This window comes from Temnothorax longispinosus, unplaced genomic scaffold (genome assembly GCF_030848805.1).
Source record: "Temnothorax longispinosus isolate EJ_2023e unplaced genomic scaffold, Tlon_JGU_v1 HiC_scaffold_24, whole genome shotgun sequence".
Taxonomy (NCBI): Eukaryota; Metazoa; Arthropoda; class Insecta; order Hymenoptera; family Formicidae; genus Temnothorax; species Temnothorax longispinosus.
In genome coordinates, this window is record NW_027270058.1 from 3245 (window position 1) to 75333 (window position 72089).

The 72089-nt window shown below is 37.4% G+C and overlaps 5 protein-coding genes, 2 long non-coding RNA genes and 1 pseudogene across 9 annotated transcripts in view; 5 read left to right on the plus strand and 3 right to left on the minus strand.

The window, feature by feature from the left end:
* LOC139824002 (uncharacterized) overlaps positions 1-546 on the minus strand; it is a 1277-nt gene extending 731 nt beyond the window's left edge. Inside the window, exon 1 of the mRNA XM_071796498.1 lies at positions 1-546. This exon is cut by the window's left edge and continues 731 nt beyond it. Coding sequence (XP_071652599.1) covers positions 1-400 — 400 coding nt within the window. The 5' untranslated portion in view covers positions 401-546.
* A 9453-nt stretch (positions 547-9999) lies between these two features.
* On the minus strand, positions 10000-10893 carry LOC139824014 (uncharacterized). The gene has a single exon (XM_071796505.1). The coding sequence runs from the start codon at positions 10891-10893 to the stop codon at positions 10000-10002; it is 894 nt and encodes a 297-aa protein (XP_071652606.1).
* A 7894-nt stretch (positions 10894-18787) lies between these two features.
* On the plus strand, positions 18788-19190 carry LOC139824011 (histone H3-like; annotated as a pseudogene).
* A 3194-nt stretch (positions 19191-22384) lies between these two features.
* On the plus strand, positions 22385-24789 carry LOC139824015 (uncharacterized). Its single transcript, XM_071796506.1, has 3 exons — positions 22385-23591; positions 23847-24157; positions 24304-24789. The coding sequence occupies exons 1-3, from the start codon at positions 23426-23428 to the stop codon at positions 24787-24789; spliced, it is 963 nt and encodes a 320-aa protein (XP_071652607.1). The 5' UTR covers positions 22385-23425.
* Positions 24790-28155: 3366 nt separating this feature from the next.
* On the minus strand, positions 28156-28816 carry LOC139824016 (uncharacterized). The gene is made up of 2 exons (XM_071796507.1): positions 28274-28816; positions 28156-28170 (listed from the first exon to the last, which is right to left on the minus strand). Exons 1-2 carry the CDS (start codon positions 28814-28816, stop codon positions 28156-28158), a joined length of 558 nt encoding a protein of 185 aa, XP_071652608.1.
* A 14997-nt stretch (positions 28817-43813) lies between these two features.
* On the plus strand, positions 43814-45794 carry LOC139824007 (uncharacterized). 3 transcript variants are annotated; one of them, XR_011734969.1, is made up of 5 exons: positions 43814-44240; positions 44463-44640; positions 45020-45152; positions 45229-45306; positions 45415-45794. It is a non-coding gene; the product is annotated as an uncharacterized lncRNA (long non-coding RNA). The 3 variants fall into 3 exon arrangements; XR_011734968.1 differs by having other exon boundaries at positions 43814-44640; XR_011734967.1 differs by lacking the exon at positions 44463-44640.
* A 370-nt stretch (positions 45795-46164) lies between these two features.
* LOC139823992 (uncharacterized) lies at positions 46165-48677 on the plus strand. Its single transcript, XR_011734961.1, has 3 exons — positions 46165-46671; positions 47100-47252; positions 47322-48677. It is a non-coding gene; the product is annotated as an uncharacterized lncRNA (long non-coding RNA).
* A 3474-nt stretch (positions 48678-52151) lies between these two features.
* LOC139824001 (uncharacterized) lies at positions 52152-59813 on the plus strand. Its single transcript, XM_071796497.1, has 7 exons — positions 52152-52730; positions 53686-53813; positions 54578-54851; positions 54928-55179; positions 55255-55604; positions 55689-55819; positions 55888-59813. Exons 3-7 carry the CDS (start codon positions 54688-54690, stop codon positions 56230-56232), a joined length of 1242 nt encoding a protein of 413 aa, XP_071652598.1. The 5' UTR covers positions 52152-52730; positions 53686-53813; positions 54578-54687; the 3' UTR covers positions 56233-59813.
* Positions 59814-72089: the final 12276 nt, after the last annotated feature.

Genomic DNA, 72089 nt, shown 5'->3' on the forward strand with positions numbered 1-72089 from the left:
TTTCTCTCGCATTTTTGAGAAATTGACGAGGGTCGATGTGTTTGGAATTTATCACCGCACCAGTCAATATACGGCTTTCAAAAGCCGGATCTATCTCGCGCCATCTGAGTCCTGTCTCACTCGCACTGTATCCCGCACCCACATGTACGAAACGTTGACGTACCAAGTCTTTCAAACCTTCGAGTCTTGCGATACAAGCGACCAATGACTGTTTGAGACCGATCGATGACTGATCGATTGATAATCGTGGCCGTTTAATTCGGCTTTGTTCTTCCAACGATTCGATAAACTCGTCGCATCGTTGCTCCCACGCGGCAAAGTCTTCCCTCGAATTTAACAGGGTGGATTGCTCCAACAACTCTTGCTCCATGTTATTGCACGATCCTCTTGCTAACGCCATTTGTTGCACTCACGACTTCCAGTTCTCGACTATTGAGCGTATCCCCTAGATTCGTCATTTTATATTCTACTAATGATGCATCGTTTGCTTATCATATCTAATTTCATCTCAGCAGCCGTACATCGGCGCTATTTGCAAAATTTGCAGTTTTGCACGTGTTTGATGAAATCATTGCGAGACACGTACGTTCACGAAAACGCGCCATTGACTTTTGGTGATTTGATCTGTATCAATGCAGCGGCCGTACATCGGCGCTATTTGCAGTTTTGCATTTGTTTGATGAAATCATCGCGAGACATGTCGCGACATGTTCTTCAAAACAATAACGCTCCATTAAATTATGCGAAATTGCAAATTTTGCAGTTTTGCACGTGTTCGATAAAATCATTGCGAGACACGTCGCGACATGTTCTTGAAAACAATAACGCTCCATTGACTTATGCAAAATTGCAAAATTTGCAGTTTTGCACGTGTTCGATGAAATCATCGCGAGACACGTATGCTCTTGAAAAAAATCATATTTGATGCCCGATGAGGTGATCTCATCACGAATATTCTTGACAAAGATATCACATTTAACGTATATGTGGATTGTGGTGGTGGTCACCATGCAGCAGCTGTACATTGGCGCTATTTTTGCAAGATTTGCAGTTTTGGGTATGTATAAATGGTCTATGAGGATTCTAGAGCATAGTCAAAAGTTCGATACGGTTCGAGTACGTCGCAAACAGCCTCCAGATACGATGAACACTCATGGTGCGAACTACTACGTTCCGATTCAGGACGAAACGTGCAAGAAACAGCACAATGAGTAAGTACCGCTAATTTTCATATATACTTGTGCAAAAAAAACTTTTATAAACTGTCACGACTTTTTACACTCCCGGACCGCTCCGGGACGTGTGCCGGATCAAAAGGACTTAGGAGAGCGGGATGGTTGGCCTCTCCAGTGATTTCCTCGCACCTCCGATACTCCACGAAATGTTCCAAATGTTGGGCGCCAGACGCGTACATTCGCGTCCACGAAATCGCGAAAACCTAAACGAGACGCCAAACGAAGTGTGGAGGTGCGTGGAATCGGCTAGCTTGACCTAATCACGGGCGGGGTTAATGAAGGGCAGCGCGATTTTCGGCGGGGTGACACGGTAATTTCATACTCAGTCAGATAACAAAGAAAATAACATTTATTGAGTACTGGTTGTCGAGAAAATAAATTCAATAAACAAATCAAGAAATTGAGTCTCTAATAAACACGCTGAAGGCTCTATTCTCACACAATGAATAATTCGAGTCGAAAACCGTACGAAAACTCTGTCGCAATATCTTAACTTAACGCGAGATATTCGGCTCGGGCGCAACGGGGAGGCGCCAAGTCATTTAACCAAGCAAGTCGCGATATCGCTACTAATGTTGGGCGCCAGGTGTGGAGAAGGCCACACCACCTTTGACTCGAAGTACGCGTCGAATAACCACGGAACGCCAGGAAGAACTACGCGAGTAACATCTAAACGCACGAAGCGTGTGAACGCCGGTAATTTCTTAACGCGAATACAAGTCTAACATAATTAATCAATCGGCGGGAACGACATTCGACCGCGATTAACAATGCCATCGACATTCCAACGCAAAATTCGAGGATATTACGAGCCGGGACGCCATAGGACGTAACGCGATTACTACCGGACGCAAGTTTCTCAACGCGAGAGCACAATTATCACCCGTAATAACGAGATCCGAACACAAATCGATACGCTAACACCGACGCTCGAACAAAAGAATTTCCCGACGCGAAGAAACGGTAACGCAATTGACGAAATACCGGCCCGTATGCGGCCGTACCCCAAGATCGCGAGGACAACGCAATATACTCGCGATATCGAACTCATTAACGCCTATCGCGATCTCCAGGGATTCGCCATAACGCTCGTACCACGGTTCCGCGGCCACGATACCATCCCGAGGCCCTTCGCTCTCGTTATCGATCGCGAAATTACACTCGATCTTAACATGCGTTATCCCGAGCGAGAGCGTGCACCGGAGGGCGGTGTCGTGGCTTTACATAACGCGATTTACGGGCAACCTCACCGGTGATATGCCTCCTCCTGGGCTCCTCGCCGTCACCTTCCTCCAACGATCCTCGATCCGCCAGACAATTATCGAAATACCCGACTCGGGGTGGCTATCGCGTATCTTACAAAACGTATCGTGCCGACGGACGACCAGAGAGTGAAACGCTAGACCCGCTCGATTGCGGAATCGATACGGTACCCCTTCCTGAGGGGCGCGCGAGCCAATCGGGCGCGAGCTTGCAAGCCCGCGGTGTCCCGGCGCAGTGCTGTCGATACGAGATCCTTCGGGGGCGGGCAACGGTCCCTCGGCGGCGTACAACTCCTCAAATCTTGTCCTTAGCGGCGGACGGAACTTTGCTCGTGCCGGTGTGCCTCCGGTTTGACCCTGGGGCGGTGGCCAGCCACCCCGTAGGTCGATGTTTTGTGGAGATCATTTGCTGAAGCCGGGTGTTTACCCAAGCGCTTGGGGCCCCGCTATCGGCGGCCTCGTCCGTCGCTGCCGTACGTGCCGCCCGCCTGCCGCGTTGCTCTCGCCAGCCCGCGATCTCTGCTGCTTCCGCGTTTGCCACCCCTCCTGGGTTATCGATCGTCCTTGATTTCCTTCGCCAAATACTCCCTCGAAGATTTGCCGTGGTGTGGGTGAGGTGCCGCGCGTATTACATTGCAAAAAGAAACAAAAAAAGTAAACAAAATGCGGAAACGCGATTAAATACGACCCCTGGAGATCTCGTCGTTGCCTCCCTGGTCCGTCCCTGGGCGCGAAATTCCGCGCCTTGTGACGGCGGCGGGGCGCCGCGACGGTGCGGCGAGCCGCAACGTCACAAAACATATAATTGTATTTTTTTAGTTTTGATAAACCCCGCTACACGCCACGTATTTTGGGAAGAAGATTTGCCTTGACATCAACAGCGTATAAATTTTTGGATGTTGGAATCAACGCAGGACCTATGTCCTCTGCGGATATACTTATTGGCGATAACCGAGGCAATCGAATAATTCTGCTACATGCAACGTGGGTGACATTCATCGAAAAACGTGCAGATATACAGCGACTCGTGCAGTCATCGGCACCATCATCGCTAACGTTTCGAGATCTGGAGCTTGTTAAAATACGTGACGCAGATATTGTAAAATTGACGTCGTGCGGCACCAGCTTGTACATGAAACCGTCAACTGTACTCTTCCTGTTCGAACTAGAACATTGCGTCAAGAATGTGTATTTTCAACTATGTCAAAATGTTCACGGCGTAAGTGAAAAATTCAAACAGTTTATAACAATTTTACGTCAAAATTGTATCACTGATAAATGTAACGCAGTTACAATCTTGCGTGACGTTTATGATAAAAATTCGATTATTGATTGCGAATTATTAGCCTACGCTTTGGATACTATTGTGTATAATGCGCTACATGATAAATAAATGCATATAATATGGTTAAAACGTTTTTCCTTTTCATTTACCGTTCATCCCATTTCCTGTCATAAAGCTGTCTTCGTTTATCGTTTACTTAAATGTAATATTAAAAAATTAAATATTGCGAAAATCTGAAAGATTAAATATCGCTGGCGAAGAAAAGATACGTGATCGCGAGCGAGAACGCGCGAGGGAAAGAGACCGCGAACGGGGCCACGAGCGAGAACGCGAACGGGGGCCGGGAGCGAGAGGGACCGCGCGCGAGAGAAAGAGACCGCGCGAACGAGAAGACTCGCGCAAACGGGGGGACGGGGGCGCGAGACACCGCGCGAACGAGAAGACGAATGGGGGACGGGGGAGAAACATCTACGAGGGGGAGATAACGCGAGCGTGCCGTGTGACGTCACGCGGACTCCGCGGCGCGGCGAAACGCGAACGCGGGTCCCCTCGCCCCGCGGCGCCCGAAAACGCGAACGCTCCGCGGCGCGGCGAAAACGCGGATCCCCCCTCGCCCCGCGGCGCGGCGGAAACGCGGTCGCCTCGCGGCGCCGGAAAACGCGGACCTTCCTCACCCCGCGGCACCGGAAAACGCGGACCCCCTCACCCCGTGGCGCCGGATAACGCGGTTCCCCCTTCCCCTCACCCCGCGGCGCCCGAAACACGCGGTTCTTCCCTCCCCCTCCCCCGCAGCGCTCGAAACATGCGGTTCCCTTCCCCCCCTCCCCCGCGGCGCCCGAAACATGCGGTTTCCCTCTCCCCCTCCCCCGCGGCGCCCGAGACATGCGGTTCCCCCTCCCCCTCTCTTGCGGCGCCCACGGTCCCTCCCCCCCCGCGGTTCCCCCCCGCGCGGTCCTCCTCCGCCCGCGGTTTCCCCCCGCCCCTCACCCCCCCTCATTGCTCCTTAGTTAGAACCGGCCTAGCTTACCTACTTCCAAGCAACGGTCGCTGTAATCAATCGCAACGTGGTCAAACGGGGCGCTCCCTACAGACGACCAGTAGATTGATGGTGATGTGAGTAGGTAAGCTAGGCCGGTTATAGGCCGGGGATCTGAGGGGCGGGGGGAACCGCGGGCGGGGGGGGACTGCGGGCGGGGGGTATACCGCGGGGGGGAACCACGTTTTCAGGCGTCGCAAGGGAGAGGAAGGGGGGAACCGCGTTTTCGGGCTTCGCGGGGGAGAGGGAGGGGGAACCGCGTTTTTGGGCGCCGCAAGGGAGGAGGGAACCGCGTTTTCGGACGCCGCGGGGGAGGGGGAAACCGCGTTTTCGGGCGCCGCGGGGGAGGGGACCCGCGTTTTCGCCGTGCCGCGGAGTCCGCGTGACGTCACACGGCACGCTCCCGCTCGCGGTCTTTTTCCCTCGTTCGCGCGCGGTCCCTCTCGCTCCAACTCGAATGATCTCGTTCATTCTTCATTATATTTAAACTTATTTAATGTATAAATAATATTATATTTTAAGCTTTTTTAAACTTATTTAAATTATAATGTTTTATATGAATCATATATAATCTTTTTTTACTATTTTTATAAAATTATTTGCCCTATTTAAGCATCACTATTACTAGCTTATCTAAAGGTAATGAAATCAGCGAAATAACGGAAAACAGATACAGATTTTAAAAATTATTTTATATTTTATATTTTAAATTTTTGAAGTTATACATTTCTTCAAATAATGTATTCGAAGCATTTTTAAAATAATTTTACCAAATTTCCGGCTCGTAGATACGTATTCCGAACAAAATTTGTAAGTCGAATATGTCTTCCTCGCCGCTCTGCTCCCATATTAGATCGTTGGCTTCACGATCAATCGATCTGAAATAGCGAGTCCACCTTTGATGCTCCAAATTCAAGAAGCTATCGATTCTCATCTCATCACGATATATCAGTCGCTGAAATCAGATTACATAAAATTAAAAAAATGTTAAAAATATAAAGATATGAAGTATACATAGCCGGCCGCGAAGAATTCGAATTCCCACCACGCCCACGTCTGTAACGCGCACCTCAACGATGGGTATGTTATCAACCCATACTATCTGTAAAAGTTATATACCAGTTAATATTTACAAATTTACACTTTAATCGCGAATTGTTATACACACCCCAGTCGCCGGATAAGATATTCGAATCACATCTTCAATATTAGCCATTATATAGCAGTTATGTAATAAAATGTATGTAATAAGCCGTATGTTTGCAAAGAGAGACTGTGCTCTGACTCGAGGCAGAGCTCAATTTATAGGGCATCTAAAAATGAAGAGAGAGGGTTGTACGTGATTTATCTGTGACATATTATATTATCAAAAACTAACTATCATGAAACAATGATCTTCTACTTACCGTTGCATCTTGCAATCGCAAGTGGATACTCTGAACCGCTATCGAATAAAATGAGAAGCGAGGATGCGCGCGATTTATCTGCGGCGTATTATGTTACGAAAAAAATCCTCGCGAGAAAAAAAGACAGCTATTGAACCGCTATGAAACAGCTATCAAACAGCTATTGAACCGCTATGAAACAGCTAAAAACAGCTATCAAACAGCTATCAAACAGCTATTGAACCGTTATGAAACAGCTAAAAACAGCTATCAAACAGCTCTTGAACAGCTATCAAACAACTAAAACAGCTATCTGTATAACTGCGATCTGTATAACTGCTATTGAACCGCTATCAAACTTCTTTTAAACAACTAAAAACAGCTTTAAAACATTTTTTAAACAACTAAAACAGCTTTTGAACAGCTCTTGAACAACTAAAACATCTATATTATACTACAAACTATGTAGGAAAAGGAAAATAAAACATTTATATATACATATATAGTTTATTTAAAAAAACATCATAATTTTTTCTGGTGTCGCGACCACCAGCTAAATATTTTTAATACATTTTGTAATGCGCAATCCTTAACATGTTTTCCGCATCTTACAGTATTAGTAACATCTAGATTATTTAAAGATTCGATATCTTCGTAATCTGCATCCAATGTCTCAATTTTTAAATTTTTTTCTCGCTTTATTCTCAAGCACATCCACCAGCCATTCTCGTTTCTGGCATCCCTTGACGTACACAAGAGTCGATGTCTCGTCGCCCTCTCCAAGTACAGCCGATGTAATTAGATGTTTCGCCATGCTGTAGGACACGTTTCCATCCTCCCATCGTAGTCCATGGTGATTCGCAATCAACCAGAAAGCGCATGACTTGTCGGATTTCACGAGAAGACTCCATGGCATGGGACATGTAAAAATGTAATGCGCCAAAACGGTCCCGTTTCTCAGAACCGCCACCTCTTTTACGACAAATTTCATCCCGACGGTAAATCCTTGCAGATCAACAAACGTCGGTACGATCATGACGAAACAATGGAGCAATCTGTATCTTATCGCAGTACATCAGTGTCTCTTATATTGTAATATCTGCTTATATTGCAATATCTGCTGATATTGCAATTTGCATGAGTTTGCGCACTAAATTAGACAGCGGGGAGTATTCGATTACGCGATCATGCAAGATGAGACAATAGGCGGTAGTATTTGCAGGTACATTTTCTTTACAATCAAATTCTATTCGCACATCCACGGTGGCGCTCTTGACAGATTCGTTTTGTCGCGAGCAATCAATGACAACAAAAGGTCCTTCCATCAGAAATGTATACAAGCTGCAAAGCGTATCGAAGGAATCGTATCCGTAATAAGTTTTACGAAAACGCGCATACATATCGAAAAGATTTTTGCCAAAATCCAGATTCATGTCATCGTACGGATAAAATTCGGAGTTTAGAAAAAGTTTGACATTGGTCAAATTACAGCCATCGAATACGCTAACATTTTGAGACATGATATTCTTGCGGCCGGTCTGCAGCGCAAAGATAACGTACCGCGGCTTCTCTAGCTGAGTCGCCGTTTTGACGGCCCACGAATGCTTGGTCGTGCTCTGCAACATGGGGTATTCGTACAGATCCCACGAACGAAAACTGACACTAAGCTATCGCCCGCTTTCCAAGGCCCGTAGCATGGATAGCTTATTAACCTCGTTTAACGTAACGTGAGGCATTCGCCACTGTATTTTAAACAATTCAATTTCCGGCTCCGTCGCCGGATCTCCTACAATGCAATTGTTATCGCTACGCGCTCGTATCAAAATTAATTCGTGACGAGCGTTAACAACCACGCGTTTGTAATCCTCGCAAAAGCCCAGCAACAACTTGAGCGGTACGCAAAAGTTGAAGTATCTTTCCGGTATGCTCGATGTAACGTCCCAGCCAGCATTCCGCATGAGTTGAGAATCATTATACGATAGCGATACGTAGTTCTTGATGGTACTGGTTATGCCAACGTTTCTGTTGCGATAAATCTCCACACCGTTGAGCTCGTATCGAATCTCATCGAACATGAACGCTGCACAATTATTTACAAGCGTTGCATGAGACTCATCATTCCTTCTCTTTATTACCAATCGTCCTTCAACGTAGAGAAAGCTTTCACACGGCAAGGTGTATAAATCCTGCTGTTGTATGGGTATTCTTATCTCATCGTTGTGTCCAAACGTCGTATTGGCGTACGGACTGTACGTGTGAGTTTCAATCTTGACGACGCTATCGTCAAAGATCGGTTCACCTCCAATGTTCAAGATATTAGCCATTTCGTACTACGAAACCCAATGATTTCAAAAATTCAACGTTCGACGCAGTGAGATTCTTCTTTGGCGATCGGATTGTCTCTCTAATTTTGTTTCTCGTCTGTCGCACCTTCTCCACTTCATTCAGTATGAGCATCTCACGGTTTACCACAGTCGTCGTCTTCGTACATGCAGTCTAACGGTGATCTCTTCTCCGCGAAAATCAATCAATCGGCCGTCCTGATCCACGACGCGAAGCGTCAAGTCCAAAATGCTCCGTACGATGATCGGAAGGTAAATGATCTGTGCCGGCGTTATATCTTATATCCTGGAGGCACGCTCGGTGAAAACTCGTGTATCGTGTGCACATACTTGTTGTTGCTGTACGCACTCGTTGTCACGTTACACTCTATGCGAATGATGTTTACGTTGATGATATTTAGCGGAACATCCGATTCGTGCCATTGTCGCGGCTCCAGCACGCGATTCGCAGAAAATCCCAGCAGCGATCCAATGTTGTTCGGTTTGGTGAAATTTTTCCGATAAGCACATTTGATCTCGCTCTTCATCGTATTGTTGTTGGCTCGAATAATAATCAATGGGTGCGGTTCATCTTCGTTTGTCGAGACATTATTGGATTGGTCCCATAAAAGAGCGCGTTTCAGATACATGTCTATATCACGCAGTTCGTACGATCCTTCGGGAATGGTAATCTCCTTGTCGTCGTCGTCATAGTAGAATTTATTGTTCGACGAATTTACATTCGGTATCGTGTGATAGGTTTTGTTAGTGGACCGCTCGAGGTTTTCGCGCGCCGCGCCGAGGAGAGCACAGAAAATAGTCAGTATCTCGCTTAAAACGAGACAAGAGTCACTTTATTCAAAGCTGGTTACAATGTCAGACTATTCGTGTGGTAATATCGCACTCGCTATTTCGCACTTTCGTACTCGCTACGATTCGACTCCGTCTTCTCGATGTCGACAAACACAAGTGTCGCGTACGATTTGTGATGGCTCACTGAGCCTCCGGCTCCCGGCCGGAGCAAGCGAAGCGATCGCGGCCGGAGCTCCGAACTTTTCCGCGAGGAATTTCGAGACGTGAGAAACGCTGATTGACTCCAAATCGTCGAGCGACCAGACTAATGGTCGCAGTACGTGCGATCACGCGATGTACACCTGTGGTCCGGGCGCGAGCGAAAACACAAAAAAAAAAACGGAGGGAAGGCAAATAAACGCGTTTTGGAGCAAATCGAGCGTTCTCGAATATTCCCAACGCTCGCTTTCACTTTTCGAGCGTTAGATTCTCAACATGCCGCCCGCCTCGTATTCAACGAAATGCGAAACAAACGGGGGAGAACGAGGTCGCATAAGTGCGCACGCAAATGAGCTGACGTCTTATGATACATTTATTTATATACACTATATACACTTGAGAGCTTAAACTATTTTGCACAATGTTCTTAAGTCTAATGAGGGACAAAATAGTCTGGTTTAACGTTATTCTACTGGTTCCGTGGGACAGATAGACGCAGGTAACCGACAGATCTGCGTTATTGGTCGCTTCAGCTCGAACTTGGCGGTGCGTAATGTAACGACGCAAACGCGACCGTCAAGTCCGGGATGGACCTGTTGAATCCTTGCAAGTTCCCACTTAGAAGGAAGGAGGCTATTTTTTAATAAAACTAACTCGTCAACCTTGATATTATCGTGAGATTCGGTCCATTTGACGCGTTGTTGCAATGAATGTAAGTAGTCCGACGACCAAGGACGCCAGATCTGTTCGACCATGAGTTGCACGTGTTGCCATCGCGACAATCGATTTGCATTGATTTCGAGTAATGATTCCTCCGGTACGCTGGTGAGCGGTCGACCGATGAGAAAATGACCAGGCGTCAACGCGGTAAAGTCGGACGGATCGTCGCTGAGAGGAGAAATCGGTCGAGAGTTGAGGCACGCCTCTATCTTACATAAAATAGTCACGAATTCCGAGCGAGATAGGGTACGAGCACCGATCACCCGCTTGAGATAGTGTTTAAAACTTTTAACGCCAGCCTCCCAAAGCCCGCCAAAATGTGGTGCAGCCGGGGGCACGAAATGCCACTTCACACCGTCATTCGCGAGGATTTCTTTGAGGGAAGGGTTGTTTATAAGCGAGCGAAAGCTGCATTGTAGCTCGCGATCCGCACCCCGAAAGTTCGTGCCATTATCGCTGTACATGTCCGATGGCAGTCCGCGTCGACTGACAAACCGATGAAATGCGGCAAGGAATCCCTCGGAGGAGTAATCCTCGACACACTCGAGGTGGATCGCCTTAGTGGCGAGACAAACGAAGACCGCCACGTAATGTTTGCTCCCCTTTTGACCACGGCCGACCACGGGGGTAATAATCATCGGTTCGACGTAATCTATGCCCGTGTGAGAGAAAAGAGGAGAGAGATTGACTCGGGGATTCGGGAGATCACCCATTAATTGCGTCGGCGTTTTCGCGGAGTGTCGAAGGCATGTAACACATTTATGGATGTGAGATTTGATCATGCTTCGCGCCGAAATTATCCAATAAGTTTGACGGAGACATCTAAGCGTGTGTTGTGTCCCTCCATGGAGGGAGCGTCGGTGAGCTTGATCGATCAAAAGTTCAGAAATATGATGTCGCGGGAGTATGACTGGGTGTCGCTCATTGTAACTCAGCGCTGAGTTTTCAAGCCGCCCGCCCAGCCGGATTAATAGATCCTTCCCGATAAATGGGTGGAGAGAGCGTAAGGGACTTGTTCGCGATACTGCGGCATCCGACCTCCGATCGACCTCCGATCGACCTCGCATTCGACCTCCGATCGACCTCCGACCTTGAGTGTGAGCTTTTAAGGCTTTCAAGTCATCAGGAAAACAGGTCGCTTGTACCGATCGAAGCCAAAAGACAGAAGCTTCGTGGATCTCTTCTGCGGCCAAAGGCAACTTGACGATCGCCGAAGAGGCGACTTTATTTTTTAAGTTTTGAACGAAACGGCGAATGTATGCGGTAATACGAAGAAGTCGGATCCAGCTCGAGCAAGAGGTGGGCAGATCCCACTCAGGAGTTGGATCGACGAGATGAACGGTAGCTTTGCGCGCTTCGAAAAATACCGTTTGTAAAATTTCCTTTTCGATAGGAGTAGGGAGGATCGGCCACGAGGCAGAGATGCCAATTTCGAGCCTCTGCCCGCTGCCAGCACGCGTGGAGGGGATAGCTCGGCCGGCTTCGGACGATTAGAAGAGCGCAGACATACATATCTGCCGTCTCTTTCTTCCCTGAGCGGCTCGAGCGCCGCTGTAGACCGTAGGCGCCGTAGCATTAGGTTACCGACTTATCTCGCGCGTTTATTGTGTCTCGCGTATCTCCACAGATGCTAATAAAATATTGTAAGATATATATTAATGATGATAATACAGATGATAATAAAATATCCTTTCCCATTCTAGGCACGGGATACTATCGTGTCTCTTAATTATTGTACAATTAAAAGCATAAAGTTAATTAAAATAAAAAATTTATCAATTAAATAAATTAGTGAAATAATAATTTATTCTGTAGATAAAAGACCTAAATTAATTAAAGAATTAAAGAATAAAAAAAGTATAAATAATTAAAATGGTCTCTTGGCTAACACAGGTACGTTTTTTTCTTAAAAAAATTATGATATTAATTTTGAAAAATGATATACATACCACACACACACGCACGCACGCACGCACGCACGCACGCACGCACGCACGCACGCACGCACGCACGCACGCACGCACGCACGCACGCACGCACGCACGCACGCACGCACGACGCACGCACGCACGCGCACGCACGCACGCACGCACGCACGCACGCACGCACGCACGCACGCACGCCGCACGCACGCACGCACGCACGCACGCACGCACGCACGCACGCACGCACGCACGCACGCACGCACGCACGCACGCACGCACGCACGCACCGCACGCACGCACGCACGCACGCACGCACGCACGCACGCACGCACGCACGCACCACGCACGCACGCACGCACGCACGCACGCACGCACGCACGCACGCAGCACGCACGCACGCACGCACGCACGCACGCACGCACGCACGCACGCACGCACGCACGCACGCACGCACGCACGCACGCACGCACGCACGCACGCACGCACACGCACGAGCACGCACGCACGCACACGCACGCACGCACGCACGCACACACCACACACACACACACCACCACACACACACACATATTGTTGTAATAAAAAGATTAAATAATTAAATAATGACTTTAATTTTTTTATTATATTTAGTTTATTATAATAAATTAATAAAGAAAAATGGAAAGTTGTAAAATATTTATTTTTCTTAAAATTATTTGATATTTATTTATAAAATGTGTAACATTTCTGTTTTATGTCATCAAATCAATATGGTTATCATTTTTTGGTGACAATCAATATATAAAAGATGTTTTATGCTTATAATACTGCAATTTTTATTATCAAATTTATTAATATGTCATTAGCAATATTTATAATCTATAAATGTATATTTTGGCACAATATAAAAGATTTTCCCCGAGCAGTATTCATATTTTGTTTTTTATTTTAAAATTATTTTAAGTACAATCTTAAGGCATTAACATAGTCTTTTTATAATAATGTCTGAAAAAGAAATACTTTAGATTATCTTAAAAATAAGAACGGATTATAAATACCGGCCTAAATCACATTTATATAACTTAATTATATTTCATTATATGATGTATTAAATTGATCTCTTCAGTCGAATTATCATTTATTAAACCAAAAGTCACTATTTAAATGTGTAAAAGACTTTGTTTAAGTTTTTTTGTCGTTACTCATTTCGAATGGTATACATTAAAAAAAATACAAGTAATTGTAAAAATATAAACTAAAATTTGTAAAATTTAAGATTTATTTTTTTTATAAATATGAAAGTTACATTAATAAACACAAAAATATATTTTCAAAGACGGCGTTCGAAAGCTCACTCTTTGTCTCGTTCTAATTGTCCCCCTTAGAAAGAGATGAAGAGTGAGTTTCCGAAACGCATCCAATTTTGGGGACCAGGCATTAATGACACCGTTTGTACATCATAATAATTATTTTATAAACTAACATCGATATTATGCATCCTCACTATCAACACGGTTGCGTTACCGACAGAGGTACGGTCTGCGCGATCCGCGTTTTTTATCTGCAATCTATGCAATCTATGCGAAGTCGATTGGCATTTGTTTATAGCCACGTAGCATTGCAAAGAAACGCTTCGTTGTCTTGCTGATCGCCACGTTCTGTAGCTTTTCTCCAGTCTCGCAAATCTTTTCACGGTATTTTTCAATATTTCCAATTCCTGTTTCTATTTTTTTACTTCTTTTCTTAATTTTTCTTCTTTTTCGTTTATATTTCTGCACTTGTGTTTTTCATTTTTCTCTGTCTTTCTTCCTTCTCACAATTTTTTTACTATTTTATTTTTATCTTTTCTATTCTACTTTTTCTATTATATTTCTTATTCAACATGGAAACATGTGATGAAGTGAAAAAAAGGCCGAAGCCAAAGTTTTCACAAGCTTGGCTTAGCGACGATCGCTATAAACTTGGGATACGCCAAGTGTCATCGGATAACACTCTTTTATTGCAATATATGCAATAAAAATTTTTCATGTTCATCACATGTTTCCAGGCGGATTCTGCGTGTCATAAAAATAATATGAAAAAAAATGTTTTGTGTACTAATAATGAAAATGTACATGATAAAAAAAGACAGTACATAAGAACATTTAGACCACAATGGCTCGATATACCCGAGTTCAAATTATGGTTACGTGAAGCAAATGATCCCAAATCGTTCTTTTGCTTGATTTGTGATAGATCAATTTTTGGCGGTCTATCACACATAAATCGACACGCATAATCCGAAATGCACAAAAAAAATAGTGATATAAAAGCGAACAAATCGAACGAAGATTTAAATACACAAAATGATGAAGAGCATTTGACATACGACAAGAAAATAAAAGCAGCGGAGATCTGAGTATCCGCATACATTACCGAAAGTAATATTCCATTTCAAGCTGCAAAAGGAATTGTCGAGCTTTGTCAAATCATAGGAGATGATCCTATAGTTTTGAAAAACATGAATCTTGGTCGAACGAAATGCACAAATATTCTTTCGAATGTTTTGTGTCCGGTTGAGGAAAAACGTGTGACCAAAAATATTCAGAATACGAAATTTTCTATTTTTGTTGACGAAACATCTGATATAACTAATGACAAATGGATGACGTTTTTTGTACGATATGTTGATCCCGAAACGTTAGATATTCGGTCACAGTTAGTTAAGTTAATTAATATTGATGCCAAAGATTGTAGTGCAGAAAAGTTATTCAATGCATTTAAAAATGAAATGTATAAACTTGAGATACCATTTTTAAATATTATTGCACTAGCATGCGACAATGCGTCTGTTATGACAGGAAAACATTTATCTTTCAAAACCAAACTTGAATCAAAATGCAACAACTTATTAACATTTTCATGTCCTTGCCATTCCGCTGCACTGGCTGCACAAGCTGCATGCGCAAAAATGCCTGATTTCTGTGAAGAATTTCTCAGAAAAATTGCAAGTTATATCAACAGTAGTCCAAAGCGTTTTGCTATTTTTAATGAATTTTGCGAATGTTTTCAAGATACAAATCGCAAAATTTTGAAATTATGCGAAACTCGGTGGCTTTTGCGTTATTCGTGTATTGACAGAGTTCTTGAGTCGAGGAATTCACTAAGAAATTTTCTTCATGAAATAGTCGTAATAGAGAAAGCAAAGTCTGGGGAATATTTATTATCTTTAATGGAAAATGTAGATGCAAAAGCGTACTTTTTGTTTCTAAAATATGTTTTAAATTTCTTCAATTCATTTAATGCGTATTTTCAAGCTTATGAGACACGAATTCATTTATTGCAATCTAAATTCGTTAATTTTCTCATGCAAATTTGTCAAAACTTTTTAAAGCCGGATTTATTAAAACATTTGCTCACAAATATTTCATTTCGCGAAGCACAGAATCACAAATCTATTACTGATATAACTTTGGGATCAGAATGCGAAGAATATCTTTGCAATTTAGTGGAGGAAGGACATGCAGATGTCACAAATACTATTAGACAAAATTGTTTGCAGTTTTACGTCACTGCTGCCGAGGAAATTAGAAAGAGATTACCCGTAGATAACGTATTTTTACATAAATTACAAGTTTTTCAACCGCACGTAGCTTTATTTGATATTAACAGAGAAATATCCTTTAACGATGTTACTTTTATTGCAAAAACTTTAAGTGGCTTCGATGAAAATGGTTTAAAAGAAGAATGGCTTACGCTGCATTCCGATTTTACTACAGAAGAAAAAGAAAATCTTGCAAAACTCAATTTTGATAACATGTAGAAAGACATTTTGAAACTTCCATCTATTAATCATCCTAAGTATCCAAATTTAAAATCACTTTTAAATGCAGTAAGATTACTTCCGAATTCAAATGCAGATCCCGAAAGGGCATTTTCTATCTTAACCGGTCTTAAAACAAAGAAACGTAATAGGCTTTCGTCGACCGTAATAAATGCAAATTGTGTATTTAAATCAGCGTTGAAGACGAGGGGGGAAACAGCCTTAAATATGGTTATTAATGATGATCATCTGCAGCGTATGTCAACAGAAATTTTGTATGCTCCTGCAAAAAAAAAAGTTATATCAGTAAGAGATTTGTTAATTCTGTTCTTCGCGAAATAAAATATTTGTGAGCAAATGTTTTAATAATTCCGGCTTTAAAAAGTTTTGACAAATTTGCATGAGAAAATTAACGGATTTAGATTGCAATAAATGAATTCGTGTCTCGTAAGCTTGAAAATACGCATTAAATGAATTGAAGAAATTTAAAACATATTTTAGAAATAAAAAGTACGCTTTTGTATCTACATTTTCCATTAAAGATAATAAATATTCCCCAGACTTTGCTTTCTCAATTACGACCATTTCATGAAAAAAATTTCTTAGTGAACTCCATGACTCAAAAACTCTGTCAATACACGAATAACGCGAAAGCCACCGAGTTTCGTATAATTTCAAAATTTTGTGATTTGTATCTTGAAAACATTCGCAAAATTCATTAAAAATAGCAAAACGCTTTGGACTACTGTTGATATAACTTGCAATTTTTCTGAGAAATTTTTCACAGAAATCAGACATTTCAGCGCATGCAGCGTGCGCAGTGGAAAGGCAAGGACATGGAAATGTTAATAAATATTTGCATTTTTATATAAGTTTAGTTTTGAAAGATAAATGTTTTCCTGTCATGACAGACGCATTGTCGCATGACAGAACAATAATATTTAAAAATGGAATCTGAAGTTTACACATTTTAGTTTCAAATGCATTGAATAACTTTTCTGCACTACAATCTTTGGCATCTACAATATTAATTAACTGAACTAACTGTGATCGAATATCTAAAGTTTCGAGATCAACATATGTTACAAACAAGAAGCGTTATCCATTTTTTATTGGTTATATCAGATGTTTGTTTTGTCAATAAAAACTGAAAATTTCCTATATTTTGTATGTTATTAACTATATGATATTAAGTCTTAACTGGATCTAAACTTGATCTCTGTTATACACATATCCGCATTCACACATAATCACACACATATACACAGGTAGAGAAGGTTTGGAGTCGTTAAATACTGTGGGAGTGACGAACCACGGGGTCCTGATCTTTACCATTGACACTATCTGAACTTTGTATATCCATATTATTATTTTAAAAATATTAAATGTTCCATTTGTTCGCTCTTTCTCTCTAAATTTCTTGAGTCAAATTTTTACGAAATTTACTCAAAAAATAAAATAATATCCGAGTCATTAAAGGTAGAGTGACTTTTACTCCTATGGAGTGAAATTCTTTCGTTATTACAATATGTACTCATTTTAAGAGCGAATTTGTTCAGTCTAAATGATACATTCAACAATTTACTCAAAAAAGAGTGAGCAATTCATTCTAATTGACTGAAACATTGACTTGTATGGATTTAAAGTTTCCTCTATGGATGTAGTTAAATATTTGATTTTATATAAAAAATGAAATGTTATTCCGTTTGAATAGCAGTATTATCAGCAATAATGATATTATTGCTTTAAGTGAAGCTTACTAGTTTCGAGTGGAATTTCATTCCAAGAAATTTAGAGAGAATTCATGTTTTACTTAATATAATGCAAGTATTTAAAATAGAACAATTAAATTTTATTATTAAAACAAAATGGGGAATTATGTTTATATTTTGCCAAGATATATCTAATTTAAAATTATGTGATTGTGAATAAAGTAATGTAAAGCAATTTGAAAAAAGACGTTTTATATGAAAAGAAAAGTTGTAATTTAAAAGTTTTTCAATATTTCGAAAATAACGTTTTCAATTTATTATTTATTGTATGTACATACGTTGAATCCTCGTCAAATACTTCGTCCAAATTAGGAATTATTTTGCTCTTTATCAATAACTATTATTAAGATAATCTTTTTTGCCAAAAATATATTTAAAAAATGCATGTTTTGTAGTCTATTGAAGTATAATTTTTATTGCAAATTTCATTGCAATTCTAAGAAAATAAAAAAAAACATTTTTTTATATTTTTCAAAGAATAATTTTACCAAATGCGATTTTAAAGTTAACTTTACATTTTTCTGAAAACGAGTACCGCCGACCTTAATGTTGTCTGCAAAAAATTCACACAAAATACAACTTCATCAACATTTTAAGAAAAAGAAAAATACCGAGGAAAGCAAGAATCAATCAATGAGTAAACATCATGCTTTACGAAGATGAAGACCAAGACGACATTTTATAAAGTGATTAAGTTCTACCGGAGTCTTAGTGCTGTAGGGAATAACACAGTCCCCTTACCCAAGGCTACGGGTGAAGTCCACAATGGTGATGAAGACGGAATAGATTTTATACGGAACGGCGGATTTGGCGAAAGAAGCATTCCACTTGCAAGACTTAAAGAATGGGAAGATTAGTCTCACCAGCCTAGCAAAACATGTAGCCCAGGATGTAAAACTCCAAAATAAAAGTTAAGTTAGCCAGTTTGCTTCAAGATGATAACTCCATTGACTGGTTCGACAGCTGTGGGCTATTGTGGACGTCGATCTAATTCAATCTGACAAGGAGCTTCGCTCGTATACTGCTGGACGCATATCGATAGTTGACCGTTACGATGACACATACTAAGCAGACTGCTCGTAAGTCAACCGAAGGAAAGGCGCCCCGGAAACAGTTGGCCACTAAAGCTGCGAGGAAGAGTGCCCCGACCGGTGATATGAAAAAACCTCACTGTTGCCCGACACCGTCGCCCTTCGTGAAATCCGTCATTATCAGAAAAGTACAGAATTATTGATCCGTAAATTGCCATTTCACGAACTCGTCTGTGAGATCGCTCAGGATTTCAAGACTGACCTCCGTTTCCTAAGTTTTGCTGGATGGCTCTCCAAGAAGCTAACGAGGCGTACCTTGTAGGTCTTTTCGAAGACACGAACTAGTGCACTATTCACGCTAAGCAAGTTACCACCATGCCAAAAGATATTCAACTGGCACATCGTATCCATGGCGAGCAAGCTTAGACGCAACAAATTTATAAAATAAATAATAGTGTCGAGAGCTGTGGATTATTTGCACGCTTTACTCTGCCTTACTCCGGAGTGACAGAACTGAAGAAGAAGAAGAAAAAGAAGAAAACGATTTGTGCTCTTCATCTATGGCCTTTTGTGGATTTCAAAAATTGTATTTTGAAGAGAATTTAGTTTTTATTCTCAATTTGAAAAAGTATGGAAACCAACGCTTAATCATTATTGGATGTTGCATAAGAATGGATTCAGTCAATTCAAGACTGAGTAACAGTGCTGCAGTGAATGCAAGATATCAATGCGCAAATGCAGATATACATATACAAAATCTGATCAAATGGTACTCCTTTCTTAAAAAAAATAAGAATAACAAAATATAAAGTTATCTTTAAAATTGCTTCAGTATGTGGATAACAAATGTAGAAACATTTATAAATGTGTATTTGCAGGAAAAAAAATACATTATTTTATAATTGCAATGTGTTTTTGCAAAGAAAATGTAATGTATTACAACATAAATATGTATTACAATATATTTTACATAATGTAATTAATAAAAAAAATGTAAAAGATAGTCATTGATAAGGAGAACAAACTATTATTTGACGAGATACTCAACGCACATTGAATGTATGGACGTATTGTACGTATTTCATATTAGATTTTCTAGGATATTAAAAAAGGCAAAAATGAAAGTTTTGTCCTTTAAAAGATGGTTTTTTTAATTACTTTACATTATTTTGCCCATAAAATTATACTTTTAAAAAGAATTAACTAGACATTCTTTAAATAGAATATTTCCCGTGGCAAAGTCGAAAAGCATTCCCTATTTTATGGCCACTGTATAAAAAAATGTGAAATAAATTATTTATATCTATTTTATTATAACATACTTCTTGTGTTAAATCCAAAAATTGGCTGCAGTTGTCATAATAGTTCATATGTTTTCAGAAATACTTTTACTGTAAATATATTATTTTTAATATTATATTAAGTAAAGCATGTTCCCTTTTTTCCGATTTCACACTAGAAATACCAATAGTTATTTTCGACCGTTCCTATTTTTAAATTTAATATTCTTTTTTTATCGTAAAAATAGAATTCTTTATATTCTAATGAAAAAAATTTATTCTATTTATTGGGTCTTTAACATGATCAATGGAATATTAGTTTTAAAAATCGAAATAGTAAAAAATTATTGGTATTTCTAGTGTGTAAAGGCCACTTTAGATAATTTATAATTCACGACAGAAGAATTATATAATTCTATTTGTAATGTTATGTATTGTGCAATATAGAGAACATTTAACTATTTATAAATGTATGTATGCATATATATAAATGTGTGTATATATTATATACATATATATATATATATATATATATATATACACATATATATGTGCATATATATATAATTTTTTAAATGTTTTTTTATACTGTACATACAATTTTGTCACAAATTCTGTCGTGAATTGTAAATTGTGTAAAGTGACCTTAAAACTAATACTCTTTTAATGTCTTTTCTTGTTCTATGTCTATCCTTTATATTCTTCTCTATCCTTTTATATCTATTTTATGCCAATCCTTTCTATCTACTTTCTACCTTCTATTCTCTCTCTCTCTTCTCTCTCTCTCTCTCTCTCTCTTTCTATCTGCATTTGTAGGAAATGTAAAAAATTGTTTTCTTTAATATTAAAGAAAACAATTTTTACTCTTCCTCTTGACGGAAGAGACCACCACCTTCTCGCGGTTTCCGTTGAGCAACAATATGTACGTTGCCCATTTATTTATGACAGATATACAATAATGTTGCAAACATTATATAATAATTTTTCTTTTATGTTATTACATGTATTTATTATACTGTTAGCAAAGTAATTATACTATCAAAATAATTTTTCCAAAACAAATAATATAAATTTAATTTAATTTTACTTTTCTTATGTTACTAATAATTTATTTTCTAAATTAATAACATGTTTTTTTTTTAGAAAAACGCGTACATATTGGCCAAGAGTGGATTTCTATTATTTACGCTTTTTCTGTTTATTTCTTTACTTAATTCATCTTTTATCTACAGAATAAATTATAATTTCACTAATTTATTTAATTGATAAATTTTTTATTTTAATTAACTTTATGCTTTTAATTGTACAATAATTAAGAGACACGATAGTATCCCGCGCCTAGAATGGGAAAGGATATTTTATTATCATCTGTATTATCATCATTAATATATATCTTACAATATTTTATTATCATCTGTGGAGATACGCGAGACACAATAAACGCGCGAGATAAGTCGGTAACCTAATGCTACGGCGCCTACGGTCTACAGCGGCGCTCGAGCCGCTCAGGGAAGAAAGAGACGGCAGATATGTATGTCTGCGCTCTTCTAATCGTCCGAAGCCGGCCGAGCTATCCCCTCCACGCGTGCTGGCAGCGGGCAGAACCTCGAAATTGACATCTCTGCCACGAGGCCGAGGATTTTCTAAGCCACGGGGGCCCGAACCACCATAATTCATGGTGGACGAGGTCGACAGCAGTAGAGCCGCGAGAAGCGCAGTCGGCAGGATTGTCGTGAGAACGGACGTGCTGCCAACGTACTGACGGAAGGCGCGTCTGCACCTCGGAGACGCGGTTCGCGACGTAGGAATTCCATCTAGATGGATGTTGCTGAATCCATGCCAATGGGATTTGGGAATCAGTCCAGCCGAATAATAAAGCTTGCGGAAAGCGCAGGGAATTTCTTACCCAATCTAACAACCGAGTTAATAGAACGACGGCGTTCAGTTCTAATCAGGGAACGCTGACGGTTTTTAACGGCGCGACCTTCGTTTTGGCTGCAAGGAGGGTAACCTGAATATTCGTGGTAGAATGCACGATTCGGAGGTAAACGACCGCGGCGTAAGCTCGAATGGACGCGTCCGCGAATCCGTGTAATTCCACTTCGAGTTTATCGTGACGCATCCCTGTCCATCGGGGAATGCGTATTTCACTAATATGAGGCAAATCCGTAAAATAATTAATCCAATGAGGTAAAAGATCGTCGGGGATAGGAGAGTCCCAATCAATTTTACGGAGCCAGAGCTCTTGCATTAACATCTTGGCCGCGATGACGATCGGTCCGATCGGATGACGCCCATCCGAGGGGGTCATATAACCTTGCAATAAATGATAAAACGGAGCGTTTAGTATAAACTGTTACGGCGTAAGGCGAGATTACAAAACTAAACGAGTCGTCAAGCGGGGACCAAGACAGGCCGAGGACCTTGAGTGTGTCATCGCGATTGATCGGATAGTCCGAGGATTCACGTTGGTCCTCCGGGATATCCGTCAAGAGTTCGGCGGAATTCGCGGCCCATTTTCGGAGGGAAAAACATCCGCGATTCATCATGCCGACAAGTTGCTTGCGTTTTTCGAGCAGCGACAGAAGGTCGTCTGCTCCGAAAAGAACGTCATCGACGTAGGTCGATTCTTCGATTATGGAAACCGCGTCGGGAAATTCTTTACATTCGTCACGAGCTAATTGAAGAAGGCAGCGCTGCGCGAGAAATGGCGATGGCTTTTGGCCGTAAGTCACGGTGAGCAAGCGGTAAGGTCGAATCAACAGACTTTCGGGAGGGCGCAAAAGAATTCGTTGGAAATCCGCGTCGTCCCGATGCATGCGTACCTGACGGAACATCTTCGCGATGTCCGTCATGTATACGACGGAATAGTCGCCAGCGTAAAATTATCGCCGCGATGTCTTGTAGCTTCGGACCCGCCATTAGAAAATCATTGAGAGTGGTTTTTATCGTTCGATTTGCTCGACGCGTTAAGCCCGTATCACACTAGCGGCTCGCGGCGCGACTGCGATTGCGTCTGCGATTGCGATTCTATTTCAGCCAATCAAAAAGGTAGCTATCAGCGATTACGATTGGCGTCAGCGATTGCGACTGACGACTGCCGTTTGGTAAAGCCCATATGGCCGCGACTACGATTGCGTCTGTGATTGCGATTCTATTTCAGCCAATCAAAAAGGTAGCTGTCAGCGATTGCGACTGGCGACTGCCTTTTGGCTTTGAATCCATTTTTCGAGTCGCAGTCACAGTCGCAGCCAATCACAGGATCCGATTTGGTCACGTGGTGCAATGTGGTGCTAGTGCGTGAAAACCACGTGTATACGACCGTGTTGAAAACAATAATATTGAACATCTGTGATATTGAAGCAGATAGAAAGTCACACAATGCCACCGAAACATAATTTCTCGAAAGAGACAGATTACCGTCTGATCGACCTTGTGGAATTAAAACCACTTCTTTGGGACTGTACAAGCCACTTGTACAGACGAACAGATCTTAAGATTGCAGTATGGGACGAAATAGCCGAGCAGTTAAGTTCAGATTTCACAGGTATGTCTCACAATCAGAAGTGAATCGGTTCAATACTATCAGCTATTTATAATTTATTATAATTAATTTAATATTAACTAACATAACCTATAATTAATGAATAATTAATATATATATATTAATGTTTCTTATAGTTTATATTGGAGTGGATTAAATAATTACAATTTTTTGTAGGAAATATATTAATAAGTTAAAGTTATGCAGAATTAAAATAATAAAATTATGTAATAGGCTTTTTATTGATGCTATTTACAGGTGCTGTTGTATCAAGCCGTTTTAAAAACATGAAGGATACATTTGCAAGAAATTTAAAAGTTATGAAAGAATCAAAGCGCAGTGGAGCTGGCACAGACAATATATACAAGCCCAAGTGGCACATGTTTGAGAGATTAATGTTTCTCCAAAAGAGTTGTATCCAAGGAGACTCACAATCAAATATTTCCCCCATTCAGCTAGAGACAACTGCAGCATCAGATTCAGAATCTTCACAAATCAGTAATGAAGCGAATGATAGTACATTATGTACACAAAATACACCACTTATCTACCATGATGAAGCAATGCAGGTAAATTATTTTTTAAAGTAATCGCCATTATGTTATTTTCTTTTTATTTTTTTTATTTCTTTTTTAAAGTAAAAATGATATTTTTACAATCTCGGTAAATCACAGTACAGAAACTAATTCTATATGTATCTGTAATTATTTTTCAGGAATTTGCGATAATACCACCTGAAGTAAATGTAGGAAGTACACACTTGACATCTTCTGATCCAAATTCTTCTAGTGTATCTGCATGTAGCGATTTTGAACCAATTGCACCTCTACCAGAAAAGAGTCCGTCACCTCAATCTCTCCCAAGGCTGGCATCTAATTCTGCACTCAGCAGCATCACTCAATCTTCTCAACAACAAAAAAATCCTGTTACTGTATCCAACAAGCGATCATCAGAAAACCAAGAGCAATTATTTTATAAGAGAGGATTGAAGACGAAAAAACAATCATCAATAATGGAGGAGGCTGTAGGTGCCTTGAAACAGATGGCTCAACCTGACCCAGTTTTATCTCTTCCTCAACCTGAAATCAATGATTCAGCTCATACTTTGGCATTATTCTTAGAAATCAGGCTTCGTTCATTATCTCCGGAGAATCGAAAAAAGTGTGAAGACGAAATTTTGAAACTGTTAGCACAGTTTTGAAGAGTTTAAAATTAAGTAATTAGTTATTAAATAAGTATTTTTTTTCGGCTGTGCCATTGTAATGCAAATGCCTAAGTTTTTATTGTTTTCTTATTCAAAGATAAAGTAGATATTATCTATTATAATGAGACATTTAAACAAGTGTTAATTTATTTTATAGAGAACTTGTTACAATACATAAACATGTATTTTATTTTATAGAGAACACTTATTTGATACATAGAATGTTTCTATGGCTTATTTTCATATTGTACTTATGTAATATTGTACTTAAAAAAAATTAACAAAAAAGTATATATGTACCATTGAGATCTCAAAACATATCTTTATTGTAGCGTTTAACTATCGTTAAATACATTATATCTGAGTACAAAATTCACAAGGGACTCATATTGCTGTTATCCGAATCAACATTGATTAAATTTCTAACCAAGCATCACTGCGCTTCGGTCTTGACAGTCTTCCTACCCATACTTAATTGCGAAAATGTACCTTTTATTAGCGGGAGGATTAAGCTTGGACGACAAATGCACGAATGCCTCAAATAGAGTAGGTCTATTCATGATATTCACCTCGTAATGCTTAACTTTCTCTCTGGTGCACCAGTTAGCCGCTTTGCTCACAGTGTTCTCCAAGTTATTCAACCCGGCATCGGTTTTCGTTGTTCAATTACCAATCACGATCACAGTTATCTCCTTCTTATCCTTATTCTTGTCGATGTCCTTCTTCAGCGGGAAGAGCACATCGAGAGATTTGGGTTTGCCAGTTTCCATATTATTTTCGAAGAATTCTGGTAGATCCTGATGTGTTAATAAAATAATATAATTTGTAGAAATAAATTCCTACTTATAATTCCTATTATATACACGTATACATATAAATGCTTACTTGAAAGTTAAGAGAGTAAAAAACTTTACATAAAATAACTAGGGAATTATATATAACCTTCAAGGCTTCCATATTATTAGCATGTACTTGCGTTAAATTCATTGTAACCTGCAAAATATCTTATTTAGAAATATCCATCTTTGAAAATACATGCATTTTTAATGCATGCAACGCAACTTAATAAAACATAGATACTTACTAAAAACAGATTTGTTAAATGCTTGGCAAAATTATCTGATACAAATTTTATTTCCGTCCATAGGCGGCGTAGCTTTTCGATACCTTTGCCGATGCCGCGGCTCTCGCTTTTAAATTCGTATCTATATCTTTTAAATAAGGAATGCGCCGTGTGTAGGACTCCATTGATCACATGAAAATCACGTGTTGAACTTCTCTACCATCTGATCAATCAATTCTGGCCACTTGTTCGGAAAGTCATATTTTCCAATAATAGATACTGCATCAGACAACTGCTTTTGTATCGAATCTGGTGAATGTAACATCAGATTAACGATTAGTTTCTTGACGGCATCTCTGTCTTGGGCATGTATACGATCCACTGAATCCTCCTCCTAAAATAACATTCCGCAATAGTAAACTAACATACGATGTAAGAACATTAAAATAAATAAATGAATATAAACCCAACCACTTTCCAGTTGCGCTTAACATAATTCTTTTAAACAGAATAATAAATTTCTTTCGCCAGTATATAGAATAACAATTAAAGTAATTTAAATCGACCGTGACTGGCAATATATAACGTCTTTTCGATATGAACATTGAAAAACTGTGAGCCAACTTGGTTTGTCGGATTCACACAGCACTTTTTTCCGGATCAATCATCGAGACATTATTAATTTTGACCATGGTTTTTGGTCAGTTGATGTAATTTCTAAATTAAATAGTTTTTAAATTTTATTGCGAAAAATATTACCCCAGCCAGGGTTTGAACCTGGAACCTCCCGTATACCGTGCGGGCGTCGTGCCAATTCGACCACTGAGGCTGTAGTAATTTTTTTCAATGTTCATATCGAAAAGACGTTATATATTGCCAGTCACGGTCGATTTAAATTACTTAATTGTTATTCTATATACTGGCGAAAGAAATTTATTATTCTATTTATTATACACCGTCGACCTAGTAATCGGTGCTCCATCTTATAGTTGTTATTGCGATGAATATTACTACAGCCTCAGTGGTCGAATTGGCACGACGCCCGCACGGTATACGGGAGGTTCCAGGTTCAAACCCTGGCTGGGGTAATATTTTTCGCAATAAAATTTAAAAACTATTTAATTTAGAAATTACATCAACTGACCAAAACCATGGTCAAAATTAATAATGTCTCGATGATTGATCCGGAAAAAAAAAAGTGCTGTGTGAATCCGACAAACCAAGTTGGCTCACAGTTTTTCAATGTTCATATCGAAAAGACGTTATATATTGCCAGTCACGGTCGATTTAAATTACTTAATTGTTATTCTATATACTGGCGAAAGAAATTTATTATTCTGTTTATTATACACCGTCGACCTAGTAATCGGTGCTCCATCTTATAGTTGTTATTGCGATGAATATTACTACAGCCTCAGTGGTCGAATTGGCACGACGCCCGCACGGTATACGGGAGGTTCCAGGTTCAAACCCTGGCTGGGGTAATATTTTTCGCAATAAAATTTAAAAACTATTTAATTTAGAAATTACATCAACTGACCAAAACCATGGTCAAAATTAATAATGTCTCGATGATTGATCCGGAAAAAAGTGCTGTGTGAATCCGACAAACCAAGTTGGCTCACAGTTTTTCAATGTTCATATCGAAAAGACGTTATATATTGCCAGTCACGGTCGATTTAAATTACTTTAATTATAATTCTTTTAAATTGCGCCGGCAATCCTAATCGTGATGTTAATCTCAGATTTGTCCACCAAATGAAGTAGTAGTAAAGGATAATTCTGATTGATTTCCATCGACTCCAGAAACTTTCTCGGCTAAAATATAAATTGGATATTAACGTACGACACGCGTACAACGTTTAAAATATCACAAAAATAATAAGTTTGTAGGTTATACCAACCTGGACGTTTGACATTCACGTCTGGGCTGAGAGTGTGTGTTTCTGATATTCGCTCAACGTTACCAAATTGTCGTCGGTGAGCTCCATGTCGGCGATCAGGAAAACGATTCCTTTACTCAGTTAGCCTTTCTTTCAGGAGATACAACACGGCGGCATCGGCAAAGGTATCGAGAGAAAAGCTACGCCGCATATTATCGCATGTAATGGCATGTAACAAAAGTAACAACCGGCTTTCCGTTGGTCTGTTCGGTCTGTTGCGACAGGTCACACGAATTCCAATCAACGAAAAGCGTAAACTGCGCCACCGCGGCAGCTGCAATATGATTGGACAGTAGCCAGTCGCAATCGCAATCGCAGTCGCAATCGCAGACGCAATCGCAGTCGCGCCGCGAGCCGCTAGTGTGATACGGGCTTTAAACACGACGCGTAATTTAGTAGTCGTACTCGATTCGCGTAAAACGAAATGATGCGGAATGTACACCGGGGGGTATCGAGAGGGCTCGTCGGCGTGTACCTTCTCCATGTGCCCCATGGATTCGTACTCCTTGAGGAAATCGTGATACTGAGCGGCGATCTCGGGTTTCTGCGAGAGTCGGCGCTCCATTTTGGAGTACAAGAAAGAAGTCTTTCGAAAAGTTTCGCTTATGTAAGGGGGGCCGTTCTTGAACGGCAAACGAACAATGTAACGTCCTTGAGAATCGCGAGAATGCGTACTAGCGAAATGATTTTCGCAACGTTCTTCCTCTTCGGTGAGAGGATTTTGAGAGGGGATACTTTCGTCCTCCCAAAAACTTTGAATCAAGGAATTCGTATCCTCGCAGGATACGCAATTCAAAACGGGAGCGGACTCTCCGGCTGGGTGTGCGGTGCCGGTAGGACCGGAAACGATCCACCCGAAAACAGTAAGCTGGCCCGTCGGGGTGCCGACCGGGCCTTGACGGAGGCCGTCGAACAGCAACGACCCGTATAAATCCGCGCCGATTAGTACAACATGAATCGGGCGATTACAAGAGGGATCGGGATCTGCTAACGGTAAATCGCGTAGATGCGACCACATTGCGGCTGGCTTTATTTGAGAGGCTGTGTACGAAGTGATTCGTTGGTATACGTAGCCCGAAAATGGGAATATCGGTCCCTGTTTGTCGCAGGGCGCGAGCGCACGAGAAAAATGATATTGTATCAACAGCATCAGTGTAATTGAAATAAAATTGGTTGATTCAACATCAATATTAATGAACGAAATGCATCAGATAGTCAATTTATAATCCAGATGTTTGGTCCAATAATATCATTGTAGTTGGAATATATCGTTATATCAATCATATATCTACTCATCCCAAACACATAATTCTTTATTATAATTACATATGAATTAAATAACTTTCTTGATGTATAATTGAATACCATGTAATCTATGTAACTACATCTGCTGTCACGTCAACTGCGTGAAATACTTAAAGGAAATCAACGGTACGGTTAATGTTATTATGGTTGCTACATATGCACCATCTTGTTGATTCAAATATAAATTTATTTAATCTGTATACTTTGTGTATATTGCTACAAATCAGTTATTTGTCAGATATTGCACTTAAATATTATTGATTTATGTGCAATGATTTTTTAGAGGAAATAGAAATGTGTGTATATTAATTACACAAATGCTCGATGCAATCGACACGTGTAATCCTTAATATCTTTGTGTATATATATAGACAAAATATTATAAGTACATGTTTTAATCGTATCAAACAAATGTGTAATCAATATGAAAACATTTCTATTTCCTCCAAATAAAACAATGCGTATGATTCAATAATATTCAACTATAACACCTGACACGCGTAATGCTGTTAATTTAAGTACGGCAACTACGTAAAATACTTAAAGCAAGTCAACGGCACAGTTAATATTATCATGGTTACTACATATGCACCATCTTGTTGATTCAAATATAAATTTATTTAATCTGTATACTTTGTGTATATTTCTACAAATCAGTTATTTGTCAGATATTACACTTAGGCCGGTATTCATAGTCGAATCTTATATTTAAGATCGTCTTAAGTACGATCTTAAGATGTTATGAACCAATAATCACAGAGCCGTATCAGCATCTTAAGATATTACTTAAGACGATCTTGAAATAAGGTCTGACTATGAATACCGGCCTTAGAGCCTGTTCACACGAGGCGGTTTTAACACGCGGTTGCGCTACCGCGCGTGGCCGCGCGTTATCGCGAGGCGAGGTGCGACAACGCGCGTATACGCGCGTACGCGGAACGACGCGACGATGAGCGTCTACGATACGCTTTGCGGCATTTTAGATCCATAGGCACGCCGTCGCGCGTACGCCGTTTCGCGTACTAGCGTATGCGCGCATTATCGCATCTCGCCTCGCGACAGCGCGCGGCTCGTGTGAACAGGATCTTAAATATTGTTGATTCATGTACAATTGTTTTTTTAGAGGAAATAGAAATGTGCGTATATTAATTATACAAATGCTCGATGCAATCGACACACATATGTAATTATTAATATCTTTGTGTGTGTGTGTATATATATCTATATATATATATATATATATGTTTATAAAGGGGTACTTATGAGGTCCGAGTGTACATATTTGAAATCAAGCATACAAAGATCTACATTTCAATTTAATGGTAAACAATACTATTGAAATCACTATGTATATCGTAGAAAGGAAAATATTATGGATTTTTGGTTATTTATATGAATCGGTCAATACCGGGACCACCGTGACCGGGACATTCGTTATTTATAGATCGATACATATTGGGACCAAATTTTTCTACACATATTTTAGGAGGATAGGAGAATTGAATTTTTTTTCACGATTTTCTAATATTTTACATACCCGAAAAAAGAAGATTATATATAATTATATATAATATCATATAAGTACGGAAATTTTGCTTTTTATATATAACGCTACATGAAATTTATAATCATATATATGTTTATATATAATTAATCTTTTTTTCCGGGTCAAGTTAGGTGAAGTCAAAATTGTTGGAGTCATCAATTAATTTAAACAGAAAGTCCTCTGTCAGAACGGAAGGTGACTGAATGTTCTGTCAACATAAGGTTTACCTCGACATTGCCTTGAATCTCTTCTCTACCTCCCTAAAACCCTCCCTCTCTCCCTCTCTCCCTCCTTCTATATATATCTACTGTGATAAATGGTAGTAACTTTTACATTAAAAAGGGCGCAATACGTAATTCTATGTAATTATTGTTGAATAATATATGATTTACGCAACAACAACCGCGTCGGCTCTCAATAGCTGTCTTGTTTTCTTTCTTATTTATTAGTACAGAACCTCAATTTATCTTCAAATATCAAAGAATAGCAAGTATAAATCACGCAATCACTATTTACAATGTTGTAACTTTAGTAACAATTGCTTTAAACACAGAATAATATTTTAACCGAATGGTCCCAAGATGTACCGCTTGTCGTCCGAAACAGGCCTTGTATATACCTTTACAAGAAACAATATTGTCTTTTAATTAGTACGTAAACTGAAGAAGTTTTCAATTTTTATCGATTACTGTCGATTCCAATTTACCAGCGCAGACACATTTACAAGCCGGCTGACACCGAGTAATCGTGCTAACATTATTTCTAGTTAGGATCCCGGAATCACCCTTACAACACAGTACTTGAAACCGAAAACCACCGTTACAATGCAGAATAAAAAAGGAAAGTTTACAGATAAACCATAAGTATTCCCATTCGCGATACAAATTTTGATGGGACATACGCTATTATGTGGGAATATGTATTTGCCAAAATTCGGACACCGACTAATTTTGAAAAGATTGTTTCCATCTGCGGTCTCAGTAAATACCCTTACAATACATAGTACCTATAAGTACCGTTAAAATAAATAATAGAAAATTAAAATATCATTGATAACTCTGGCCATAGTGTTATATTTTTTAAAAAATTGACGCATATCGTAACGCTATTATTTGCGGATTTACATTTAGCGACACGCGCAAACGTTGGCATTCCTATTAAAAATTATGATCTCAGGATTTAATCTTATAACTCAGTAAGTCTACATCCCTAAGTATTGCTACAATGCGAAACAAAAAAATAATATCTATTGATAAACTATGAGGAGAACGATTTCTGTTATAAAGACGTTGAGATCATACGCAATCTAGCTGTAAAAGAAAAAATAAAATAGCATTCTGTTAACATCTCAATGTAGGACAGCATTGAAGCAAATTCTAATTGAATAAAATAATATATAATTATTCGATGACTCTCTAATAATTTTGACTCTACCTAACTTGATATATTGGGGGAGAGAAATCTACTTTAATAAATGACCAACTTTTACATTAAAGAGGACACAAATTCGAGTCAAAACGTCAGTGAGTACGTAATTTTATGTAATTATTGTTGAACAATATATTAATTGCACAACAACAACCGCGTCGACTCTCAGCAGTCTTATTTTCTTTCTTATTTATTAGTACAAAGCCTCAGGTTAACTTTAAATATCAAAGAATGACGAGATATAAATCAAGCAATTACTATTTACAACGTTGAGGCTTTATTAACAATTGCTTTGAACATAGAATATATTTTAACCGAATGGTCCCAAGAAGTACCGCTTGTCGTCTGAAAGCGGTCCTCGTATATACCTTTACAAGAAACAATATTGTCTTTTAATTAGTACGTAAACTGAAGAAGTTTTCAATTTTTATCGATTACTGTCGATTCCAATTTACCAGCGCAGACACATTTACAAGCCGGCTGACACCGAGTAATCGTGCTAACATTATTTCTAGTTAGGATCCCGGAATCACCCTTACAACACAGTACTTGATACCGAAAACTACCGTTACAATGCAGAATAAAAAAGGAAAGTTTACAGATAAACCATAAGCATTCCCATTCGCGATACAAATTTTGATGGGACATACGCTATTATGTGGGAATATGTATTTGCCAAAATTTGGACACTGACTAATTTTGAAAAGATTGTTCCCATCTGCGGTCTCAGTAAATACCCTTACAATACATAGTACCTATAAGTACCGTTACAATAAATAATCGAAAATTAAAATATCATTGATAACTGGCCATAGCGTTATATTTTTTTTTAAATTAACGCATATCGTAACGCTATTATTTGCGGATTTACATTTAGCGACACGCGCAAACGTTGGCATTCCTATTAAAAATTATGATCTCAGGATTTAATCTTATAACTCAGTAAGTCTACATCCCTAAGTATTGCTACAATGCGAAACAAAAAAATAATATCTATTGATAAACTATGAGGAGAACGATTTCTGTTATAAAGACGTTGAGATCATACGCAATCTAGCTGTAAAAGAAAAAATAAAATAGCATTCTGTTAACATCTCAATGTAGGACAGCATTGAAGCAAATTCTAATTGAATAAAATAATATATAATTATTCGATGACTCTCTAATAATTTTGACTCTACCTAACTTGATATATTGGGGGAGAGAAATCTACTTTAATAAATGACCAACTTTTACATTAAAGAGGACACAAATTCGAGTCAAAACGTCAGTGAGTACGTAATTTTATGTAATTATTGTTGAACAATATATTAATTGCACAACAACAACCGCGTCGACTCTCAGCATGCAGTCTTATTTTCTTTCTTATTTATTAGTACAAAGCCTCAGGTTAACTTTAAATATCAAAGAATGACGAGTATAAATCAAGTAATCACTATTTCCAACGTTGAGGCTTTATTAACAATTGCTTTGAACATAGAATAATATTTTAACCGAATGGTCCCAAGAAGTACCGCTTGTCGTCTGAAAGCGGTCCTCGTATATATCTTTACAAGAAACAATATTGTCTTTTAATTAGTACGTAAACTGAAGAAGTTTTCAATTTTTATCGATTACTGTCGATTCCAATTTACCAGCGCAGACACATTTACAAGCCGGCTGACACCGAGTAATCGTGCTAACATTATTTTTAGTTAGGATCCCGGAATCACCTTTACAACACAGTACTTGAAACCAAAAACTACCGTTACAATGCAGAATAAAAAAGGAAAGTTTACAGATAAACCATAAGTATTCCCATTCGCGATACAAATTTTGATGGGACATACGCTATTATGTGGGAATATGTATTTGCCAAAATTCGGACACTGACTAATTTTGAAAAGATTGTTCCCATCTGCGGTCTCAGTAAATACCCTTACAATACATAGTACCCATAAGTACCGTTACAATAAATAATCGAAAATTAAAATATTATTGATAACTGGCCATAGCGTTATATTTTTTAAAAAATTAACGTATATCGTAACGCTCTTATTTGCGGATTTACATTTAGCGACACGCGCAAACGTTGGCATTCCTATTAAAAATTATGATCTCAGGATTTAATCTTATAACTCAGTAAGTCTACATCCCTAAGTATTGCTACAATGCGAAACGAAAAAATAATATCTACTGATAAACTATGAGAAAAACGATTTCTATTATAAAGACGTTGATGAGATCATACGCAATCTGTAAAAAAAAATAAAATAAAATAGCACTCTGTTAACATCTCAATGAAAGACAGCATTGAAGCAAATTCTAATTGAATATAATAATATATAATTATTTGATGACTCTCTAATAATTTTAACTCTACTTAACTTGATATATTGGGGGAGAAAAATTTACTGTAATAAATGACACCAACTTTTACATTGAGGAGGACGCAAATTCAAGTCAAAACGTCAGTAAATACGTAATTTTATGTAATTATTGTTGAAAAATATATTAATTGCACAACAACAACCGCGTCGACTCTCAACGGCAGTCTTATTTTCTTTCTTATTTATTAGTACAGAACTTCAGGTTAACTTTAAATATCAAAGAATGACGAGTATAAATTAAGTAATCACTATTTACAACGTTGAGGCTTTATATATTAACAATTGCTTTGAACATAGAATAATATTTTAACCGAATGGTCTCAAGAAGTACCGCTTGTCGTCTGAAAGCGGTCCTCTTATGTACCCTTACAGGAAACAATATTGTTTTTTAATTACTACGTAAACTGAAGAAGTTTTTCAATTTTTATCGATTACTGTCGATTCCAATTGACCAACGCAGACACATTTACAAGCCGGCTGACACCGAGTAATCGTGCTAACATTATTTCTAGTTAGGATCCCGGAATCACCCTTACAACACAGTACTTGATACCGAAAATTACCGTTACAATGCAGAATAAAAAAGAAAAGTTTACAGATAAACCATAAGTATTCCCATTCGCGATACAAATTTTGATGGAACATACACTATTATGTGGGAATATGTATTTGCCAAAATTCGGACACTGACTAATTTTGAAAAGATTGTTCCCATTGCGGTCTCAGTAAATACCCTTACAACACATAGTACCGATAAGTACCGTTACAATGAATAATCAAAAATTAAAATATCATTGATAACTAGCCATAGTGTTATATTTCTTTAAAAATCGACATATATCGTAACGCTATTATTTGCAGATTTACATTTAACGATACGCGCAAACGTTGGCATTCCTATTAAAAATTATGATTCCAGGAATCACTCTTATATAACTCAGTAAATCTACATTCCTAAGTACAATTACAGTACTGTTACAATGCGAAACGAAAAATTAATATTTACTAATAAACTATACATAGAACAATTTTTCTGTCATAAAGACGTTGAGGTCATACGCAATCTATAAGAAGAAAAAAGAAAATAGCACCCTGTTAGCATCCCAATGTAGGACAGCATTACAGCAAATTCTATTGTTAACTGTTGCCAAGACCATTAACGATTCTGTGACATCGATATCATTATTTACAAAAATTGAGTAGAAAAAGAACCATTCACACGAGATTCAACTTTTTTCTATTACGTGTAAGTGACGGGAAAAATTAACGGAGCCGGCCGGGACTCGAACTCAAGATCCTTGTTCACACGTCTAGTACTTATCCCATCAATACCGGCTTTACGGCCCTAAGTCTACATACAGAACTTTTAATTTAAAAAACACATAGTAAGAAAGAATAATTTAGACTCATTTTTATATATTTTTACATTTATTTTTTATATTTTTACATTTATAATTATAAACAGGTTTGTCATCGGTAAGATATTTTCTCTACCTCTTTTCTTTTTTTTCTCTCTTCTTGTTGGCTTTTTTTTTTTGATTGCTGACCCATGTTTTTATTGTTGCATTATTTCGATCATCAAAAACTTTTGGGTTAGCATCTTTTACATCTTGTATTTGCTTTAATGACGGCAATACGGTTTCGGCCGTTTGGTTAATCCACGGTTCAAAAGCTTGGAATCCTATTTTTTTTTGTTTTTTATTCCAACGAGGGCGGCTACACTTTCCAAACGGTGAAGCTGAAAAAAAGATACATGAACTAACTAATCGGACTATAATGAATATACGAATATTATTTATGTACATACTTGATCGTTTTTTTCGTTTTTGCGTCTTGGATTCTGCAAAAATCTCTGTATCTGATTCCTGTTCGGATTCAGATACAGAAGCAGATGCAGTTGCAGAATTTCCATGGTCATCAATAAAAACGCTTTTATCTGGTGCAACGAAAGTAGCATCACCAGACTCATTCACACCAGTCTCATCATCGTCGTCGTCCAAATCGTCTCCAGAATCGTCCTGCTTTCCTTGTACAGCTTCTAACAATTTTGATATTTGCAGTATTTCTCTCGTTATTATTGGCTGCCTATAATGCTCTTTATGTATACGGTCGGCATGGCCCAAAAAGCTTGCAAGATCAGACACTTCATTCTCGGAAAGATTGAAGTTTACACACATCGTAGCTATGTGTTTTCGCAAAATAGTTCCTCTTAGAGTATTCGGTTTTGCAGCACCGCATTCCTCTGCAAATTTGCGCATTAAATCGCAGGCTCTGAGGTACTTATAATCTCCCTTGAATATACCCGGAATACCGAACAAATACGGGTTGTTCTTATTTATGTTTGCCAAATGCCTGTTTTTCAAAAGAAGTTCTAAGCACATTAGAAGTTCCCTGTGCAATAACACTGGTACTGTACGGTTCAACTTTCCCCGGATTGTGAATCGCACGTATTTTTGTGCTGCTTTCTTTTCTTCAATTGAAAATTTGGTATATGCTTCGCCAATTGTGTCTTCGTCGATTTTTTGATAATTTTTAAAATCATTAATCAATATCCGTTCGATTTCGCCTGCTCGACGTCTGTTGAATAGCTGAATAGAAATCAGACTACTGGCAGCTAAATCATTATAAACATTTTTCGAAAAATGTTCTTTTAAAGCTTCACAATTCTTCCTTAATTTGTCACGAAGATACACTTGTAGTTTCTGAATATCATTTGTCGACGGAAGAATTACAGTCGATTGCCTTTTTCTACGGGTTTGAGTTTCTATAGCTGTTCGAGCAACACTTGAATTATAGTCTTCGGTCAGGAGCTTTAAAAAATCTTCAGCGTATGTTTGTTTTTCTTTATCATGTTTTTTAATCCTTTCCGAAATGCACAACCTACAGATCTGTTTAATCAATGTACCCAAAGACGTGGCTAGAGAAGGTATTTTGAAGCCAGTTCCCGAATCGTTTAGACCAGCAAGGGATTGAACTGCAGTGATTGTGGCATCGTAATGCCTCGGATAAAAAATGCTAAAAAAGTCAGAAATTTCTGTAGCGTGATTCCTCACTTCTAGAAGAAAACGTCCAAGCTGTCGAAGTTTTTGACGAATCATGTCATAGAAGTGGGGATCCTTGTACTTTTGACATAGCTTATTGCCAAAAAGAATAATGAGTTCGTCATAGCGTATCGATTTTGCTACATTGTCGTCTTGCATCGTAGGAAAAATCCGTTTCCGAAGTATATCGCATGCTTTAGGATGAATCCGGCCGGTTAATCTCTTTGATGATACCAGAATCGATCTTCGTTTTGCAGAATTTTTCTTCGCGCATTTTCGATAATGGTGTCGAAGAGAAGTTTTTGCATAATCAGCAAGGCATGATGGACACGTCGCGAAATCTGTAGCAAGTTTTTTATACTTGGCATTCGGCCTTCGCGTAACTTTTCGTTCTCCAGTATTAATAGCTCTATTCGTATTAAAATAGAATTGTTCACGTTTTCGAATTTTTTCCATTATTTTCTTCCGTTCGTTAGATCCTTTCTCGAAGTTCAGAAATTGAACTACCTCCTCTTCATCTTTGTGCTTACGGGTAACATGTCGGCTTAACTTCCCTTGTTCTGTCTTGCAGAAAACACAAAAGTTTTTTTTAATTCCAGATTCAGCGCTTTTTACGAACATTTCCACGTCGTCTGGTGCGCTGTGTCCAACTTTATTGACTGTAAGAGACGCATCCAAATCCGTCGATATGTTTCGAGATGTCGTAGAATTATTCTTATTGTTATCATGCTGTTCCTTTTGTCCTATGCTATCATTCGAACTCTCAGAATCAGGCACGTACGAAAAATCGCTGGAGTTATTAGAGACGACAGAGCTGCGACCGTCGTTCTCCTTATCAGAAAGATCGGGCTTGTTAGGGACCTCGCTAATCAATCGATTAGCATCTACAATATAAAGAAGAAGTTGTTCAAAAGCGTTGTGAAATAAAAAATATTACAGATCGGACATCTAACCTTCGCTTATTGTACGACAATTTGGAATCGGAAGCTCCGTGTCTCTTCTTTCGTCAACGTCATTATTTTGTTTTTGTAATGGAAGCAGAGGTTTGTAAACATTCAACGCAATATCATCCCAATCCCATGCGCTATTATTAAAATCGGCACTGTTATCTGCAAAAAAACAAACCAAAAGTTAAATACATATTCATAAATTCTTCACACGCTGCAATTGTCATCAACTGGGCCACTTTATATTCATTTAATTATAACATCTTTCAGATTTATTTTACGTACACTTTACCAAAATTTGACAACGAAAAATCACCTTTCCACATATTTAGTTTCGCCAAGGAATAAGAAGTGTGCACAAAAACAAAAGGTGAAAAGTTTTAATCGCAAAAAGCATTCACAAATTGAACTTTAATTATATTATCTATTTTATCTTAGAGCAAGCGCAAAAGCGACTTTTTGTATTTTATTTTTAAAATGTTACATATATTTTTGGTTATATATACTTTTGATAATCGTACAAATTAAACTGGAATGACACCCCGGATAATATCAGTTGATGAAGAATGCCTTATTTATTTAAACCTATATTACTTAATATGCGAACCTTCCTTAGAAACTGTTAAATTTGTTAGAGAAACCGGAGTGAGGCTTAAGTTTTCAAATGCATCAGGGTTGCTTAGAATAGCCGAGTTTTCAAATGCATCAAGGTTTTGCGAAACACTTGCAGAAAGTTCCGTTGGCATAGTTTTTAATGTGGTGTTCGAGAACATCTGATCAACAAATAGGTTTGTGTGTTGATTATCAGTTGCCGGAAACATTTTGCACTCTTCAGTCTGACTGGACTCTTCACTCGCATTATTTGCCGGCAATGTTTTCGATAAATGAACAATATCCTCGACAAGGCAGAGGGTTTCAACGTTTTCGAGAAGAGTAGGTGTCTGCGAAAGAAGCTCCGGAGAAAAGACATCATCATTTCCTGAAATGTATTCGATTTCAATAAATTAGTTGCTATAATCAAACGCAAAATAAAGGTGATCCTGCAGTATCCCTTGTCATTTTTTTTTTTTATAATATTGAAAGAAGAAATTTTTCACCGTTAATTGAAATGCAAAAAAAAAGACGCTTGTCACCGTAGTTATTGAAGTATTTTAAATCGCCATACTGCTTAACATAGATCTATAGAGGAACAGAAGCGAGATTGTCAACGAAGTAATTTTATTAAAAAATTCATAAACTTCAGATGGTATCCAAAACGTATCAATGAAAAGTCTCTAAGGAACATTTTATTCAGCCATGATAAGATTTCATCATATAACTTGCCATATAATACGAGAGAAAAAAAATATCGGATGCAAGTCTGTGCGGCTGCACCACTTCCAACGTTATTACTCTGCATTATTCCCACGACAGTGTCTATTACAGTGTTCTCTCAAAAAGGACATTGAATACCAAAAGAGAGTAAATTTTTAGAAAGTGTGCTCACTTTTACTCTGGACTGCTAACTGTGGCTCGTTGGAACATGTATAATCGACAGTCGTACCAGTTAATTTGTTATTCTCTTCTGAAAGCAATTCGATCGCTTCAGCTTCTTTGAGCTCTGAATCAGTTGTATTCGATGGCAATATCTCCGACAAACACATACTTTGGATTGCAAGACTTGACTTATTGTTTGAGCACGTAAGATCAACGTCTTGTCCAATTTGTTTATTATCCGCTACTGGAGACAATGCGATCGCTTTAGCTTTTTCAAGCTCAATTTTAGCCATATTCAATGGCAAAATCCCCAACGAAACACTCTCAGTGACGAAGGAACGAGTTGAATCATTTTCGAGAAAAGTTGGCGTCTTTGTCATAACCTTTGGCAAATCGATTTCAACAGTTGCTGTAAGAAACTCGATTTTAATAAACTATAGTTTCTCCATAAATACAAAATTTAATAAATAGTTTTTATTCGAGTAGCAAATCATTTCCGTAAAATATACGTACGTGCATGTCCATCGTTTGCGCGATTAAAACGTAGTTTCTTCCTCTGTACCTTCATAGAAAGATCTGTTTTTTTCTGTCCTATAAATATATAGCCTTGTGAATGAATGTAAACACACTACGACCTACACTAACATTATTTAGATATTACAAATACCTGTGTTTATTGAAGTACGAGGTTTTTTGGAAGATTTGGCCGATGAAGCATACTTGGCAGAAGAGATTTCTTTGTTGAGTTCTCTTTTCATTTCCAGTTCATTCTTTAAAGCAATAAGCTTATCTTTCTCGCCTGTAAATTCGCAAATAAACTTGAACAAAAATTGAAGTAAATAAATACACATACGTCTAACGGTACTCAATTTCAATAAAAACTAAATTTTATTTCAATTTTATTTTAGGATAAAATGTTGATTATCATATATATTTCATAGTATGGGTAATTCTAGGGACCGAAAACAGAAACGGAAAAGTGCTTTCCAGGACCATATGCGAATATAATTTAAAAAAAACAGCTCTCTGTAAAAATATTCGTTTAATTAACAGTAGTTTCTATTACCGAAGAACTTATGCGTTAACAGTCAATGGAATGTGTGTTTCAATACGATAGACATGTAAACGAAGATCTTTGCCAATATCTTTAAACTCGATCAAAGTTATTTATTTCTTACCGATTGTGAGATGCACTACGATTCGCATTAGTTTTAACTTGAAATATGACTGTACGAGCAATACATCCTCTTCTTTATATTTAAGTAAAGATATTCCCTACACGTTATTTTCAACTCGTAATAATAATAATAAATTGCAATTACAACCATCAAATATTATTACGGCAATCTATATCGCATACTGAATTGGAAGAGTAATTTCGGAGACTACGTTATATTCGACTATACAAGCACGCCATATAACATTGCTTTACTACAGATTTAATACTATCCCAGCAAGAAATGATCCATCGAATCGATGTCTAATCAACGTCGATTCGATGGGTCATTTCTCGCTGGAATAATGATTATATAATAAATGCGTGAATAATCTTACAATTTGATCTTTGTTTTATGGCCAGTCTACAATGAGTCGTTAGTCATTAGTCAGATGTCGGAAGAGAGTCGAAAAAAGTCATAAACGTGTCATAAGGCGATCGGAAGTCTGTAATCGGCAATCATAAGCGATTGGCCAAATGCCATCTCTTACGATCACCGATTACAGGCCTTCGATTGCTTACAATACGCTTATAACTATTTCTTCCGACATCTGACTAACGACTAACGACTCATTGTAGAGAGACTGGCCATTACAATATAAAATATGAATTATATTACCATCAAGAGCTATGATTTTTCCGACGAATCGTCCACTACTCTTGTATCGAATACTACATACATTTTTCTTTTTTATTATATCTTTTTCTTTACAGATATAATACACGCCGTCTTCGAAAAGCACTAAAGCAAACATTTTCTATTCAATATCCACGATCGCTGGCGTTTTACGGAGAGTCCTGGCGCGTTCCGTTACTCGTATGATGCGCATGCATCACTTATCCTTGTTTAACATTCGGTGAGCAACAAAGATAAGTGATGCAGAGAGAGGCGCCAACGGCGCTAACGGGTCATGTGATCAGCCCTCCGTGATTGGCTGGCAACAATGGCCGCGTAAAGGAAACACAACTGGGTTGCGTTCCAAAATTCACTCTAGTTAACTAAAGGCGATTTTTGGCGATCGTTTGGTATGGTTTGGTACATATACCAAAGTTGCTATCCGTGGCTGCTATTGGTTCTGGTGCAGTTTGGTACTCTTTGGTTGCTTATACCAGAGTCACGCCAAAAATTGCCTTAAAATGCTATAGTGTACAGTGACGTAAACTATAGATTTTAGTTACCCAGAGTGAATTTTGGAACGCAACCCTGCTGAGTGAGCTGCTAGTGATTCTAAAAGGCCATTGCACGTAATAAAGTTTTAGTCATAATCATAAGGCCGTAAGAAAATAGACCAATCACAGCCGATTATTCTCCTTTCGATTATGACTAAAGGCCCGGACACACACTTTTTCGTAACAGTAACAGTAAAGTTTCGACCAATCGCGTTGCTCGAATCGAGAACGTACGGCCGTACGTTCCCGAATCGAGCAACGCGATTGGTCGAAACTTTACTGTTACTGTTACGAAAAAGTGTGTGTCCGGGCCCTAAAACTTTGTTACGTGCAATGGCCTTAGGCCCAGTTCAACAGTGGCCAGTTAGCTTAACTAGTAGTTAACTCTCACTCTCCGTCTCTTTCTAACCTTTGAGGTTAGAAAGAAACAGAGAGTGAGAGTTAACTATTAAAGCTAACTGGCCACTGTTGAACTGGGCCTTAATATGATTGGTTCTTACCTTTGGTTCTTCTCCGGATCTAAGGGTAAGAACTAATCATAATAAGCGCTCACTCAACAGTTGTGTTTCCTGAACGCGGCCATTCTGTATTGACGTCGCAATATCGTAATGTCCACCTTACTACATATTGTTTCCAGCCAATCACAGAGGGTTGGTCACATGACCCGTTGGCGCCTCTTTCTTCTACAGATTCTCTAGGGCGCGTTTCGTTAAGCGGGGAGCACGCACACTTCTGCATAACGGATAATGCGTAAGCATAAGAAAATCGATTGGTCCATATACATGTGCATAAGGAAATAAACCAATCGAGTTTATTATGCTTACGCATTATGCGTTGTGCAGAAGTGTGTGTTCCCCGCTTTACTTGCATGACACGCATAAAGGCCGTGGCACATAAAAAAATTTAAGCAGTAAAGCGGGGAGCACACACTTCTGCACAACGCATAATGCGTAAGCATAATAAAATTGATTGGTTTATTTCCTTATGCACATGTATATGGACCAATCGATTTTCTTATGCTTACGCATTATCCGTTATGCAGAAGTGTGTGCTCCCCGCTTAACGAAACGCGCCCTAGAGAATCTCTAGAAGAAAGAGGCGCCAACGGGTCATGTGACCAACCCTCTGTGATTGGTTGGAAACAATATGTAGTAAGGTGGACATTACGATATTGCGACGTCAATACAGAATGGCCGCGTTCAGGAAACACAACTGTTGAGTGAGCGCTTATTATGATTAGTTCTTACTTTTAGATCCGGAGAAGAACCAAAGGTAAGAACCAATTATATTAAGGCCCAGTTCAACAGTGGCCAGTTAGCTTTAATAGTTAAGCTAACTGACCACTGTTGAACTGGGCCTAAGGCCATTGCACGTAACAAAGTTTTAGTCATAATCGAAAGAAGAATAATCGACTGTGATTGGTCTATTTTTTTACGGCCTTATGATTATAACTAAAACTTAATTACGTGTAATGGCCTTTCAGAATCACTAGCAGCTCACTCAGCAGTTGTGTTTCCTTTACGCGGCCATTGTTGCCAGCCAATCACGGAGGGCTGATCACATGACCCGTTGGCGCCTCTCTCTGCATCACTTATCTTTGTTGCTCACCGAATGCTAAACAAGGATAAGTGATGCATGCGCATCATACGAGTAACGGAACGATATATTCGCTCAACGTACGCGGACTAGTTAGAACGTGTTTCGCGTGTAGACACGGACGACACGTTTTAACGTGTTCGGACGTGTTCCGCCCGAACGAAAAAATTTTTTAAAAGAGGCAGGAGCCTTTAAACCTAAGAAGAAGAAGAAGATGAGTAACGGAACGCGCCAGGACTCTCCGTAAAACGCCAGCGATCGTGGATATTGAATAGAAAATGTTTGCTTTAGTGCTTTTCGAAGACGGCGTATATCTGTAAAGAAAGAGATATAATAAAAAAGAAAAATGTATGTAGTATTCGATACAAGAGTAGTGGACGATACGTCGGAAAAATCATAGCTCTTGATGATAATCTAATTCATATTTTATATTGTGAAACAAAGATCAAATTGTAAGGTTATTCACGCATTTATTATATAGTCATTATAGTATTAAATCTGTAGTAATATATATGGCGTGCTTGTATAGTCGAATATAACCTAGTCTCTGAAATTACTCTTTCAATTCAGTATGCGATATAGATTGCCGTAATAATATTTGGTGGTTGTAATTGCAATTTATTACTATTACGAGTTGAAAATAACGTGTAGAGAATATCTTTACTTAAGGATAAAGAAGAGGATGTATTGCTCGTACAGTCATATTTCAAGTTAAAATTAATGCGAATCGTAGTGCATCTCACAATCGGTAAGAAATAAATAACTTTGATCGAGTTTAAAGATATTGGCAAAGATCTTCGTTTACATGTCTATCGTATTGAAACACACATTCCATTGACTGTTAACGCATAAGTTCTTCGATAATAGAAACTACTGTTAATTAAACGGATATTTTTACAGAGAGCTGTTTTTTTTAAATTATATTCGCATATGGTCCTGGAAAGCACTTTTCCGTTTCTGTTTTCGGTCCCTAGAATTACCCATACTATGAAATATATATGATAATCAACATTTTATTCTAAAATAAAATTGAAATAAAATTTAGTTTTTATTGAAATTGAGTACCGTTAGACGTATGTGTATTTATTTACTTCAATTTTTGTTCAAGTTTATTTGCGAATTTTCAGGCGAGAAAGATAAGCTTATTGCTTTAAAGAATGAACTGGAAACGAAAAGAGAACTCAACAAAGAAATCTCTTCTGCCAAGTATGCTTCATCGGCCAAATCTTCCAAAAAAACCTCGTACTTCAATAAACACAGGTATTTGTAATATCTAAATAATGTTAGTGTAGGTCGTAGTGTGTTTACATTCATCCACGAGGCTATATATTTACAGGACATAAAAAAACAGATCTCTCTACGAAGGTACAGAGGAAAGAACTACGTTTCAATCGCGCAAACGATGGATATGCACGTACGTATATTTTACGAAGATGATTTGCTACTCGAATAAAAACTATTTATTAAATTTTGTATTTTTATAGAGAAACTCTATAGTTTATTAAAATCGAGTTTCTTACAGCAATTGTTGAAATAGATTTGCTAAAGGTTTTGACAAAGACGCCAACTTTTCTCGAAAATGATTCAATTCGTTCCTTCTTCACTGAGAGTGTTTGTTCGTTGGGGATTTTACCATTGAATATGGCTAAAATTGAGCTTGAAAAAGCTAAAGCGATCGCATTGTCTCCAGCAGCGGATAATAAACAAATTGGACAAGACGTTAATCTTACGTGCTCAAACAAGTCAAGTCTTGCAATCCGAAGTGTGTGTTTGTCGGAGATATTGCCATCAAATACAACTGATTCAGAGCTCAATGAAGCTGAAACGATCGAATTGCTTTCAGAAGAGAAAACAAACTAACTGGTACGAGTGTCGATTATACATGTTCCAACGAGCCACAGTTAGCAGCCAGAGTAAAAGTGAGCACACTTTCTGAAAATTTACTCTATTTTGATATTCGATGTCCTTTTTTAGATAACACTGTAATAGACATTGTCGTGGGAATAATGCAGAGTAATAGCGTAGGAAGTGGTGCAGCCCCACATCAGACTTGCATCCGATATCTTTTTCTCTCGTGTTATATTGCAAGTTATATGATAAAATCTTATTATGGCTGAATAAAACGTTCCTAAGAAACTTTTCATTGATACGTTTTGGGGTTACCCTATAAAGTTTATAAATTTTTTAATAAAATTACTTCATTGACAATCTCGCTTCTCTTCCTTAGATCTAAATATAGATTTATGTTAAGCTGTATGACGATACAATACTTCAATAACTGCATGGTGAAAAGCGTTTTTTTTTGTATTTCAGTTAACGGTGAAGAATTTATTCTTTCAATATTATTTAAAAAAAAATGACAACGGATACTGCAGGATCACCTTTATAAATATTGCGTTTGATCATAGTAACTAATTTATTGAAATCGAATCAGGAAATGATGATGTCTTTTCTCCGGAGCTTCTTTCGCAGACAACCTATTTCTCTCGAAAACATTGGAACCTTTTGCTTTGTCGAGGAAATTGTTCATTTATCGAAAACATTGCCGGCAAATAATGCGAGTGAAGAGTCCAGTCAGACTAAAGAGTGCGAAATGTTTCCGGCAACTGATAACAACACACTAACCTATTCGTTGATCAGATGTCCTCAAATACCACATTAAAAACTATGCCAACGAAACTTTCTGCAAGTGTTTCGCAACACCCTGATGCATTTAAAAACTTGGCTATTCTAAGCATCACTCCGACTTCTCTAACAAATTTAACAGTTTCTGAGGAAGGTTCGTATAAAGTAATATAGATTTAAATAAATAAAGCATTCTTCATCAACTGATATTATCCGGAGTGTTATTCTAGTTTTGTACGATTATCAAAAGTATATGTAACATTTTTAGAATAAAATACAAAAAGTCGCTTTTGCGCTTGCTCTAAGATAAAGATAAAATAGATAATATAATTAAAGTTAAATTTATTAACGCTTTTTGCGACTAAAACTTTTTACCTTTTGTTTTGTGCACATTTTTTATTGCTTGGCAAAAGTAAATATGTGGAAAGATGACTTTTCGTTGTCGAATTTAGATAAAGTGTACGTAAAATAAATCTGAAAGATGTTATAATTAAATGAATATAAAGTGGCCCAGTTGATGACAATTGCAGCGTGTGAAGAATTTATGAATATGTATTTAACTTTTGGTTTGTTTTTTTGCAGATAACAGTGCCGATTTTAATAATAGCGTATGAGATTGGGACGATATTGCGTTTAATGTTTATAAATCTGTGCTTTCATAACAAAAACAAAATAATGACGTTGACGAAAGAAAAGACACAGAGCTTCCGATTCCAAATTGTCGTACAAGCGAAGGTTAGATGTCCAATCTGTAATATTTTTTATTTCACAACGCTTTTGAACAACTTCTTCTTTATATTGTAGATGCTAATCGATTGATTAGCGAGGTCCCTAACAAACCCGATCTTTCTGATAAGGAGAACGACAGTCGCAGCTCTGTCGTCTCTAATAACTCCAGCAATTTTTCGTACGTGCCTGATTTTGAGAGTTCGAATGGTAGCATAGGACAAAAAGAACAGAATGATACCGATATTAATGATGTTTCTACGACATCTCAAAACATATCGACGGATTTGGATGCTTCTTTTACAGTCAATAAAGTTGAACCAGCGCACCAGACGACGTGGAAATGTTTGTAAAAAGCGCTGAATCTGGAATTAAAAAGAATTTTTGTGTTTTCTGCAAGGCGGAACAAGGGAAGTTAAGCCGACATGTTATCCGTAAGCACAAGGATGAAGAGGAAGTAGTTCAATTTTTGAGCTTCGAGAAAGGATCTAACGAACGGAAGAAAATAATAGAAAAAATTCGAAAACGTGGACAATTCTATTTTAATACGAATAGAGCTATTAATACTGGAGAACGAATAGTTACGCGGAGGCCGAATGCCAAGTATAAAAAACTTGCTACAGATTTCGTGACGAGTTCATCATGCCTTGCTGATTATGCAAAAACTTCTCTTCGACACTTGGAATGATTTAGCTGCCAGTAGCCTCATTTCTATTCAGCTGTTCAACAGACGTCGAGCAGGCGAAATTGAACGGTATAACTTTCCCCAGATTGTGAATTGCACGTATTTTTGAGCTGCTTTCTGAAAATCTTTAATTAATATCCGTTTGATTTCGCCTGGTCGACGTCTGTTGAACAGCTGAATACCGAACAAATACGGGTTGTTTTTATTTACGTTTGCCAAATGCCTGTTTTTTAAAAGAAGTTCTAAGCACATTAGAAGTTCCCTGTGCAATAACACTGGTACTGTACGGTTCAACTTTCCCCGGATTGTGAATTGCACGTATTTTTGTGCTGCTTTCTTTTCTTCAATTGAAAATTTGGTATAAGCTTCGCCAATTGTGTCTTCGTCGATTTTTTGATAATTTTTAAAATCATTAATCAATATCCGTTCGATTTCGCCTGCTCGACGTCTGTTGAATAGCTGAATAGATATCAGACTACTGGCAGCTAAATCATTTCAAGCCTTCTTCGAAAAATGTTCTTTTAAAGCTTCATAATTTTTTCTTAATTTGTCGCTGAGATACACTTGTAGTTTCTGAATATCATTTATCGACGGAAAAACTATAATCAATTACCTTTTTTACGGGTTTGAGTTTCTAAAGCGATGCTAATTCAGCATTATTCAGTTTTTAACTGGAATAATGCAACAATTAAAACATGTAACAAAATTCAAAAAAACGGAAATATGTAAAAAAAATATATTGTGACAAATCTGTATGTTGAATTTACATTATAAATGTAAAAATATAAAAAAAAATAGTCTAAATTATTGTATCTTACCCTGCGTTGTGAAACTTCTTCAGTTTACGTACTTTTTAAACAAATATAACACTATGGCTAGTTATCAATAATATTTTAATTTTTGATTATTTATTGTAACGGTACTTATCGGTACTATGTGTTGTAAGGGTATTTACTGAGACCGCAATGGGAACAATCTTTTCAAAATTAGTCAGTGTCCGAATTTTGGCAAATACATATTCCCACATAATAGCGTATGTTCCATCAAAATTTGTATCGCGAATGGGAATTACTTATGGTTTATCTGTAAACTTTTTTTTTTTATTCTGCATTGTAACGGTAGTTTTCGGTATCAAGTACTGTGTTGTAAGGGTGATTCCAGGATCCTAACTAGAAATAATGTTAGCACGATTACTCGGTGTCAGCCGGCTTGTAAATGTGTCTGCGCTGGTAAATTGGAATCGAAAGTAATCGATAAAAATTGAAAACTTCTTCAGTTTACGTACTAATTAAAAGACAATATTGTTTCTTGTAAAGGTATATACAAGGACCGCTTTCAGACGACAAGCGGTACTTCTTGGGACCATTCGGTTAAAATATTATTCTATGTTCAAAGCAATTGTTAATAAAGCCTCAACGTTGTAAATAGTGATTACTTGATTTATACTCGTCATTCTTTGATATTTAAAGTTAACCTGAGGCTTTGTACTAATAAATAAGAAAGAAAATAAGACTGCTGAGAGTCGACGCGGTTGTTGTTGTGCAATTAATATATTGTTCAACAATAATTACATAAAATTACGTACTCACTGACGTTTTGACTCAAATTTGCGTCCTCTTTAATGTAAAAGTTGGTCATTTATTAAAGTAGATTTCTCTCCCCCAATATATCAAGTTAGGTAGAGTCAAAATTATTAGAGAGTCATCGAATAATTATATATTATTTTATTCAATTAGAATTTGCTTCAATGCTGTCCTACATTGAGATGTTAACAGAATGCTATTTTATTTTTTCTTTTACAGCTAGATTGCGTATGATCTCAACGTCTTTATAACAGAAATCGTTCTCCTCATAGTTTATCAGTAGATATTATTTTTTTGTTTCGCATTGTAGCAATACTTAGGAATGTAGACTTACTGAGTTATAAGATTAAATCCTGAGATCATAATTTTTAATAGAAATGTCAACGTTTGCGCGTGTCGCTAAATGTAAATCCGCAAATAATAGCGTTACGATATGCGTCAATTTTTTAAAAAATATAACACTATGGCCAGTTATCAATGATATTTTAATTTTCGATTATTTATTGTAACGGTACTTATGGGTACTATATGTGTTGTAAGGGTATTGACTGAGACCGCAGATGGAAACAATCTTTTCAAAATTAGTCAGTGTCCGAATTTTGGCAAATACATATTCCCACATAATAGCGTATGTCCCATCAAAGTTTGTATCGCGAATGGGAATACTTATGGTTTATCTGTAAACTTTCCTTTTTTATTCTGCATTGTAACGGTAGTTGTCGGTATCAGGTACTGTGTTGTAAGGGTGATTCCGGGGTCCTAACTGGAAATAATATTATCACGATTACTCGGTGTCAGCCAGTTCGTAAATGTATTTACGCTGGTAAATTGGAATCGACGGACGGTAATCGACAAAAATTGAAAAACTTCTTCAGTTTACGTAGTAATTAAAAAACAATATTGTTTCCTGTAAGGGTACATAAGAGGACCGATTATGGAGTACTAACGGTATTTCTTGGGACCATGCAGTTGGAATGTTATTCTGTGCCTAAAGCAAACACTTGTAAAGTCTGATCGTTGCAAATCAAGAGATACGGTACATGGTAGTGTCTCACATCAAGTGCATGGCATGCGTAGCGCGACGCAGTGCGAGACGTCCGTGTCTTTACTTGAGCCGTTAGTTGCGTTTACTCGAGATTATCGGATTTCAATAATGGCTGAAGCAATCAAGTTTTGAGTAGGCTCAATCAATGGCTTGGATATTAATTATAAAAAAATAATGTTACAAAAATGCGTTACCTAACTCAACGTAATATGTGATATATTTAATTGGAGTTAGAAAACCCAATAAAAAATTATGCAATTTAATTTTTAAAAAATTTGATTGCGAAGAAAATTTAATGCAAAAGCACTTGGCGCTGTTATGTAAGAATTTTCTCTTGTTATATTACATCTTAATTAATTCATCAGTTTTAATTTATTAGCAAGATATTTAACCATCTCTTATTAATAATGACAATTTTTTATTTGTTATTGATATCTTTTCGTAATAATATTTTTATTATTAATCAAATGTTTTTCTGATTTGCGGCACAATTTAAAGATTTTATACATTTTTTGAATAATATATGTCACTTGGGTTGAGTTAGTATATAGTGGGAGCGTTTCTGTTTTATAAAGGATATTATGGGTACCGTTATTTAAGTCATGATAAAGAGGACCATCATTATATATAAAATTGTTTCAACCTGATTGAAACGGTGATTACGTCATTTAGTTGCTATCAGTAGTTTATACTTTCGTACGTATATATTTTCGACAGAACACAAGTACGACCTGCCTCCGTGGCAAGAACGTTTTTTAATTTATATTTGATACAATGATTCTGACAACATCGTTTACTAAGACAAATTAAATGATGTATAACCAATAAAAGAAATCTACATTACAATTCTTTCTATAAATATAAGTCAATAATTATATTTTTACAGTATGGTCCCAAAAAGTTCCTGTAGCTCTTTGTTTGCGGTCCTCAGATGGAACCTTACATCGCAGAAGATGGTTGGGAAGATTTTATAGATATACGATAGAAGTGTGTTGATCTCTCTAACCTTTCCCTCGCATTATTAGCGTTATGATATATTAGATAGACTCAATATTTATCATCATATTTAGCATTTAGTTATAATAATCGCGAGTGAATTCGGTCCTCATATCAACCGCTGAATCCTGGAAAACCAGGTCCCGACATCATCCGTTGAATATAGAGCGAATTATAGGGACCGGTCCCTACATCATCCCTTTCATCTAGAACAATACCGGGTCCGGACCTCAAATGTGCCAAATGTCCCCATATTAACTCCTAGACCCCCGAAATGGACCCGATAATTACCCCTCCATATATATATATATATATATATATATATATACACACTGAGAAAAAAATACTGTTGCTTCAGTTAAATGTGGAATCACGGGGTGCCAAAAATAGTTGATTCAATTGTATAAACAGTTGATTTAAGCCCCTATAGCTTTGTCGGCAACCTTGTTGCTATCGCTATCGCCTATTGTGCAAGGGGCTTTATCCTTCCGCGCTTCTGCCAATCACCGAATCGCGTGTATCGTCACCGAAGCTGATTGGTTTATGCACGTCCCGTGACCACGAGTTTCCGGGCATCCTTGCGAAAGAGATTTCCGGTACCCCAGCCAGAGCTCACCGAACGACCGTGAGCCTACATCGGTTATTTTTCTCGTCCGTGCGTGTTAGTGCGTGCCAGCTTTTGTTTCATCGGCGAGCATAGTTCACGCGAGTTAATGTGTCCTGCTCTCTTGTCGTCGCTTCCGTGCGATCGGGGGACATTGTAAAATTGTCGTTGTGCGCATCGCTCTCTTGGCCGTCGCTACCTTTGCGACCGGCGTATATTTAACGTTCATGTGCGACTGTGTTCGCGCGTGCCGTCGCCTGCTCTGCGACCGACGACTAGTGGACGCGCGTAATTAGTTCCGGATAAGGGCCGAATCGAGCCCGGAAGGACTCCTGGGGGCCATAAACAAGCAAAAAGAGAAGTGGACGCGCGTGTGAGTGCGCTCTCATTTACGTGCCTGCGCCTGCAGAGCGACCGGCAGACATTATATGTACGTGCAATCTAAGCACAGTTGTCCCGCCAAAAACGGTGAATTGAGAGCACTGCGCCGCGATCAAGAACATGGCTGATAAACAGACAGTCGATCTCCTGAAAGATTGAGGCTTCGAAGATAGCCTTATTCAACATTTCAAAGGTAAATCTATTATTATTCGTGAGCCGCGATCACGCGCCTCGAGGAGCGTCGCGCGTGATTATTCGTCGAGGCACCGCGCCTAATAGCGACAGTTAAGAGCCTGTTCACACGAGACGTTTCTGCCGCGCGTTATCGTCGCACCTCGCCTCGCGACAACGCGCGGCCACGTGCGTACAGTAGCTGACGATCCTTACGAAAATCTCGTGTCGTTCGTAGCTGAGATTAAGTATTGCTCGCTTGCGGTAAGAAAAAAATACTGTTGCTTTAATTAAATGTGGAATTCCGGGGTGCCAAAACATAAATAGTTGATTCAATTGTATAAATAGTTGATTCAACTATAGTGTAGTCGTTTTAATAATTCAAATATTGAATCAACTATTTATACAATTGAATCAACTATTTATGTTTTTGGCACCTCGGAATTTCACATTTAATTGAAGCAACAGTATTTTTTTCTCACAATCAAGTGTAAAACTCTGTGATGAGTACGGTTCGCGTGCGGTAAAATTCTGTGATTCTGAAACTGCTTATTGTTCATGTATTGTAAAATCGAGTTTGTGAGCTGACGCCCGTATTATTTTTGCGCTTGTCCTCGGCCTCGCGATCAAGATCAATGACAGCAAGATTTCCGACTGCAAGGTCTCCGACTTCAAGGTCTTAAGATCTCCGGTTCGCGAAAAATAGATTATCTTTAGCTTGTAGTTATGCTGTTAATAATTTACTATAAAATTTCAATGTTTTAAGAAATAAAGTACACATATTAAACAGTAGATTAAGATAAATAAAGTTAAAAAATATTAATTTTTGGCTGAGATATTAATATAATAAAAAACGTTCTTTGAAAATCATGGTTGACACGATTCCTGTGTATTATATGAATTATTTTTATATATTATGTTTTTATTTTAATTAAACAAATGTTTTTGACAATTGATTATTTTTTTGGTATATACAGCACAAGCAATTGATTTCACTTTGTTGCAAAATCTAACACATGATTTAATAAGAGAACTGATTCCAACGATTGGCTTAAGAATGCGCTTCATAACGAAATGGAAAGAACATTTTCGGATCTCAATTGATGTAATTATGTTTTTTTTCTACTATTTATCTCTCTCTAAAAAATAATTATACAATTTTGTTTATTATATTATTAAAAATTTTTTGTTACAAATTTAAGTATTTCACAAATCTCTCTCTCTCTCTCTCTCTCTCTCTATATATATATATATATATATATATATATATATATATATACATACAGGGTGTACCAAAAAAGTTTTGCAGTAATCAAATATCTCGAAAACAAAGCATTTAGAAAAAAATGTTTTAAATAAAAGTTGTAGGGTTCTAAGTGGTGCATTAAATAGTAATATTAGTGTGACTATAAATACACTGAGAAAAAATGCTGTTGCTTCAATTAAATGTCGAATCACAGGGTGCCAAAAACATAAATAGTTGATTCAATATTTGAATTATTAAAATGACTACACTATAGTTAAATCAACTATTTATACAATTGAATCAATTATTTATATTTTTGGCACCCCGTGATTCGACATTTAATTTAAGCAACAGCATTTTTTCTCAGTGTAGCTTTGTTAAGGCCACGTAAAAATTACTTACCTAGTAAGTTTTTAATTCTTTTTTTACATCCTGTATGTATATGTATATAAGATATAAATTAAATTATATATCAAAAATTTTTATAAATTTTTTGATACATTTTGATTTTTGTAAACATATATTTTAAATTTTTTTGTATACATCATAAATCACATAAATGTTTATTTAATTCTTATTATTACAAAAGTTTAATTTTGTAAATAATTTTATAATTAATATAGGAACATCAAGACGCGATAATTCTGACACCGCGAGCGATAGTTCTTTAGAATCAAAAGAAAACATTAGCTCGCCACCTCTGAAAAGAGAAAAACTTTTCGTTGGAAAAGAAATGTACAAAAGACTTCAACGACCTACCGTCCGTGAAATACTGAAATACAACGAACAAGGTCGCTTGATAGTACGAAGTTATGGGCAAACAAAAATACTGTCGAAACATTCCCGGAACGTTCTTCTAGAACTACTCATATCACACTTAATAAATACCGTTAAAGGGTAAGTAAAATGTTTTACGTTTTACTTTAGTATAAATATGAAATATAATTTAGTTAAATAATTTTTTTTATAATAGCCCGGTCAATAAACATGACTTTCTGCATTTTGCTCGAGGAATAATAGATGTATTTCCATCGGAGGACATAAATTTATATTATGTTGCACCGGTATCTAAAAAAGACTCTCGAAATAGAAAATCGATTTCTGTACGAGGCAAACTTGTAGAAAAATATCGCAATAAATTGAGACAAAATAAACGTATACTAGCAGATATTTCTGATGTTACAACTTCTACTGATCTTGAAAGTGAAGCATCTAATGACGGTAAGTATTTCAATAGATATTAAACGATATTTTCTTAACTATATAATATATGATCTATAATTCTATTTTTAATTGTAAGTGAAGTGTTGGAGACAAGCGTCAAATGGTTGGAAACTAATCAAGAACCGTGGGAAGTAGTTGAAAACCACTGGAAGGCTACTGCTACTATTCGTTGGAAAGACAATCGAAACAATCGGGATACTTTGCTTTCTGATAAAATATTTGAAAAATGGCCGATTTTAAATCATCCAATGGGCTGGAAATTAATAGTTCAGGATTTCGAACATTTTGAATTAAGTTCGACAGAAGACGCTATTAATCAGTGGCCTCAATTCTTCCGAAACGTCTTGAAAGTTTGCCCTCTTGAGAAAAAGAAAACTGTTCGAGTGAATGAGCTATTAAAAATAATAGAAAGTGATCAAAGCGATGGTAAGCTTTTATATTATTGTACACAATTATTTTTATACAGTTATAAACTTGAAAGTATAATTTGTATAACGTTTTCGAAAACAGAATCTAAAGCTATTGCGCAATTGTGTGCCCTGTCATATATGATTCCTCCAAGAGGACGAGTTAGAACAAAGAAGGGTCATTGGAAACCTTCGATGACTGAGTCTGAAGAAAGTATTGTTGTGCATGTTAAGGTATGATTTAAAGTTTTATTCAATTTCAAAAAATAATGGGTGTACTTCATAATCATGATTTTTTTCAGACTGCTGCAGATATAAGTGGCATTCGACAAGAACGAATTGATGTGATGTACCAGATGAGTTTAACACTTCAGCCATATATCATTGCCGTGGGACCTACCTTGGCTGAAATATCATCGTTTTTTATATCTGTGGACAAGGTCTTATACAACGTAACAAACGCGTTTACAGCAATCGACACTCTCTTCAAAATCTTTCATGTGTTGAATATCGAATATCCGGCAGCATCTCATCACATATGGGTACTGATCCAACGTGAGTTGTATAATTTTGTAACAAAATACGATAAAACACCGTCGTACACTTTAGAGGTAATAAGTGCGATTAAAAATCTTCCAAAAAATTAATGAGATAAAGTAAGAAATATTTTATTTGTTACAATAACGACATAACCTAAAAAACGAAATTTTCCAGTTTGAATGTGTCGAGAGAATTATTAAAATTTTATTATTTTTTTAAATCGCGATTTTGGTGTAACGATTTTGTTTACCGATAATAGAGGAATAAAAGTATCATTAGCTATTCATTTAACGTGTTTAGTTCTCATCAGAATCCTGTTTTCTTTGCAGACAATTCAGGAATTATAATTTTTGTCGTTGTTGTAGCAAATAAGCAATATATAATTTTTTTTATTTGATATTTAAAAATTTATAAAGGTTATTTCATTTCTGCGATATTATTAAGTATAAAAAAACATTTTAACTATACTTTATAAAAATATAGTTTATTCTAAAATTTAATTCTTTTACATCGTATTTTAATTAATAATATTAATTTAAATAGAATTATATAATAATTAATATTCTATTAATAATTAATAACACTAAAATTTTTCATAATGTACTCTTGCCCGTTTTGCTTCGATTCGTATGGCTCTATTAGATGTTTGAAAGCACATTGTAAATTAAAACATTCTGCAAAACTACATTCTTTTTTTCGATGTCGACAAGAGTTGTCAACAGAAGTGCCAACAAAAATGTTGTGTTCTCGTGCTTTTAGTGATATTCATACTTTTCTTAAACACTTATCCAGAGCTCATTGTGAAACAAATATTAAAGACAATGTTCTAACCAATATTCAGACATATTACAATAACATAGATATTGATAACAGTTTAATAGAAGAGATGACAGCTAGTAATTTACCCACACAATCAATGCAATCTACTTCTTGTGCCATTAATACCGATAATTATTAATACCGATGCCATTAATACCGATAATTATTAATACCGATAATATTTTTAAGGACATAACTGTTACGGAATTTACAGAAAAGATCGCACAAATTTCAGCTTTATTTGTTGCAAGTTTATACTCTCGACCATCATTACCGCGAAACCTTTGTCAGGAAATAATGGAATCAATAAAAACTTTTCTTAATTGCGTAAAAATTATAGAGCAAAAATACAAGTCAATTGAACAAAATCCTAATGAAAATTTAAGTGCTATGTTTGATATTTTGAGTAATGCATTTGCAAATCATCCTTCGGAATACCAAACAATGCTTTATTTTAAATCATTAAATTCTTTAATAGTACCGCAAGAAATATGCATCGGCGCGTTTATTGATTCTAAACTTATGAATACTGCTAAACACACGCTCGTAAGAAATCGAAAAATGTGCATTATACCTCTCGAAAAAATATTAAAGACCTTTTTAGAGTTGCCTGATGTATATGACAAAATAATGTCCAACATTAGAAAAAGTGAACAGAACGAAATAATATCAAGTATATTACAGAATGAAATATGGCATTCTATTAAACAACAGCATAACAACGATGTATTACCTTTGATTCTTTATTACGATGAATTGGAGATAAATAATCCATTAGGTACTCATCGAGGTTTACATAAGCTTGGAGTGGTATATTTCACTATCGGTGGTATCGAGGAACAATACGCGAGTATGCTTGAAAATATTTTTTTGATGCAAATACATAACGTTACTGATTACGTACAAGTTGGTAATAAGCAGATTTTTGCACCTCTCATTTATGAGATTAATAAACTTCAGGTTAACGGTATAACTATAAATATCGGAAATTCGGAAAAAAGGTAAAATTTGCGCTAATGAATATTCTTGGAGATAATTTAGGGATTCATGCTATTTTCGGATTAAATTCAAGTTTCAATTCTAATTATTCCTGTAGAATATGCCTTGTAGATACATTAACTCGTAAAAAACAGATTCTTGAAGATGTTGGTTTACTTCGAAATGTTGAAAATTATGCAACAGATGTCAGTCATAGAAATCATGGTATTATCGAGGAATGTACTTTCCATTCAATAACCAATTTTCACATCACAAAAAATCTCAGTGTCGATGTAATGCACGATTTATTTCAGGGAATTTGTCGCTACGATTTAGGTCAATTGTTAAACAGGTTAATAAATAAGGACAAATTATTTTCTCTCGAACAATTAAATAATAGAATTTACTCTTTCGATTACGGGGATAATCATTCTACAAACATACCGCCTTTAATTAACAGGGATGCTTTAAAAAAAAGATATATTATTTATTCTGCAGCTGAAATGGCATGTCTTTGGAAATATTTAGGTTTGATAATTGGCGATCTTATTCCAAAACAAAATAAAACGTGGAAATTATACATACTGCTTAGAAAAATGATGTCAATTATAATGGCACAAGAAGTAACCGATGAAAATTGTAGCTTATTGAAAAAGCTAACGAGTGAACATCATAAATTATATATAAATTTATTTGATGATACATTAAAACCGAAGCATCATCTTTTACTTCATTACCCACGAGTTATGCAACAGATAGGTTCTCTCAAATATATGTCGTCCATACGATTCGAAGCAAAACACAAAGAACTTAAACAGACTGCAAACGCTATTACGTCTAGAAAAAACCCTGCATATTCATTAGCTATGAAACATCAACTACAATTAAATTGTAGATTTATCTCAAATAAGGGGTTTGAAAATCGTTTAGAGTCGGGTGTCATCTTGCATGAAAATTTGATAGATATCGACCTTTTCAATAATTTTAAATATATACTACCGTTTGTTTCTTTTGATGGTTATAAATCTTTATCTTGGATAAAAGTTAATGGAACATTTTATAAACCAAACATGGTTATTGTAATAGATAAAACTAATACCAAATTTGGCAATATTCAATATATTTTAAAAAATGATTTACATGAAACTTTCTTTATATATAAGGAACTAAAAACAGTGCAGTTTAATTCTAATTTTTACGCATATGAGATAGAAGACACACAGTCTTGGGGATTTATGGCTCAGTCAAAACTTGAGACGTATAAAACTTGTAATAAGCATTTTATTGAGGGTAAAAGCTATATTCCAGTGCTTTAAACTCTTTCCTTCACTATTCAGCTGCCTCTTCTGTAATTTTAACTCTTGTATTGCAAAAATGATTTATGTGAAACTTTCTTTTTTTCCGTGAGAGACGAGAAAATCGCAAGCAAACTTATAGTAGTGTATAAGGAACTAAAAACAGTACAATTTAATTTTTATTTTTATACGCATATGAGATAAACTGTTTATAGTTTAAGTTATGCGATGTAATTATATAAGTACGTATATATAAATGTTTTTTGCGATTAGTCTAAGAAATTTCTTTGTGATCTATAAAGCTTGTAATAATAATTTTATGAGGGTAAAAGCAATATTCCTGCATGCGCTTTAAACTGTTCATAGTGTTTAAGTATGCTATGTGATAATATATAAGTGTTTTTGATGATAATTCTAATAAAGTTCTTTGTAACAGAAAAACATTTAATTGTTTTAACTTTCTCACATTTCACAATTATGTAACGATATTTAACAGTATGTATTAATCACAAAATGCTTGAAATATCATGTTTTCTGTTGTTTTAGGTAGAATTTGTAAAATACGTAAATATTGTTATCAAAATTGTATTTTGCGTTATTTGTCACACAATTTCTAGTTGGTAACGTTGTCCATGTTGCCACATTAAAATAATGTAATGTTAAAACTTCTATCATTTCTATTACTTTAATTACATGTATAATTTGCATAATTATTAATGTCTACTAATGTGATTACCAAATAAACGATAGTATGTTTGAAACATACAATCGTTGCTGTTGTTTTAAATAGATGTACAATTCGTAAAAGTATTTATGTATTTTTCTTTAAAAAAAAAGAAAAATATAAATACTTTTCAATTTAATGTAAACAATTACTCTTTACCTATTTAATGTAAGGATTAATTGCTTACATTGAATCGAAAATTATTTATAATTTTCTCTTTTTTAAAGAAAAAAAACAAAAATAGCTTTTATGAATTCTACATCTATTAAAAACAACAGTTGCGATTGTATGTTTCAAACATACTGTCATGTTATTTGGTAATCATATTAGTAGACATTAATAATTATGCGAATTACACATGTAATTAAAGCAACAGAATATGATAGCAGTTTTAACATCACATTATTATAATGTGATAACATGAACAATAGTTGCAACTAGGAATTGTGTTACAAACAACGCAATATACAATTTCGACAACAATATTAAATAATCTAAATAAATTCACTTGCTTTTAAAACAACAGTTTTCTTATTCTTAGAGCAAGCATCAGTGATTCATTCAAACGTAAATATAATCCATCGAAACGTATAACTTGTCTGTTGAATAATATATCCAGTCCAATAAAATATAAATTAATATATATCAAATAAAAATGCTTTTAAAACAACTATTTTTTTATTCTTAGAGCAAGCATCAGCGGTTCATTCAAACGTAAATATAATCCATTGAAACGTATAACTTGTCTGTTGAATAATATATCCAGTCCAATAAAATATAAATTGATATATGTCAAATAAAAATGCTTTTAAAACAACTATTTTTTTATTCTTAGAGCAAGCATCAATGGTTCATTTAATTATTAATATAATTGAGCGAAACGTATAAGTTATATATTGAATAACATATTTAATCAATTAAAATATATTTAAGTTTAATATATAATTATATGTAACGTAGCTTCATCTGTATGAAAAATGTAATCAAATAATTTTGTGTTTAGTTTAAAAACAAACTGATACATTTCAAATAAAAATACTTTTAAAACAATCATTTTTTTATTCTCAGGGCAAGCGACAATAATTAAATCAATCGTACGTATAACACAACTAAACGTAAAATTTGTATATTGAATAATATATCCAGTCCAATAAAATATAAATTCATATATATCAAATAAAAATGCTTTTAAAACAACTATTTTTTTATTCTTAGAGCAAGCATCAATGGTTCATTTAATCATTAATATAATTGAGCGAAACGTATAAGTTATATATTGAATAACATATTTAATCAATTAAAATATATTTAAGTTTAATATATAATTATACGTAACGTTGCTTCATCTGTATGAAAAATGTAATCAAATAATTTTGTGTTTAGTTTAAAAACAAGCTGATACATTTCAAATAAAAATACTTTTAAAACAATCACTTTTTTATTCTCAGGGCAAGCGACAATAATTAAATCACTTGTACGTATAACAAAACTAAACGTATAATTTGTATATTGAATAGCATATTTAATCAATTAAAATATATATAAGTTTAATATAATTATACATAACATAACTTCATTTGTATGAAGAATTCAATCAAATAATTTTGTGTTTAATTTTAAAACGAACTGATACATTTCAAATAAAAATGCTTTTAAAATAATCACTTTTTTATTCTCAGGGCAAGCGACAATGATTAAATTAATCGTACGTATAAAACAACTAATTACAATGTAATTCAATTCGTAATTTAGTAGCGTTCTTACAATTCAATATACGTTTAATGCAATATCCTATATCATTAATTGAAATTTATATATTGTTCTTTTAACATACATAGTTAAAATAACAATCAATAGCAAATACTATTAAATGAACTATTTATTTTTGTGGATGTCCGTGACATCGACGTTTAATTGAAGCAACCGCATTTTTTTTTAATTTAGCAGCATTTTTTTTCAGTGTGAGATTAACCTGAAATCGCGCGACTCCATTAAATTTCTCTCCGAAGCAATGTATTTTTAACGCGGCACGATGACGCCTGGTTCGCATAGTCTGACAAAGCGATTCAGATATGAAACTGTATGTCGACCCCTGATCGAGTAGTGCACGTATTTTAAATGTGCGGTCCTCGACAGTACTTAGACTAACATACGCAGTGGCGAGAAGTACATGAGGCGGCTGCGTTACATCTCGAACAGCATGCACGGTTTGAACGGACGCGGAGGGCGCGGCCGGAAGCTCGGGAGCAGCGGCGACCGACACAGCTGACGGCGCGGAGGACGACGAGTTAATCGCGGAAAGCTCACATTTGGTACCATTTGCTGTACCCTCGCTGTGAAGCAGCGAATGGTGGGCTTGACGGCATCGATTGCAACGTCCCTTACTCGGACAATTCTTTAAATAATGCTCGGTCCTCAAACAGTTAAAGCAACATTTATGCTGACGCGCGACGAGTCGACGCTGCACTATGGTTTATTTCGATGGATTTCTTGACCAAAAGTCTCAAAAATAAAGGTTTAAAATTGACCAATCTAGTAATTTTATATGGTTGTAGACACATTGAATAGACTAGGTTTCAATTTTGAGGCAATAATATTATTTGAAAATAATTTTTTTCTCACTTTAAATTAGAGATTTGTTTCCCTTTTTGTACAAAATGTGTCAAAATCACAATATCTTTAAATATATTGTATACTATCACTGCTTTCTACCCTGTATAAATAATCGTGCATACTTTCAAGAGGACGCCTGAAGATGTTCTAACATAAATTGTAACACTTTTTTTTACTTTCAAAAATGTAGTTAATTATACAATAATTTAAAAAAAATCAGTTTTTTCACACTTGTTAAGTTTTAATGGACTGTATCTCGCAAAGTTCAAGCTGGTTCAACATAAACTTTTTTTCATTAAAAAACAGACACTTTTTTAGAAAAATTATGATTAATTGCAGCTGCAGTAACCTGCAGCACTCTGAGTTACGAACGTTTAATTACGAGACCACTTGGAATTTTGATTTATTTTGTCGGCTGTTTGATCAAAGTTCTCTTAATTTTTTGAAACATTGAAAGTTATTGTTATTAGGGTTTTTGAGGTCGCTGATCACGAATCTGATGTCGGATTTGAAGAATTCAAAATGGCGGATCCAATATGGCGCACATTTATTCCAAATTTGTGGAAAAATTAATGCAAGTCACCGTTATTAAGGTTTTTGGGGTCGCTGATCACGAATCTGATGTCGGATTTGAAGAATTCAAGATGGCGGATTCAATATGGCGCACATTTATTCCAAATTTGTGGAAAAATTAATGCAAGTTATCGTTATTAGGGTTTTTGGAGTCGCTGATCACGAATCTGATGTCGGATTTAAAGAATTCAAAATGGCGGATCCAATATGGCGCAAATTTATTCCAAATTTGTGGAAAAATTAATGCAAGTTATCGTTATTAGGATTTTTGGGGTCGCTGATCACGAATCTGATGTCGGATTTGAAGAATTCAAGATGGCGGATTCAATATGGCGCACATTTATTCCAAATTTGTGGAAAAATTAATGCAAGTTATCGTTATTGGGGTTTTTGGAGTCGCTGATCACGAATCTGATGTCGGATTTGAAGAATTCAAAGTGGCGAATCCAATATGGCGCACATTTATTCCAAATTTGTGGAAAAATTAATGCAAGTTATCGTTATTAGGGTTTTTGGAGTCGCTGATCACGAATCTGATGTCGGATTTAAAGAATTCAAAATGGCGGATCCAATATGGCGCAAATTTATTCCAAATTTGTGGAAAAATTAATGCAAGTTATCGTTATTAGGATTTTTGGAGTCGCTGATCACAAATCTGATGTTGGATTTGAAAAATTCGAAATGGCGGATCCAAAATGGCGTATATTTATTCAGAACGTTCGAATTAGCTTATAGGGCATACATATCTCAATCTCAAGGCTCGGCTGCACAGTATTATAGTCTGATAAAAATATTTTTCTTTTGCATTATGTATTTGGGTACTTTTTTCTCATTCATTTAGAAATCTCCGGTAAAGGGCCTTAAGGCTCTTCCGTGATGATTTCAAGATGGAGAATAAGGAAGCGCCCCAGTGCTGTAAATAAACCCTCATTCAATGAAATCTTGGATGAACGGACAGCACTGAGGGGAATGAGGAAAAGTACCCAAATAGTTGGAAAAAATGTTGACGACATGGACCCTGGAGCGGGTAGCTCTCACTGCTTGAGTAGAACAGGTCATCAGGTCACCCTTTCAGAAGTAATATGTCTGAGAGCTGATGGATTGCCAGTAGGCTCAAGTATGTGTTCTCTTGACGGTGACACTATCCCTTCTGAGAATGAAAGTCACTCCAATACTGAATTCTCCACAGGAATGGACATGATGAAAAATTCCGTGTCGGATCCGCCGGGCAGTATTGCTGTGTTACCTGAAGTCTTATTTGGGCGAAAACAGAATATATCGACTATAACTAAAGGATTCTTAGTTGAAAATTATTTTTATAAAAGTAATGTAGGAATTGATGATTGCTATAAATATCTCTATGCTATAATTATTCTCCATCTTGAAATCATCACGGAAGAGCCTTAAGGCCCTTTACCGGAGATTTCTAAATGAATGAGAAAAAAGTACCCAAATACATAATGCAAAAGAAAAATATTTTTATCAGACTATAATACTGTGCAGCCGAGCCTTGAGATTGAGATATGTATGCCCTATAAGCTAATTCGAACGTTCTGAATAAATATACGCCATTTTGGATCCGCCATTTCGAATTTTTCAAATCCAACATCAGATTTGTGATCAGCGACTCCAAAAATCCTAATAACGATAACTTGCATTAATTTTTCCACAAATTTGGAATAAATTTGCGCCATATTGGATCCGCCATTTTGAATTCTTTAAATCCGACATCAGATTCGTGATCAGCGACTCCAAAAACCCTAATAACGATAACTTGCATTAATTTTTCCACAAATTTGGAATAAATGTGCGCTATATTGGATTCGCCACTTTGAATTCTTCAAATCCGACATCAGATTCGTGATCAGCGACTCCAAAAACCCTAATAACGATAACTTGCATTAATTTTTCCACAAATTTGGAATAAATGTGCGCCATATTGAATCCGCCATCTTGAATTCTTCAAATCCGACATCAGATTCGTGATCAGCGACCCCAAAAACCTTAATAACGGTGACTTGCATTAATTTTTCCACAAATTTGGAATAAATGTGCGCCATATTGGATCTGCCATTTTAAATTCTTCAAATCCGACATCAGATTCGTGATCAGCGATCCCAAAAACCTTAATAACGGTGACTTGCATTAATTTTTCCACAATACTTGCACAAATTTTGAGTTTTGGTCAGGAAATCCATCGAAATAAACCATAGTGCGCTGCTCAATCGGCAAACTCAGTTTATCACACTTTGTCAGACTATGGTTTCCGGAACAACGGACGCACGTGACGGGCGACACATTATTAATCGAAGTACGAGCTTTATTTCCGCGCGCATTACTCGACGCAGAGTCAGATTGCGACGGATAATCCGTGAGACCGCGAATGCGTAGTCATGAAAGCATAAATCTTCTTATACGTGGGGTACGCATCCGTATCGCCCCTATTCAGATTCCATTCACTGCGCGTTCGCGGACTAAACTTTTGCGATATGATGTAAACTAAGAGATCGTCCCACGTATCGACGGGACGCTCGAGATTCGTTAAAGCGGCGAGAGCCGCGGACACATTATCGCGAAGTTTTTTCAATTCGGTAACATTCTCGGTTTTCATTTTCGGTAAGTCGGCGAACGAATGGATGTGCGCGTGAATAATCGCGTTACGGTTGTCGTACTCGTCGAGAAGAATTTGCCACGCTGCCTCGTAGTTCGCGTCAGAGATGTGAATATTATTAATTAACACGGCAGCCTCGCCGGAGAAGCTCGCCTTTAAGTAATGCAACTTTTGCGTTTTCGTGAGAGATTCATTTTTGTCGACAACGGACTCAAAAATTCCACGAAAATTTTCCCATTCCGGGAAAGCACCCGAAAAAGTCGGAAGCGAAATACGAGGCAGATGCAATGACATGCCGGAGTGCGCGTCGCGATAAGATGACTCGTTACCTCTGTACGGCGCGCTCGGGGCGTCGTTACTTAATTTACCGATGACCTCGTGGAGGTAGTCCGCTGCGTCGAAGTAGGCTTCCTCGGCGGCAAGAAATTCCTCTTGTTGAAAGTAGAGGGTCGATTTTTTCTCCTCCGCTGTAGCCGTCTGGTGAATCTGGACATGGAGGGCTTGAGTTTTCTCCCAGAGCGCCTCCAGGTTCGTCAGTCTCCCCTTCGACTTAGGGAGGGTGACCTGAGCCTTGGCAAGTTTTCTAAAGTTGACCGCTGGAGCAAGGCAATCGTAATGCCTTGGGCGGTGAGTAGGTCCTTGAGATCCAGAGACATGTTAACGAGATGTTTGGATCTTATAGACAACGATCTGACACCTGTGTGTCAATCGGATCGAAGAGCGAAGACGCTCTTGAACGACTTCGCGGCGAGAAGCAGGGCGATACTCGCGGGAGTCAGGGACGTATGGCACGTCGCAAAGCAGGGCGCCCGTCGGGCGGCGCGGCGGTGAACGTATCTCAGCACGATACGTTTGCTGGAGGTCACGCAGGAGCCTCCGGAGCTGGTCAAAGCCGGGCAGCACCGGGTTTTTTCTTCACAGGGGGCACCGATCTTTAAGCGAGCGGGTGCAGAGCGCTCGTGTGGTCGAACAAGAAGAGCGAGGACGCTCTTATGCGTTTCCGCGGCGAGCAGCAGGGCGATACTCGCGGGAAGCAGGGACGTACAGCACGTCGCAAAGCAGGGCGCCGGTCGGGCGGCGGATGCGTATCGCAATGATACGGTTGCTGGAGGTCTCGCAGGAGCCTCCGAAGCACTTCACAATTTCACAGGGCACCAATATTTAGGGTGCGTTCGGGAAGCTCGCTACTGCGCTATCAACGCTAACGCTATTAACTCCGTTCATGGAGCCATGATAGCGCTAGCGAATGCGAGCTCCATGAACAGCAGTAGCGTACTAGCGTAGCGTTTCGTAGACCCCTGCGCCGCCAAATTTGAAAAGCTGAGTTAATAGATGCTGCTGTATCAATTACTTTTTTAATATTTTTAGGGCAGAAGTTGAGAGTAGTATGTGTGTAAATGAATACGATTCATTCGTAGTAAAACAACTTAAAGAAACTATTTTATGAAACTCATGTTTGCAAAGCATTTCTGGATCCGACTCTTCAAAGTGTTAGAGGTGTTGCTGAATATCTCGCAGACAAGCAGCAATCTTCTGAGGAATTTTTAATATATATGATCCACAAAATGGTTCCCTTGAATATTAGAAATGAGCAGGTTAGATTATTTTTATATTTTATTTATTAACAAGTGACGTTTTAGATTAGATCATATTTTAACAAATATTTTTATTCTAGTAAAACTTATTGTCCAGTTGAGTGACATTGTTTTTATATAAAATGAGAAATATAAATAAATATATTTTTTAATTATATATCCATATTTGGTTCCATTTGGATTATATGCTATATAAAATTAATTTATACTTTTAATACAATAAAAAAAATTAGTGTACATGAATTTTGTCCATTAAGCTATATATAACTTATTACAGTTTTTATAAACTATATATTTAAGCAATACCTAGTCTAGGTAATTTACAGCATCTAGATTTACAAAATCTAGGCTTAATATTGTAATTAAAGCTATTGTAATTAATATTGTGATTAACAGCTTCTATATTAATCACCAAATATAAGATTATTATTTTTATGATATATATAATAAGTTAGATTCTCACGTTTAGTTTTACTTTTTCATAATATGGCATTTAATAAAAGAAGCAGATTATTTTAATAAATCGTGTGAGCTTCTTGGAGTTAAAAAATTACGAGTTGGCTGGAGTTAAAAAATTGGAGTTGGCTGCGAAACATACAAGTGTTATTCCTCTTGAAGATCCTATTCTTGTCGAAGTTAAAAAGTATTTACATATGTCAGAATCTATTATCGAAGATCCTCTACAATGGTAGAATAAAATGAAGTTGTCACTGCCGAATTTATACAAATTGGTATGCTGCATTTATGCCATACCGATTACAAGTTTAGCATCTGAACGCGCATTTTCTTCTGCAGGTTTGCTTATCACAGCAAAACATTCTTCGTTAAAATAATCAAAATCTAATAAAATATTATTTATTCTCGATAATTATTTCAAATTAATAAAAGATATGTATTTAAAGTCAGTAAAATAAGTTTTACATTAAGTATAAGTTATATTATTCATATCTGATATCTGATGGTCATACCAGTGAATTACATATTATTTTTGCTACGTATGATGGTCAGGAATAACATTTTAAGATAAATTTTTTTTCTTTTGTAAAAAAAAGATTAGTAATGCTAATAAAGTGATCGTATTTTGAAAACAAGTGCTGAGTATTTATTGTTTGCTATTTTTGTTCATATTATTTATAAAAAGTTAAAATTGAACTTTATTTTAAGTCAGGAGGATTTAAAAAAATGTATTATAACGCCGCCGATAAATTATCACTCGCCCATTCCGCCGCCGCTGAAAGAGAAAATTATCGGCGAGCTTTGCCGCCGCCAAACTATTTTGGTTCAAACGCCGCAATTCACTACCATTCACTATTGCGCTGTTCATAGAGCCTGTAAACGCTAACGCTATTAATGCACTACTTCGGAAGGAAGAGCGTTGGTAGCGAGCAGTTATGACGTATAATACTACCAGTAATGACGTCACGACAGCGTTTGGTAGCGCTATCATAGAGCTTCGCGAACAGCCAGTACCGCTAGGTAGCGCTAATAGCGTCTCCCCGAACGCACCTTTAGGAGAGCGGGTGCAGAGCGCTCAATGTGCAGAGTGAGCCGCGGAGTCGAGAACGCGTATCGCGGAGTACCCAATGAACCGGGAATATCTGTCCGATCACATTCAATGTGCGACGGTTCGCAACGGCGAACTCCGTTTGCGAGCGAGTCGAGCGGGCGCGACGGTCCGTCTGTCTCGGAGCAGCACAACCACTATTGAGGCGGTCGAACTGTCTATGCCGGTCTTTTATTTATCACAATCCGGCTCAAAAGACCATTAAATGTTAGTGGACCGCTCGAGGTTTTCGCGCGCCGCGCCGAGGAGAGCACAGAAAATAGTCATTATCTCGCTTAAAACGAGACAAGAGTCACTTTATTCAAAGCTGGTTACAATGTCAGACTATTCGTGTGGTAATATCGCACTCGCTATTTCGCACTTTCGTACTCGCTACGATTCGACTCCGTATTCTCGATGTCGACAAACACAAGTGTCGCGTACGATTTGTGATGGCTCACTGAGCTCCCGGCCGCGAAGCGATCGCGGCCAGAGCTCCGAACTTTTCCGCGAGGAATTTCGAGACGTGAGAAACGCTGATTGGCTCCAAATCGTCGAGCGACCAGACTATTGGTCGCAGTACGTGCGATCACGCGATGTACACCTGTGGTCCGGGCGCGAGCGAAAACACAAAAAAAAACGGGGGGAAGGCAAATAAACGCGTTTTGGAGCAAATCGATCGTTCTCGAATATTCCCAACGCTCGCTTTCACTTTTCGAGCGTTAGATTCTCAACAGGTTTCAAAATCTGTTAGAGCGAGCTCGTAATCGCCATCGCTCAAATCCACGGCGGGAAAATAGCTTACCGCGAGGATGCTGTTCTTGTCGGTGAGCGTAAATGTCAGTGACATGTTTGAATGAATACTGAGATTAAACAGCGTAACGCCGGTCTTTAAATTGATTGTCAACCGACTGTAGAAAACGCAGATACAGCTGTCCGCAATTGCTCTGATCGTATCGCTGATAAGGCGTGCGATTGTACTCTATTACATTGTTCTTTAGATACTGCGCCAATTCTCTCCGTGGTCGAAGATTGCCAAAACTGTCGAAATACATGGCACGATCTCCCCTCTTCGCGTACGCCACCCAGTGAGTACCCGGTCCCTCAGTATTATCCAAATTCACGATACCGCTCTCGTTTCGACGTATACCGCCGATCGGTAACGAGTCGCGCATAAAAATACCTCTAAAATATGGAATGCGCATACGTTTTGCCAATTGTTGCAGTTGTACGTTGGTAGTTACACCCTTGGGAATTTTTAGCGTCTCTTCGACGTTTTTTTTTCTCGAGACTTCTCGTCCGCGTTTGTACGGAGCGAGATAAAGTCCGTGACCTTCCATGGCGCGATTGTGACGTTGTATCTCTTCCAGCTGACGTCGCGCGGCTTTGTTATCATTCACGGCCTTTGCGACTCCCGCCGCTCCGCCGACCAACGAGCCGAGAACCCCTAATAACGGCAGGATCGGTAGGATACCGCCGCGTTTCGCTACCGGAAGTATTCGCTTGGTCTTCTTCTTTTTCTTCGTTTTCAAACCCATACCGAGTTTCGTTTTAGCCTTCATGGCCGCCCAGACGGCTGTAGCTCTTTCTCCGAAAGTCGAATCGTTCGCGGTGATACGTTTTCACGCTTCCGCGGCGAGTATATTGTCTGCCACGTGTCGTTCTGCGAGATCGTTGCTACGCGAGTAGGCTATGTCGTGCTCGCGACACGCTGCGTCCAATGGATTAATACCCCGATCACCTCTTGCCAATCGTGTTTCTAAAGTTCCCGGTCCGCAAAATTGATAGCCGGGGATGTGTAATTCGATCGGAAGCCCGTTTATCGCGCGATTCAGCAGACCTTGACCTATCTTCGGCGGCATTCGCCGCAGTTTTTTATCAACGGCGGCGGACCGTCGATGTGCGTTTGCTGACACGGCAAATTATAATGTATTAAACAGCGCCGATATTGCTGAACCTCCGAATCTGCCTTGATATGTTCGGGAAGCTTATCCCACAAATAATCTATGTGATTATAAAACTGTCGCAGTAGAATGACCTTTGGTATATACTTTAACTGCTCGGCGGTTAAATCGTAAATATCGCTGTTATCCGACACGAGCAAAAACATTTTAACGACTGAGCATCTCAGCTCTACGCGTCTCTATAAATAAGCCAGCTTTCTCGATATTGTTATTCATTCGTTGTGAAGGGGAGGTAAAATGCGGTTCGTACGACAATCGCGGACGATCAAAGTGACAAACTTTGACGATAGGATGCCGTTAACGAAAGAGGTACGCAAACATGGAGGCATGCTACCGATTTCTATACGCAGTATCATCTGCGGTCCGTCGAATTGCGGCAAGACAAACGTCTTGATAAGCTTGCTGGAAAGTCCGCACGGTGTACGTTTCGAGAACGTGTATGTGTACTCGAAATCGTTGCAACAACCGAAATATCGATATTCGGAGAATATACTAACACCGATAGAAGAGATTGGCTACTTTACGTTCTCGAATAACAGTGACGTCATTCCGCCGAGCGAGGCGCTCCCGAATTCTATTTTTATCTTTGATGACGTGGCGTGCGACAAGCAGGATACGATGAGAGAATACTTTGCAATGGGCCGGCACGCGGACGTTGACTCTTTCTATCTTTGTCAGACGTATGCAAAGATACCGAAGCATCTTATACGCGACAACGCGAATTTATTGATTATGTTTAAACAGGATGGTACCAATCTGAAACACATATACAACGATCACGTAAACACAGATATGTCTTACGATGATTTCAGTAAATTATGTCATACGTGTTGGCAACAAAAGTATGGATTCGTGGTGATAGACAAGGACAGCGCGATTTCGAATGGTCGATACAGAAAAGGATTTAACGACTTTGCGATACCGAAACGTGGTTAGTTGTTGTCGACGCGTCGATTGAACAACGTTAGCGTTACAGAGAGAGATCGACACTCTGCTTTGTTTTTTCTTCGCGATGGCTGCGATCGACGGGAGTGAGAATATTCGCGAGCGCGAGAAAATCGTGAAAGATATTGCAAAAATGAGTAATTCAATTCGCAAGAAACCTCGCGCTTTGAAGACCGGTAAGATTAAGAAGGACATTGAGTTGGACATGCACTTTAAACCTCTCATCGGGCCGCTGAAAAAGATCGTCGACAACTCGAGCTTGACCGCGGTGAAGAAAGAGGAGCCGACGGAGAGCGTCGCTGAC

Excerpts from the sequence above, each read along its gene's own strand:
- LOC139824015 (XM_071796506.1), top strand. The coding sequence starts at position 23,426 with ATGCCACCGAAACATAATTTCTCGAAAGAGACAGATTACCGTCTGATC. Across the intron at positions 23,592-23,846 it reads GTTAAGTTCAGATTTCACAG|GTGCTGTTGTATCAAGCCGT; the intron begins GTATGTCTCACA and ends TGCTATTTACAG. Across the intron at positions 24,158-24,303 it reads ACCATGATGAAGCAATGCAG|GAATTTGCGATAATACCACC; the intron begins GTAAATTATTTT and ends ATTATTTTTCAG.
- LOC139824014 (XM_071796505.1), bottom strand. The coding sequence starts at position 10,893 with ATGATTATTACCCCCGTGGTCGGCCGTGGTCAAAAGGGGAGCAAACAT.
- LOC139824016 (XM_071796507.1), bottom strand. The coding sequence starts at position 28,816 with ATGTGGTCGCATCTACGCGATTTACCGTTAGCAGATCCCGATCCCTCT.
- LOC139824001 (XM_071796497.1), top strand. The coding sequence starts at position 54,688 with ATGTACAAAAGACTTCAACGACCTACCGTCCGTGAAATACTGAAATAC. Across the intron at positions 55,180-55,254 it reads GAAGCATCTAATGACGGTAA|TGAAGTGTTGGAGACAAGCG; the intron begins GTATTTCAATAG and ends TTTAATTGTAAG. Across the intron at positions 55,820-55,887 it reads GTATTGTTGTGCATGTTAAG|ACTGCTGCAGATATAAGTGG; the intron begins GTATGATTTAAA and ends GATTTTTTTCAG.